Source organism: Anolis carolinensis, chromosome 3 (genome assembly GCF_035594765.1).
Source record: "Anolis carolinensis isolate JA03-04 chromosome 3, rAnoCar3.1.pri, whole genome shotgun sequence".
In the NCBI taxonomy this organism is placed as follows: Eukaryota; Metazoa; Chordata; class Lepidosauria; order Squamata; family Dactyloidae; genus Anolis; species Anolis carolinensis.
Window position 1 is genome coordinate 286,746,910 of NC_085843.1, and position 71,862 is coordinate 286,818,771.

The window sequence follows — 71,862 nt, forward strand, 5'->3', positions numbered from 1 at the left end:
TTTCGCTGTCATGGGGGTCCCATACAGAGAGAGAGGCTCGACTGTAAGCACTCTGGAGCCAACCATGATGATCATTGCTTAAACTCCACACAGTAGGGATATAAGTTGAAAGAGCATGTGGACTATATGAGTCTCTATATTGTGAGAAAAGCCAGACAAAAATCAAAGTAAGTAAATAAGAACACGTTTGGTCTACCAATGCCAATGGCTTGCCTCATGCAACACGCCTGCATTCAAAGGCAAAACAAACACACCACTGGGTTGTTGTATGTCTTTCGGGCTGTGTGGCCATGTTCCAGAAGCATTCTCTCCTGACGTTTCGCCCACATCTATGGCAGGCATCCTCAGAGGTTGTGAGGTATGGAGAAAACTAAGCAAAGAGGTTAATATATATCTGTGGAAAGTCTAGGGTGAGAGAGGTCAGTGTGAATGTGTAGTTAATCACTTAAATTAGCATTGAAAAGCTTATCTGCTGTCTTCTTCCTGCCTCTGGGGCATCCTTTGTTTAGAGTCGTTAACTGCCCTTGGTTGATTCATGTCTGGAAACCCTCTGTTTTCAGAGTATTGCTTTTTATTTACTGTTCTGATTTTTGAGTTTTGTAATACTGGTAGCCAGATTTTGTTCATTTTCATGGTTTCTTCCTTTCTGTTGAAGTTGTCCACATGCTTGTGGATTTCAATGGCTTCTCTGTGTAGTCTGACATGATAGTTGTTAGAATGGTCCAGCATTTTTGTGTTCTCAAATAGTATTCTGTGTCCAGGCTGGTTCATCAAATGCTCTGCTATGGCTGATTTCTCTGGTTGAATTAGTCTGCAGTGCCTTTCATGTTCTTTGACTCTTGTTTGGGCGCTGCGTTTGGTGGTCCCTATGTAGACTTGTCCACAGCTGCATGGTATCCGGTAGACTCCTGCAGAAGAGAGAGGATCCCTCTTGTCCTTCGCTGACCGTAGCATTTGTTGGATTTTCTTCGTGGGTTTGTAGATAGTTTGTAGGTTGTGCTTCTTCATCAGCTTCCCTATGCGGTCAGTAGTTCCCTTGATGTATGGTAAGTACACCTTTCCTCTGGGTGGATCTTTGTCTTGACTCTCATGGCTTGTTCTTGGCCTTGCAGCTCTTCTGATGTCTGTGGTGGAGTATCCATTGGCCTGTAGAGCCCAGTTTAGGTGGTTGAGTTCACCTTGGAGGAGGTGAGGTTCGCAGATTCTTTGTGCACGGTCTGTCAGGGCTTTGATTGTGCTCCTTTTTTGACTTGGGTGATGGTTGGAGTTTTTATGAAGGTATCTATCTGTGTGTGTAGGTTTTCTGTAAACTGTGTGGCCCAATTGTTGATTGGGTTTGCGGATGACCAGGACATCTAGAAATGGCAGTTTTCCTTCCTTTTCTTTTTCCATGGTGAATTGGATGTTTGGGTGGATGCTGTTAAGATGGTCCAGGAACTTGCTGAGTTCTTCCTCTCCATGGCTCCAAACATCCAATTCACCATGGAAAAAGAAAAGGAAGGAAAACTGCCATTTCTAGATGTCCTGGTCATCCGCAAACCCAATCAACAATTGGGCCACACAGTTTACAGAAAACCTACACACACAGATAGATACCTTCATAAAAACTCCAACCATCACCCAAGTCAAAAAAGGAGCACAATCAAAGCCCTGACAGACCGTGCACAAAGAATCTGCGAACCTCACCTCCTCCAAGGTGAACTCAACCACCTAAACTGGGCTCTACAGGCCAATGGATACTCCACCACAGACATCAGAAGAGCTGCAAGGCCAAGAACAAGCCATGAGAGTCAAGACAAAGATCCACCCAGAGGAAAGGTGTACTTACCATACATCAAGGGAACTACTGACCGCATAGGGAAGCTGATGAAGAAGCACAACCTACAAACTATCTACAAACCCACGAAGAAAATCCAACAAATGCTACGGTCAGCGAAGGACAAGAGGGATCCTCTCTCTTCTGCAGGAGTCTACCGGATACCATGCAGCTGTGGACAAGTCTACATAGGGACCACCAAACGCAGCGCCCAAACAAGAGTCAAAGAACATGAAAGGCACTGCAGACTAATTCAACCAGAGAAATCAGCCATAGCAGAGCATTTGATGAACCAGCCTGGACACAGAATACTATTTGAGAACACAAAAATGCTGGACCATTCTAACAACTATCATGTCAGACTACACAGAGAAGCCATTGAAATCCACAAGCATGTGGACAACTTCAACAGAAAGGAAGAAACCATGAAAATGAACAAAATCTGGCTACCAGTATTACAAAACTCAAAAATCAGAACAGTAAATAAAAAGCAATACTCTGAAAACAGAGGGTTTCCAGACATGAATCAACCAAGGGCAGTTAACGACTCTAAACAAAGGATGCCCCAGAGGCAGGAAGAAGACAGCAGATAAGCTTTTCAATGCTAATTTAAGTGATTAACTACACATTCACACTGACCTCTCTCACCCTAGACTTTCCACAGATATATATTAACCTCTTTGCTTAGTTTTCTCCATACCTCACAACCTCTGAGGATGCCTGCCATAGATGTGGGCGAAACGTCAGGAGAGAATGCTTCTGGAACATGGCCACACAGCCCGAAAGACATACAACAACCCTGTGATCCCGGCCATGAAAGCCTTCGACAACACATTAAACACACCACTATCCCATTGACTTGCTGGGGGAGCCTGACCCCTAGTGGCACTTCTTGGCACTGCAGGCTGTTTTCCTCCTTCATTGAAACCACATTGTGCAAAAGCTGTGTTCAGATTGTATTCTGGAACTGCTACTACTATGGCTGTTGTTGTTGTTGTTGTTAGTATTTATGTCTTTTTCCTTTCTCAAAGGAGACTCAAAGTGGCTAACACTAAAAATAATACAGTACTACCAGATTTACTCGGTTCTAACGCTCACCTTTTTTGGACTAAATTACCTTCCCAAAATTAGGGTGCACATTTGATTTGCATAATAAATACTTTTTGTGTTTGTGTTTGAGGTGCGCATTAGATTTGATGGCACATTAGACTCGAGTAAATACAGTATAGCCTTTCAACAGGAAATGAAATCCTGGTTAAGCCTTGGATGATGATGATGATGATGATGATGATGATGATGATAACACTACTATCCCTTCTCCTCCTTTCTCTGTTCTCCTTCTCTTCCTTTTCCGCCTCCTTTTTCTATGAGGGTTGAATGAAAAGTAATGCCTCCACCTTCGTAACTCCTCAACAGATGGCAGTCCTGGTCTGTGGCAGGTTCTGGCTTGTTCAGTAGACTTTCCTCTACAGTTTGTTCCATTTGGTGGGAAGCCTTAGCATTGAACGTTTGTGTTGTTAAAGTGCCAAGTATGGAACCCTGCGCAGACGGGGAAGCCTTGGCATTGAACGGTTGTGTTGTTAAAGTGTGAAGTATGGAACCCTGCGCAGACGATCAGTCAATGCGACTTAAGCAAAGTGCAGTCACTAAATTCTTGACAGAAGAAGGTGTCACCCCAAAGGAGATACATCAGAGAATGTAAGATGTTTATGGTGATGGTGATGGTGTTGATGTGAGTCCTGTGTCATTGGGCGAGTAAGTTTAAAGATGTTGAGGTGGGAACATCTGACTTGTGTGACAAAGAAAGAGTTGGACATCCTGTGACAGCAACCCCCGGGTTTCACTAGCAAAAGGTTGACAGATTGATTCAGGACGATGGTTGTATCCCTCAGAGATAAATTTCATGCATCATTGGCATTTCACAAGAACATGTGGGTCACATGATTGCTTTGCTTGGCTGTTGGAAGATCTGTGCACGATGGGTCCTGTGAGACACCGGTTGCAGAAACAGAGTGTTGACTTCTTCTTCCGTGACGGCTTCAGAAAACTTGTTCACGTTGGCAGAAATGTATCCAATTGTCTGGTGATGATGTGGAAAAGTGAATAGTGGTAATTAAAGAGCATATTCTAAGGATTATTTCTGTTTGATTTATTAAAATATTCCCATCCAAACCCAAGTAACGAAGGTGGAGGCATTACTTTTCATTCAACCCATGTATTCCTTCAAGTAATGTTTCTGACTCAGGGCCACCTAAAGTGAGCCTCTCCCTTTCCCTGGGTTTTCTTGGCTAGGTTTTGCCTATAGGCAGGCGTGGGCAAACTTCGGCCCTCCAAATGTTTTGGACTTAAACTCCTACAATCCTAATGGCCTAACTGGCTGTTAGGATAGTGTGAGTTGAAGTCCAAAACACCTGGAGGGCCAAAGTTTGCCTATGCCAGCTTTAGGGGGTTTGCCTTTGTCTTCATCTGAGGCTGTAGATCTTAAGAAGCTGTTTCTTGATTTAAAGCAGTGGCATGCTGGCTGATATCCAAACAGTAGTTTGAAATTTGTACTTATAGTTTAAAGCTAAATGACAGTGTGTGTGTATGTGTCTGTAATGCAGCAAGTAATCCAGTAATGCAAGAGTTAATTGCATAGAGTAGAGATTTATGGCTAGAGGGAAACAGTGGACGATGCTTCCCATGCGGTGTTCTGAGAAGGTTGGATGCACAAATGCTAAGCTCCGGCAAAACTGTGTATATATTGTACAGAACTGCAATAAAGTATTAGCCGCTGGTTTCAGCTGACAGCTGGGAAGTCTGATGATTTATTTCCATGCGACTGAGCAGTTTTGCCAGATCATCAGAGAGAGAATTGAGACCAGGAGGTAATTGAGTCTCAATTTAACCATTTCCTAACATATCCTATGATAATGTAGCATGTCTCATTAAGAGCCACATCCAGTGCTGTAACATGATGAGATGTATTCCACACTGAGCATTCAGCAGCAGAGTAGCCAAGCACAAGGGCAGGTGTCCTCACCGTGTCTGGTTATGATCCCCAAATTGTGCCAGTCAGTTTTTGTATGAGGTTATTTCTAGCACCCTCTTTTTCCTTGATGGTCAAGCAGTGCTTCTTGTAAGCCAGAGCACTGTCCAGAGTGACTCCCAAGTATTTGTTGTGCTGCAATGCTTCAGTGGAATTTCTTCCCAGGTCATCATCAGAGCTCAAGATGCTTGACTGTTCTTAAGGCGAAAAGCACACATCTGTGTTTTAGATGGATTAGGAGTCAGCTGGTTTACCCTGTAATAATAATAATAATAATAACAACAACAACAACAACAACAACAACTTTTCAATCCGCCTCCATCTCCCCACAGGGACTCGGGGCGGCTAACATGAGACAAAAGCAAAAAACAATAAAACAAATTACAACAGATAAAAGCATATGACAATGAATCAAAACACAGTAAAATTGACATTGTGCAGGAACAATGCAATAACCATAAAAACCATTTAAAGCATACAATGAGTAAAATAAAATGGACCACCAGGTTGAGGAAGGGGGATAGCTTGGAGGGTCCATTAAAACTAACATTCGATCATGTAGTTATAAAGTGCTTCAGGGCGAAAGGACAACGTGGAAACATTTCTCAACAGTTGGAGTGAGGAAGGACGTCCAATTGAGTATAGGGAAAAATGGAACAGTGTGAAAAATAAATTTTTTTTGAGTTTAGATTGTGGGGACTAAGTTATTCAAAAGCGCAATGAGAGAACCAAGATTTTAATTCCTTTTTAAAAGATGCAAGGGTAGGTACCTGCCTGATCCCCATAGGGGTTGACTGCTCCCTGTAATTCCCTGTAAATAATAGGCAGTAAGAGCACCTCAAGCTTCGGAGAGCTTCTGTTTGACCATTTCAAAGCTTTCTGCTTGGGCGGTGATGGCACGATCATCAGCGTATAGGAAACTCTCTGTGCCTTCTGGCAGTGGCTGGTCATTTGTGTAAATGTTGAGCATTGATGGAGCAAGTACGTTCCCCTGAGGCAGGCCGTTCTGTTTTCACCATCAGCTTCTCTGACCCTGGAACTCAACAAAAAAAGCTCCTGTTTTATAGCATACTAGCTGTGCCCGGCCACGCGTTGCTGTGGCGAAGTCTGGTGTTATGGGAAATAAAGTATTGAGGAATTGGTGGTAGTTAAGGTCAAGGGTAAAGGTTTTCTCCTGACATTAAGTCCGACTGCACACTGAAGTGGATTATATGGCAGTGTGGAGTCAAGATAATCTAGTGCCAAGCAGATAATATAAGATTAGAAATGGGTTATATAGCTGTGTGGAAAGGCCTTGAGTCTACACTGCCATATAATCCAGTGCAAATTAGATAATCTGTGGAAGAGGCCTAAGTGAGGCCTAAATCTGCCTGTCCCCTCGGCTGAGTTGGTTGCTAGGAGACCAAGTGGGCAGAGATTAGTCCTGTTACTGACAGCAATTGGATAAAAACAATTATTCCTTTCCCTCTCATTAGGACTTTATTTTTCTTTTCTTTTTGTTGTATCAACCTTGAGTCGTGGATGATGGGTTGTGTTGTCAAATTTTGAGGTTGGGGGGCCTGTAGTTTTGTTGTTTTGTGGGTCGCCGTGATGCCATCACTCTTTTATATATATAGATTTCCTATGCAGTGGGTGACGTGGTAGTCCTTTGTGATATTACAATTTTTTCTTAGGAGAAGGCGGTGATTTACAGTATCATACATTTCATATCTGCGGCTGAGAGGTTGTGACTTGCCCCAAGGTCACCCCATGGGCTTCACTAAGGAGTTCACTAAGGGACTAAGAATTGATTTGTTTTTTGTCACTGCATGCTTTCACATTATTTCTGACTATCGCAGGATTTCCTTGGTTTGGAGTTTGGAGAATTTGCCTCTGAGGCCGAGAGAGTGATACCATCGCTTTGGAATGAATGCAGTTGGAAACCACTTTAGCTGCTTTCTAGTGGCAGTGAGTGCCCTATCAATCGACAACTCCCAGGATTCTGTAGCACTGCGCCACAGTGGTTAAAGTGGTGTCAAACTGCATTTAATTCAGAGTTGTTGTGTGTTCTCTGGGCTGTATGGCCATGTTCCAGAAGCATTCTCTCCTGATGTTTCGCCCACATCTGTGGCAGGCATCCTCAGAGGCTGTGAGGTATGGAGAAACTAAGCAAGGAAGGTTTATATATCTGTGGAAGTTCCTGGGTGGGGGGAAAAGAACTCTTGTCAGTCGGAGGCCAGTGTGAATGTTGTAATTAATCACCTTCATTAGCATTAAATGGCCTTCCCAGCCTCACATCCTGTCCTGGGGAAATCCTTTGTTCAGAGTCGTTAGCTGCCCTTGATTAACTCATGTCTGGAATTCTTTTGTTTTCAGAGTGTTGTTCCTTATTTTATTTTTATTTTTATTTTTGTATTAATTTTCTTAAAATACATTACTACCTCAGTACATTACATATTCTTCTATTCCATACATAATTCATTGCATCAACAATGTATGTACATGTATCTTGTATGTTGTTTTATTCACCTCTGTGCCCACCCCCCTCCGAGCCATTTCAATTTGCATTCTCTTTCCAAAATACCATTTCTTCTTGTGGATGTAATTTCCCATCTACTTCTTTTAAACCATTCTCAATAAATTTTCCCCAAACCTCATCAAAGTCATTTTTATTCCAGACCCCTTTCTTAACTCTTAACCTACAAGTCAACTTATCGTTTATTGCTAATTTCCATAGTTCTTTATACCATTCTTCTATTTGTATATTTATTTTACCTTTCCAGTTCCTTGCTATCAACAACCTTGCTGCGGTTAGCATGTTATTTATTGCATCCTTCTCTGTTTTTTTCAATTTCTTAACCTTATATAATGACAATAATGCAATACTTGCGCTTTTTCCTATCTTCATATCCATTATAGTTTCTATTTCTCTAAATACTTTCCCCCAAAATACGTTTACATATTTACATTGCCACCACATATGTATGTATGTGCCCACTTCCTGGCAACCTCTCCAACAATTTTTTGTGGCGTTCTTATTGATGTTTGCTATCTTTACTGGTGTTAAATACCATTTCCAAACCAATTTATAATAATTTTCCTTAACACGTATCGATAAATTCGTTAAATGTCTTTGATCCCATAACTGTATCCAATCCACTTCCCCTATCTTAATCCCTAGATCTTCTTCCCATATCTCTCTTAATATTGCATCCTTTATTTCCCCCCCCCCTTAATTTCAATTATTATCTTGTATATTTTGCTAGTTATTCCTTTCATTTTGTGGCCTTCTCCCATTGCTGAGTGTTGCTTTTTATTTACTGTCCTGATTTCAGAGTTTTTTAATACTGGGAGCCAGATTTTGTTCATTTTCATGGTTTCCTCCTTTCTGTTGAAGTTGTCTACATGCTTGTGGATTTCAGTGGCTTGTCTGACATGATAGTTGTTGAAGTAGTCGAGCATTTCTGTGTTCTCAAATAGTATACTGTGTCCAGGTTGGTTCATCATTGAAATCCAACAGACAAGAATTCTTTTCCCCACCCAGGACCTTCCACAGATATATAAGCCTCCCTTGCTTAGTTTCTTCAATAAGGTAAGGTAAAGGTTTCCCCTGACGTTAAGTCCAGTGGTGACCGACTCTGGGAGTTGGTGCTCATCTCCATTTCTAAGCTGAAGAGCCGGTGTTGTCCATAGACATCTCCAAGGTCATGTGGCCGGCATGACTGCATGGAGCGCAATACACTGCATTTAATTCTAGTGTCAATAGTTTGAAGCTGTTATACCCCAGAGAGCCTCTAGATGGCGAGCTTGGCATTTCCCTCCTGCTTTTGCTCCGAATGTGACACTTGGCCACTATTTCTTCTCCAGCCTTTCAAGTTGGAAGGACCTGTTATAGAAAGGGATTATTTCTGGCCTTGCTGCGTCCCACACAAATGCAAACAGGGTTAACGTGTTCCAGAAATGTTTAGTGTGCTCGTTCCGCACTTGCATCTGCTGGGAAATGACCCAAACCCGGGATTTCCGAAGGGAAATCTTCACTGCTTTGAGACTGGGAGAAACACTGTGCCAGAAAAGCCTCTGTTTTCAATGCATCTTAAGGTGTATCTGCACTGTGGAATTAATGCAGTTTGACCCCACTTTAACTGCCTTGGTTCAATGCTGAGGAATAATGGGTTTTGTAGTTCGCTGAAGCAGCAGCCCTCTTTGGCAGGGAAGGCTAAAGGCCTTGAAAAACTACAACTCCCAGGAATCCATTGCATTGAAACATGGCAATATCTTGACGGATGCTTTGTCTTTAAAAGTCTTTAAACAGAGGTTGGATGGGCATCTTCCAGGAAGTTGGTTGTATATTCCTGCCGAAGAGGGTTGGACTAGATGGCCTTTGGGGTTCCCTTTCTATTCTAATGGAGTGTGGTGGACTCCTCTTCTCCAGAGGCTTTCAAGCAGAGGCTGGATGGCCATCTGTCGGGAGTGGTTGGATAGTGCCTTCCTAGACAAATGGAACTAAACCGGATGGCCTTTGGAGTCCATTCTAATGCTTAAGCGGCTGGAGGGCCTAAGGCTGTTAGAAATTGTGGAGTTGGAGTCCAAAACACCTGGCTGAAGTTTGCTCATGCCAGAATTACACTGTAGATTCAATGCAGTTTGATCCCACTTTAACTGTCATGGGAGTTGTATTTATTTATTTATTTATTTATTTACAGTATTTATATTCCGCCCTTCTTTCTCACCCCAAAGGGGACTCAGGGCGGATTACAATGAACACACATATGGCAAACATTCAATGCCAACAGACAATCAACATACATTAGACAGACTCAGAGGCATTTTTAACATTTTTCCAGCTTCACGATTCCGGCCACAGGGGGAGCTGTTGCTTCACCGTCCAGTAGTGGCTGTACTTCCTCATTCCTTTCCTCGTGTTTTGCTGGCAGTTTTATGGTGTTGTAAATTAGCCTCCCGCATAAATCGTCCCTAAATTTCCCTAATTGACAGGCGCAACTGTCTTTCGGGGCTGCATAGGTCAACAGCAAGCCGATTAATGGTCGGAGGCTTAACCCGACCCGGGCTTCGAACTCATGACCTCTCGGTCAGTAGTGATTTATAGCAGCTGGTTACTAGCCAGCTGCGCCACAGCCCGGCGCAGTTGTAGTTTGTTCAGGCACCAGCACTCTTTGGCCAAGGAGGCCTTGCAGAACCAGAACTCCAAGGGTTCCATATCTTTGAGCCACGGTGCTTCAAGTGGTATCAAACTGCATTAATTCCACAGTGTAGATGCTCCCCATGGAGTCAGTTGGGTTTGCTTCATGTTGACTCATCATGCAACAGTTGACCGAGTGAGCCTCCTCTAGTGCAAACCAACCACAATAAAATCCAGAACATATGCATCGCTTTGCGTGGAGTTGCCAAGTGCTGGCCCTTGCTTTGCAGTGGAGCATCCTCCATAATGAGGCCAAATGAAGACTGTTTTAAAAAATTTAAACCTCGAGCATCGTGAGCTATTTTGGGAAAAGATCAGAGCAGAAATGGCTTGAGTGTCCCTGGGTGGAATCGCAGGCAAGATCTTCCCTCCGCGGCCAAGATGCAAACCACCGTTCCTTGTATTGCATCACGAAATCTCCGAAAGGGAGCACGGCGTCACATTCGCCCGGCATGTGAGCCTAAAAATAGTTCCCCCAAAATAACTCCAGCCATCCCATTGGGCACCCGTTCAAGCGGCATGTTTATTTAACAACTTGAGTCTGGTATTTTGGGATGCGTTTTTTCCTAAAGCATGGCAGCAGCTACCTTTGAGGAAACCAGGTTTGGGTTTCTCTGCACATGCCTTGCCCCATGCACTTCTGGGATGGCGTGGGCATCACTTTCCCCACTTGTGTCTGTCTGACTTTGGAAGGCTTTTGCACCAACAGGTGAACTGGACTCCTCACTGGTCAATGAGGAGCAAGTGCCGTATGGATGCCTGAGGCCAGCCAGGAAATAACTGGGATCTCTGTGTCCATTGGGAATATTGAATGTTTCTATGCCTGTTATATGTTTTAGTTGTGGCTTCCTGCATGGACTAGGTAGCTCCTGTGGATTCTTGCAATTCTACAACTCTGTGAATCTGTTCCAGGTTTCAGTTGCAATGAGAAAAGAGCTCTCCAAGGTGACCAAACTGTCAGTGTTTTTGTTGTTATAGTGTGAAATGTTAAATCAGTTATGTCAGGGTATTGTGTATTGTGAAATGTTAAAATCAATCTGGGTTATTAGAAATGCCTTATGTGTTTGTTTTTCGGCAAGGCATTTCAGCAGTTATGGAGTTAATGAGAGTCTGCTATGATTGACGTATCACAGGACCAATGGGGTCAAGTTTGTTTTGACCGGGACTTTCTTTCCTGTTCCTGTGGAATGCAGAGGAGTTTCTAGAGCAGGAAGAGCAGTCGTTGAGCTGTGTGCTGTGTGTGCATGAGTCGCTTCGGCAAGCACTCATGGAGGAAGGACTGATTTACTCTATTTTGTATATAGACATGTAAATAAAAGTTTATTGCCGTTGGATTTCCAACCGAACCCTCATCTGCTGGAGTGTGTTTGTCCAGTGCTGTTTTTCCACACCGGGAGACAGTCTGGAGGAAGGAGGTGAAGACCGGGATGGTGAATTTTGGATTTCACTCTGCTACCCATCATCCCCGCTGACAAGTTATTGCTGTTTGGATTGTGTCTATGTGTTCAGGCAAGCTTTCCAGCAGCACAGGAGTTAATTGCATGCCAGCCCTGATTGATTGCCTGCAGGGCCAATGGGTCAAGAGTTCCGTTTCAGCTGTGTGGATGGAACATTCGTCATGAACTGTGGAATGTTGGGAGGTGCCTACTAGCACTGGTAATGGATAAGGCTTGCTGAGAGGATGTGCCATGCTTTGTCCTTGCCAGGGAACATGTGTCCTGACAGCGATGGTGTTTAGTATTGTGTATAGTCTGTAGATAAACGTATAGTACCAATTGGATCAGCAGAGAATTTACAGCTGAGGTGTCATTTGTCGGTGCCACTTTGCAGATGCTTAAGTGGTCTGACTGGTGGTGAGAAGGTGAGACCTGGCTCATCAATAGGTCAGGGCGACGGTCGGATACCATCACTCTCCCTGACACAAACTTCTTCCCAAATTGCGTTTGACACCTTGGAGAGCTCTTATCATGTTCAGACTGATGCTCAGACTCTGCTTCTTCATGGAAGCCCCTGAAATGATGTTGAAGGCAAATGTGTTCTTGACACCTGTGGGTAACCAGGAGGTGGCTGTGGATTTCTGTGTCCATTAGAAGTAGACTTCTGAGGACTTCTGTGTCCATTAGAAGTGTTGAATGCTTCCATGTCCATCAGATGCTATAGTTGTGGTTTCCTGCATGGACTCTTCTGGTTTCTTGCAATTCTATCACTCTATGAATCGGTTCCAGGCTTCAGTTGCAATGTGAAAAGAGCTCTCCAAGGTGCCCAAACATCTTCCAAAATTGCATTTGACAACTTGGAGAGCTCCTTTGATGTTCAGACTGATGCTCAGACTCTGCTTCTTCATGGAAGACCCTGAAATGATGTTGGAGCTGAATGTGTTCTGCTCTCCTTCAGACACAGCTTGAAAGGGGCTGTCCAGAGTGCCAAAGCTATTGGACAACACCTTTCATGTTCAGCCTCTGCTTCTTTGTGCTGGACCCCAACATTACGCTGGAGCTAAATGTGTCCTTCCCTAAGTTTCAACTGTAGCATGAAAAATGCTCTTCCAAGGTGCCAAAACCAGCCCCCAAATTGGAGATCAAATTGATAATGTTGAATTCTTCCATGTCAGTTGGATGCTTTAGTTCTGTCTTCCTGCATGGATTAGGAAGCCCTTGTGGTTTCTTGCAGTTCTACAACTCTGTGAATCTGCTCCAGGTTTCAGTTGCAATGTGAAAAGAGCCAAACCTCTTCCCAAATTGCGTTTGACACCTTGGAGAGTTCTTATCATGTTCAGACTGATGCTCAGATTCTGCTTCTTCATGGAAGACCCCAAATAATATTAGAGCTGGACATGCATATCCTTTTACTCTCTTTGTTTAAGATTTCATCATAACTTGAAAGGAGCTCTCCAAGGTTCCCAAACCAATCCCAAAGTGGGTGTGATGCCTTGAAGAGCTCCTTTCATGTTCAGACTGACACCCAACCTCTGTCTCTTCATGGAAGACCCCAAAATAACATTGAAGCTGAAGTTGTCAATCTGCTCTTTCTCCAAGTTTCAGACACAACTTGAAAGGAGCTTTCTAAGGTGCCAAATCGTATTGGATAGCCTCTGCTACTTTTTGGTGGACGCCAATATGATGTTGGAGCAGAATGTGCCCATCTACTCTTCTTCTCTAAGTTTCAGTTGCAACTTGAAAGGAGCTCTCCAAGGTGCTGAAACTAGTTCCCAAATTGAGTGTGACACCTTGGATAGCTCCTTTCTTGTTCCGCCTCTGCTTCTTATGGTGGATCCTGAAATAGTATTGGAGCGGATGTATCCTTCTACTCCCCTTCCCTAACTGGGCTTTTCTCTCTCTTTTTCCAGGCATGGTGCAGAAGCTTGACCAAAAGCTACCAGTGGCCAATGAGTACCTGCTCCTCTCGGGGGGTGTCCGTGAGGGGGTGGTGGACCTGGATCTGGATGAACTTAGCATTTATGCACGCGGCACTGACTACGATATGGACTTCACTCTCCTGGTGCCAGCCCTGAAGCTCCACGACCGGAACCAGCCAGTCACCCTAGACATGCGCCATTCGGCCCTGTGCCACTCCTGGCTGAGCTTGCGCCTCTTCGACGAGGGCACCATCAGCAAGTGGAAGGACTGCTGCACCATCGTGGACCACATCAACGGGGCCACCAACTACTTCTTCTCCCCTACCAAAGTGGCTGAATGGTTTTATGACTCCATCAGCATCGTCCTCTCGGAGATCCAGAAGAAGCCCCAGCGGGGCATGCCCAAAGTGGAGAAGGTGGAGAAGAATGGGACCATCATCTCCATCATCCTGGGAGTGGGCAGCAGCCGCATGCTCTACGACATCGTCCCTGTGGTCTCATTCAAGGGCTGGCCAGCCGTGGCCCAGAGCTGGCTGATGGAGAACCACTTCTGGGACGGGAAGATCACCGAGGAGGAGGTCATCAGTGGTTTCTACCTGGTGCCCGCCTGCTCCCACAAGGGACGCAAGGACAACGAGTGGCGCCTCTCCTTCGCCCGCAGCGAGGTCCAGCTGAAGAAGTGCATCTCCGCCAGCCTCATGCAGGCCTACCAGGCATGCAAGGCCATCATCATCAAGCTGCTCTCACGGCCCAAGGCCATCAGCCCCTACCACCTGCGCAGCATGATGCTCTGGGCCTGCGACCGGCTGCCGGCCAACTACCTGGCGCAGGAGGACTACGCCGCACATTTCCTCCTGGGCCTCATTGACGACCTGCAGCACTGCCTGGTCAACAAGATGTGTCCCAACTATTTCATCCCGCAGTGCAACATGCTGGAGCACCTCTCCGAGGAGACGGTCATGCTCCACGCCCGCAAGCTCTCCTCGGTCCGCTCGGACCCGGCCGAGCACCTCCAGACCGCCATCGAGCACGTCAAGGCTGCCAACCGGCTGACCCTGGAGCTGCAGCGGCGGGGCAGTGCCGGGGGCATCCCCTCCCCGCAGTCGGACGGAGGTGACGGAGGCGGGCAGCCCGATGACCGCCTGGCCAAAAAGCTCCAGCAGCTGGTGACGGAGAACCCCGGGAAGTCCATCTCCGTCTTCATCAACCCTGACGACGTCACCCGGCCCCACTTCAGGATCGACGACAAGTTCTTCTGACCCCGGACCCCATTTCGGACTCAGACATTTCGGACTGGGCATCTCCTCTCTTTTTCTCTCTTCTTCCCCCTTTTCTCGCTGTTTCCGCTTTTGGAAATCACACACATATCCCGTTTGGAACGGATTTGCTGGGAACGGCACACAACCAGTGAGAAGGTTCTCCAGGATGGAGCAGGATCGGAGCCTTTTGCTCACGGACCCCTTCCCCCCCGTTTGGGTCTGTCTGCATTGTGTAAATGGGGCGGGGAGTTGTCCGGAAGAGGCGCGGACCCCCACTGAGCACAACGGGTCACCCCCATGATCCAGATTTGTATTACATTTGCCCCCGGTGCCTTCCAACTTCCAGGGTGGGGCAATTTCCCCGTGGTTTTTAAAGCAGGGGAGACCCTTTTTTTTGCAAACAATGAGTGACCCAGAAGTCAATGTCTCTCCAAGGCTTTTGTGGGCAAAGAACTCCATTTTGAAAAGGGGGGATTTGGGGTTCCAAAGAGCCTTCTTCCATCCTTGTTATACAAGAGACTCAAACCCCACTTTCTCGCACACATAGGTGCACAAACATCCTCCTTCGTTTGCAGGCTTCATTTGTTTGCGATCCAAATGTGTTCTCCTTCCTTTGCATCACATCTCCTTTTCTGCTCTGTATTTTGCTGAGCTCCCTCCAGATTCCCCTTTGGCCCGCGAATGCTGTTCCGGCACCCGCGAGGACCAATTTGACTGCCTACACTTTGCAATGCAAGGGACCTCTTTTCAGATTTGTGGAGCTTTTCTCCTCCAAAACCCCTCCCCCTCCCTCCCTCCCTCCTTCCTTCCTTCCCTCCTTCCCTCCTTCCCTCCTTCCCTCCTTCCCTCCTTCCTTCCTTCCTTCCTTCCTTCCTTCCTTCCTTCCTTCCTTCCTTCCTTCCTTCCTTCTTGTCTTCCTTCCTTCCCTTCCTCCTTCCTTCCTTCCTTCCTTCCTTCCTTCCTTCCTTCCTTCCTTCCTTCCTTCTTGTCTTCCTTCCGTCCCTCCTTCCTTCCTTCCCTCCTTCCTTCCTTCTCTCCTTCCTTCCTTCCTTCCTTCCTTCCTTCCTTCCTTCCTTCCTTCCTTCCTTCCTTCCTTCCTTTCGTCCTTCCTTCTTGTCTTCCTTCCTTCCCTCCTTCCTTCCCTCCCTCCCTCCCTCCTTCCTTCCTTCCTTCTTGTCTTCCTTCCCTCCTTCCTTCCTTCCTTCCTTCCTTCCTTCCTTCCTTCCTTCCTTCCTTCCTTCCTTCCTTCCTTCCTTCTTGTCTTCCTTCCGTCCCTCCTTCCTTCCTTCTCTCCTTCCCTCCCTCCTTCCCTCTCTCCTTCCCTCCTTCCTTCCTTCCTTCCTTCCTTCCTTCCTTCCTTCCTTCCTTCCTTCCTTCCTTCCTTCTTGTCTTCCTTCCTTCCCTTCTTCCTTCCTTCCTTCTTGTCTTCCTTCCTTCCCTCCTTCCCTCCTTCCTTCCTTCTCTCCTTCCTTCCTTCCTTCCTTCCTTCCTTCCTTCCTTCCTTCCTTCCTTCCTTCCTTTCGTCCTTCCTTCTTGTCTTCCTTCCTTCTCTCCTTCCTTCCTTCCTTCCTTCCTTCCTTCCTTCCTTTCGTCCTTCCTTCTTGTCTTCCTTCCTTCCCTCCTTCCTTCCCTCCTTCCTTCCTTCTCTCCTTCCTTCTTTCCTTCCTTCCCTCCCTCCCTCCCTCCCTCCTTCCCTCCTTCCTTCCTTCTCTCCTTCCTTCCTTCCTTCCTTCCTTCCTTCCTTCCTTCCTTCCTTCCGTCCTTCCTTCTTGTCTTCCTTCCTTCCCTCCTTCCTTCCTTCTCTCCTTCCTTCTTTCCTTCCTTCCCTCCCTCCCTCCCTCCCTCCCTCCCTCCCTCCCTCCTTCCTTCCTTCCTTCCCTCCTTCCTTCCTTCCTTCCCTCCTTCCTTCCTTGTTTCCTTCCTTCCCTCCTTCCTTCCTTCTCTCCTTCCTTCTTTCCTTCCTTCCCTCCCTCCTTCCCTCCCTCCTTCCTTCCTTGTTTCCTTCCTTTCCTCCTTCCTTCCTTCTCTCCTTCCTTCCCTCCCTCCTTTCTTCCTTCCCTCCTTCCCTCCTTCCCTCCCTCTCTCCTTCCTTCCCTCCCTCCCTCCCTCCTTTCTTCCTTCCCCCCTTCCCTCCTTCCTTCCTTCTCTCCTTCCTTCCCTCCCTCCCTCCCTCCTTTCTTCCTTCCCCCCTTCCCTCCTTCCCTCCCTCTCTTCCCCAAATGACTTTCTTTCGGCCACCTCTCTTGAATGTAAGTGTTCAGAAGGAGAGTTCATCCTGTACAAAGAATGCGGTTTCAGCTCATCTTCCGTGCGGAATAAGGTTCTGGAATGTTAGTTTTTAGTGGGTGTAATTATTCAAAGCCTTATTTAAATGCTATTAAAGAACACATCGTTGTAAATGTCAATGTGCATTGTCTCCTGCCATGGCTGGGCCTATGCTGGTTTCCTCCAATGTCTTTATGGAGAGCTTTCATCTACCTTATGACAGGGTGTGAATTAATTAACTAACTCCGAAACACCCTGATTTACTGGTGAGACGGGTCCTCTCACCTTCTCCTCTCCAGTCAGACCGCTTAAGCATCCAGCGAAAGCAGCACCGACAAACGACACCACAGTCGTAATTCTGCTGATCCCAGCAGTTCTAAGGCTTTATTATATACATCTATATACAATTACAAAGTCCATCGCTCTTAGGACTCATGCTTTCCCCAGCACGGCTAAAGCATGTCCTCTCTCTTTGCGGAGTGTCTGCGAACAATACAAGCAGGAAACTCCCACATTTGACTCCAGATGACGAATGTTCCATCCAAGCTGTTGAGTCCGGAAACCTCGACCTATTGGCTCTGCAGGCTATCAATCAAGCTGACTTGTGATTAACCCGTGTGCTGCTGGAACACAGATGCACAATCCAAACAGCAAACAATTGATCTAACATTTCCCTCTAACAACAAAATACACCAACACCTTATACATTGCCGCCCATGATCCTCTCCCATTGGGCTGGACCCAGTCCTGTTGCACGGACAATGGTTGGAGCATCACACAAATTCACTCCTTCCTTTAGTGGATTGACATGGTTTGTTGGTTCCAAGAAACGCAGGAATCCCAGTGGTTGCATTGTGCAAAGCCACCAAGTGGTCTCTGTGTTTGGTAACACCCCTTCCCCATTATTATTATTATTATTATTATTATTATTATTATTATTATTATTATTATTATTATTTTATTATGACACAGCAAACAAGATAGATATGCCGGATTTCGTATCACAAAATCACAAGTTGGACACTTCCCAAGTGTCTAGGACTGTGTGATATATTTTCGGATGATGCGTGCAGATCCCAACAGGGTGGCCTTTTGCAGTTAGCAGATCGTAATTTTGTCAATGTCTATTGTTTCCAAATGCCGGCTGAGATCTTTTGGCACGGCACCCAGTGTGCCCATCACCACCGGGACCACCTGCACTGGTTTCTGCCAGAGTCTTTGCAGTTCAATCTTGAGGTCCTGATAGCAGCTGAGTTTTTCCTGTTGTTTTTCATCAATGCGACTGTCACCTGGGATGGCGACATCAATGATCCAAACCTTTTTCTTTTCCACAACTGTGATGTCTGCTGTGTTGTTGTTGTTGTTGTTGTTGTTATTATTATGGCAAAGTCAAGCTGATGATGAAAAACCACAAGTATGTTTGCAACACAAAATATTATTGTGTTTATGTGTGTGAAGAAGACACGGTCTTGTTTATGGTAGCTCCAATAGAATGCAAAGCATGCGACCACACTTCATGGTCACACTTGAAAAGAGTCCTTTGAAAAGACAATCCAGGTGATCCATCTCTGGAGATTTCTAGCTTCAGATGTGTGTTTGGGGGGCCTTGCATTTCTCCCTGGAGAACGATCATTTATCTATGTCAAAGTAGGTATGTATGTATGTGGGTTTGTACCACAAAGGCTCCTGCGCAGACGTTAATTCAATTGGGATGGCTTAATCTAATTACGAAGACTCAGTCCCGACGCTGCCACCAATTGTGATGGTGCTAAAGCCAATTGGGAAGACTCAAGCCAATTGTAATGGTGTCAAAGCAAATTGTAAATGCTGTTTCCACTGCTGAGGGAATTTTTGAATCTTTTAATCCCTCTAGATTATATATATATCACCTTTATATGAGAAGATGGATTACAGGGGGTGATCTTTATTTCAAGATCCCAGCCTCTGTCTCTGTAGTTAGGGATTTCTGTGTTGTTGTTCCCTTTCTGAGGTAACTGTGACTATCACTCTTCCCCAATTAGGTGATTTATTAAGGTAACTGCCACCAACATGAGGCTTTTGAATTATCACCGATGAAATTTGGCACCACAGACGCAGATGAAATGAGATGAGTCAGTTGTTAACAAAGAACAACAAGTTTATTGCGTATGGTTGCAGGTTGATTGATTTACTTATGGAACTCTAGATAAACAAGTGGTTTAATAACTCTTATAACCACCGCACCAGTGGTTTCTGGTGTAATTCCACTCTCACTCTCCTACTGATGATATAAATTGTAGTGAACTCTAACCTCAGTTGAGCTCCTTAGTGAACAATGTCCCAACTACAATAAAAGCCTTTAATTTCATCTACTACCGATCAAATTCCTGATCACTAGTCCTTCCCAACTAGAGATCTTGACTAGGCTCCCTTTAGTCTGCCTTGACTAAAGATTTTTGGCCAGGCCTGTCTCCTCAGACCTTCTTGACTGAAAAAACCTCCAGCCACGCACTCCCGGCTTCTTTTTTTAAAAAACTCCCACTTTTTCCTTTTCTTGGCTCCGCCTACTTCTCCCTCTGGTGAGCTAGCCAGCTCCGTCTCCTTGGTAACAGCACTACTGTGGATTGAAACAAGATGGCTTCTGTTTCAGCTACTGTGTCAACTAAACACACATACATACTCTAACAGTTAAAATTAAACATAACTATGACTTCTCCACAGGGGGCCTTGCATTTCTGATACTGATACTACACAGAAATCTATATATAGTATAGAGAAAGGTTGTCCTATTACACACCGTATATAATAGAACTGAAGTAGCAAACGTATAATTAACAAAGGCACATAAGATTTAAACAAATATTGACTATTTCACAGCATTATAGCAAACATTGCATTTATGTTTATATATTTTCCAAAGCCACAAATGAAAGAGTTCATAAACTAATGTAGTTTCATGCAGATATAAGTCTTGAAGCTTGGTTGAAGAAGTAGCACAAATGCTAATCTTTATGAATGGGGGTTTTACCCTTTAAACAAATTCATCAAAGTCCCAAGCAAGAAAGAGTTCTCAGAATGTGCGTTCAAAGAAAGCAAAAACAAAACTACAAGGGTTCCCGGGGTATTCTATGTCCTTGTTTCAGGATGGGTGTCCCTTCTTCAGGTTTAGTTGCTTCTTGTATAGTCTTCTGAAGATTTTTACAAATTTCACTTTTAGAGGTAGTGGCTCTGCTGTAATTCCAGCTCAGGATAGCAACTTTCTCATTTTCCAAGAGCGGGCCTTGCATTTCTCCCTGGAGAATGATCATTTATCTATGTCAAAGTAGGTATGTATGTGGGTTTGTACCACAAAGGCTCCTACATGGCTTGATGAATCTGGACCAAACTTGGCACACAAACCCATCATTACCCAACTTAAAATTCTTCAACTGCAAATCTAGCCTATTTGAGAGCAAGGACCCAAAAAGCAGACAGAAATGATTAGCTACTGAGTTCATCTGTGTGCATGCAGTGTTCAATGCGACCACAAGAGGACACTAGATGAAATGCTACCCAGACCACAAGGCTGACAATGCAGCCCTGAAAGCCACAGCAGGACACCCGTCTCTTTGGGAAGGAAGCAAATTAATGAAGATTTATATGTTTGAAAGGGGTGTCTTTGCCCTTTTATGAGGCTGGGAGAGTGTGACTTTCAAGAAAAGGCTAGATGATAAAGGAATGAAGGAAAGGTGTGGGGAAGGGGAGAAAGAAAGAAGGAAAGAGAAAGGAAGGGGCAAAAGGATAAAAAAAGAGGAAAGAAAGAAGGAAACACTAAAGAAGAGAAAGAAAGAAGAAAAAGGGGAAGTTGTACAGGGGAGAACAAAAGAAGAAGAGATGGAGATGAAGGTGTGTGAGGGAAATGGAAGAAGGAAGGAAAGAGGTACAAATAAAATGCAAACCCAACCAACACCAAGTAGATACACTAGGCTTTCACAAAATCAGAATAATGGATATTTTTCCTTCTCACATCAACTTGGGAAGCTTACTAGTCCATGAGAACTTCCTTACTAGTCTATAAGAACTTCCTGACTGTGAGAAGAGCAGTTCAGCAGTGGAACTCTCTGCCTCAGAGCCTGGTGGAAGCTCCTTCCTTGGAAAGCTTTAAACGGAGGCTGAATGGTCATCTGTTGGGATGCTTAGATCATGCTTTTTCTGCATGGCAGAAGGGGGTTGGACTAGATGGCCATGTGGTCTCTTCCAAATCTTATTATTCTATTTTTTTTTCAAGTCAGGGGCGACTTGAGAAACTGCAAGCCACTTCTGGTGTGAGAGAATTGTCCGTCTGCAAGGACATTGCCCAGGGGACATTGTCTGGATGTTTTGATGTTTTTATTTATTTATTTCCAGAATTTATACCCCACCCTTCTCACCCGGGGGGGGACTCAGGGCGGCTTACACAGTTGGCAACATTTAATGCCAAGAACATAATAATAAAACAAAAAACAGTACATATAACCAATTAAAACTATAAAAATACATCATTAAAATACATTATAAAAATTAAAACATAAGTAAATTTTTACCATCCTTGTGGGAGGCTTCTCTCATGTCCCCACATGGAGCTGGAGCTGACAAATGGAAGCTCATGCGCATTTTCCCCAGGTCGGATTTGAACCGGCAGTCTTTAGGTCTACAACCCAACCTTCAAGTCAGCAGTCCTGCCAGCACAAGGGGCCACCGGAGGCTCCTATTATTATTCCATGATTCTATAGAACAATCCTGGATAGAAGAGACCCCAAAGGCCAACCCCCATCTGCCATCAAGGAAGACCCAATCCAAGCCCTCCCAACAGAGGACCATCCAGCCTCTGCTTCAAACTTCATTGGACTCCCAGGCAGCTGCTTATTCCGCTGTTGAACATCTCTTCCTATGGCAGTCCTGACTTGTTCCATATCCTTCCCTCTTCCTTAAGAGTTGCTTTCTTGCATTGATCTGCTGCTGGGCCTGGAAGGATGGGAAGCGCTGGGAGGAATGGTTGGAACAAACCTCAGTTGCAGAAGGTCAAGGAAGACAAAGCCAGCGCTCCTCTTGCTCCATGAGGCCTTGTGGCTGCACGGGACGTCTCTGTTGATGAAGAACAAGGGAAGAATGGGGAGCATCAGGGCAGCTTGGCACATCCTGGTCCAAAAGCGCTTCCAGGGCCTTTGATGGTGGTCACAAAGGTCACGTTGGACAGGCTCCAGAAGGTGACATTCTGTCCTCACCGACCAAGGTGTGTTGCTTCTATATATAAACACTCTGGAATCCAAAGAGCAGAAGCAAAAGAAGAGGAGGAGGAGGAAGAGGAGGAGGAGGAGGAGGAGGAGGAGGAGGAGGAGAGGAAGGCTGCCGTCAGCAGCCGCTGCTGCTCATAATGACAACTCTGGTCTCCTTCTCTCTGCAGGATTATTATTTACTTGTTTGTTTTCCAGGCAACACTTCAGAGGCTGCTTTAATAGCAGCAAGCAGGTTGGTTCTCTTGCCCAAACCGTAAGCCAGTGGTTTGTTGCTGGAGTCTTTCCAGGCAAATGCAGAAAAATATTTGGAGCTCTTTAGACTAGAATCAGAGGAGCTGGCTGACTTGGTACCATGGGCATATATATATATACAAATGGGGTTCTTTTTCTCTTTTTTTGCAAGTGCTAAAGACTCTTAGTTCCTTAAAAGTATATATATAGAAGAGACCCCAATATATATATATATCTCATACACACACTAAAGTGCAAATTTCGTCTAATTGTTTTGGTTAATAATTGCAAAAAATATTCCAAACCCACCTTGCTCTTTGCTTATGCTTTATTTATTTATTTATTTTGAATGCATTCTCCTTCTTTTTTTTCTCTCCAAAGTGAATTTTTATTAATCATTACTTTATAATACATAATCATAGTTACATTTTCCTTTTCCATTCCCTTTTCCCTCCCCCACACCCACCCCACCCCCTTCCCTGTTGACAACTTAAACCTTATTTTCTTGTTGCATGAGCCTTCTTTCCATTCTTTCCAATTTTTTCTTCCAACTTTCATCATATGGTTTAACTATTTATTTATTTATTTATTTCCATCATTTCTATGCTGCCCTTCTCACCCGAAGGGACTCAGGGTGGCTCACAATCTGGCAAAATTCAATGCTGGTACACAGTACAAAAATAAAGCATAAGCAATTAAAACAATCAATTTGGTATAATCCAATAAATACATTTAAAACAGTACAATAAAAATACTTAATCCATTCGTCCACATAAACCTTGCACGTAAACCTTAATCCGGACCGAGTTAAAGCATAATTCATTCGTTAAACGCTTGCGCGCATAGCCAGGTCTTCACCTTTTTCCTAAAACTCAGAAGGGATGGAGCCTGCCGGATGTCACTGGGGAGGGAGTCCCACAGCCGAGGGAGGAGCCACCACCGAGAAGGCCCTGTCTCTCGTTCCCACCAGCTGCACTTGTGAGGCCGGTGGGATCGAGAGCAGGGCCTCCCCAGATGATCTTAAGGTTCTCGTGGGCTCATAGGAGGAGATACGTTCGGACAGGTAAGTTGGGCCAGAACCGTTTAGGGCTTTGTAGGTCAAGACCAGCACTTTGAATTGGGCTCGGTAGCATATTGGCAGCCAGTGGAGCTGGCTTAGCAGGGGGGTAGTACGCTCCCTGTAAGCCGCTCCCATTATTAACCTGGCTGCCGCCCGCTGCACCAGCTGGAGCTTCCGGGCCGTCTTCAAAGGCAGCCCCACGTAGAGTGCGTTGCAGTAATCCAGCCGGGATGCGACCAGAGCGTGGACCACCATGGCCAAGTCAGACCTCCCAAGGTACGGGCGCAGCTGGCGCACAAGGCGGAGTTGTGCAAAGGCTCCCCTGGCCACCGCCCAGACCTGGGGTTCCAGGCTCAGCAATGAGTCCAGGAGAAGAACCCCCAGACTGCGAACCTGTGTCTTCAGGGGGAGTGCGACCCCGTCCAACACAGGCTGTAACCCTATTCCCTGTTCAGCCTTGCGACTAACCAGGAGGACCTCTATCTTGTCTGGATTCAATTTCAATTTATTGGACCCCATCCAGTCCGACACAGCGGCCAGACACCGGTTCAGGACCTGAACAGCCTCCTGAGTGACAGGTGGGAAGGAGTGACAGAGCTGGACATCATCTGCGTATAGATGACACCGGACCCCGAAACTCTGGATTATCTCTCCCAGAAGCTTCATGTAGATGTTAATCAACATGGGGGACAGTACTGACCCCTGCGGGACCCCACAAGTCAATGGTTGTGGGGCCGAGCAGGTGTCCCCCAAGGACACCATCTGGGACCGGCCCTCCAGGAATGAGCGGAGCCACTGCAAAATGGTACCTCCAAGTCCCATCCCAGCGAGGCACCCCAGAAGGATACCATGATTGATGGTATCGAAGGCCGCTGAGAGGTCCAGCAGAACCAGCAAGGACACACTCCCCCTGTCCAGTTCCCGGCGAAGATCATCGACTAAGGCGACCAAGGCTGTCCCGGTACCATGTAACAACACATTGTTAAGATGTGATTCTTCGTCTCCAAAATCCTGCCAGTTTGCACGACTTGGAGGCAGGACTTCCCTGCTCTGTTTGTTGACAACACTTGGGTGCAACTCCAAATAAAAATACAGAATAGAAACCAATGCAATAATGTATAATGTCTTGGTCCTTTTGTTCAGTCCTAAATGAACAACTGGAAATCTCACTCCAAGGTTTAAAAGGTGCATGGAAATTGCAACTGAGTTGAAGACCAGAATCAAAGTGGTTCCAAAATGTGCCACATCCTTCTAATTCTTGGTTTGAAATCATTGCTCTTGAGATGAGAGAGCAAAGAGGCGCAAGGCAAATGAGCTCCACCAGCAAAGCCAGGCTTGGAGTCACCCGCTTATCAATGGGCCACACCTTGCGCAATGTCCTCATGGGATTATATGGGCATCAGGTGGCTAAGTGCATTCATTCATGGGCGGCAATGGCTGTCTCTTCCTTCGCAGTCTTAGCGAAGGCTTCCTGGACCCACAGGGATTGCCGTGCCTTTGGGGCACCATCTGGCACATGGGCCTTGCCATACGGAGGCAATGGCTGGGGACTAAAGGCCAGGCGCACATGCTGCTCCACCAAAGCCCGCACCAGGCGCCGCAGAGAGGGACTCCATAAATGCCCTGTCGCCTCCCATTAGAGTCAAGGAGAGTAATCACATTGCCTGGCTGCTCCTTCCCTGCCGCTTGAAGGGGAATCGTCTTCCCAGGAGAAGAAATCAAGAGGCCGGGATGGTTAATCTGGACCCAGGTTTCTTGAAAGAAAGGTATTTCTATCTTATGCGGAATCTAAGCACGCAGCAGGCAAAACAGCCAATTGTACTATGGTACGGTACGACACTTAGCAGTACTGTCAATGTCGTTGAAGGCTTTCATGGCTGGAATCACTGGGTTGCTGTGTCGCACCTCAGGTTAGCTTCCCCTTGCTGTAAACACCAAACTGCACACAGGTTGAAGCCTTTTGTAGTTTGCTAGAAAATAGAAGACAAAAAGTTTTTTTAAAAGCAAAAGTAAAGTTCGAAAAGATCGTTACAAAATAAAGCCTTAAGGAATGATCCAAGAAATTACAAGGAATAAACAAAGTCCCATTAGAGCATGACAAAGTCCCAAGAACATGAACACAAAAGCTGCAAGATAATCCAGGAGAACGAGAGCTTGCTTCTTGGTTGAACAAAAGTTGCTTTGACAAAGGTTTGTCTCCAAAGGCATTGCTTTAATACCCTTTGCAAAGCATGAAAGCATTTCTCTGGCCTCAAACCTCCCTTTTGTTTGCAATTCTCACACTCCTCCGAACCCTGAATTCCAAACAGTCAGCTCGATCTAAGGGACCTGTTTCGTCAAGGTCAGCCTGCTCGTTAGTGTGCTGAGCCTCGTTATCAGACTGAGAACTGTCCTCCTTTCCCAAGTCAATTTGCACCTGGCTAGTTTCAGTATCATCAACCTCATTCCTTGCTGTGGGAAAATGAACTTGCACTCCCTCATCCTCATCTTCTACAACAGGGACATTTTGAACCTGATTCTGATCCTGAATCCCATCATCCTCATCAGAGTCCATCTGAGGTTCCAGCTGAATCACAACATTTTATTTATTTATTTATTTATTTATTTATTTATTTATTTATTTCCATCATTTATATCCCGCCCTTCTCACCCGAAGGGACTCAGGGTGGCACCCGAAGGCAACTCAGGGTGGTACAAATTGGCAACGATTCAATGCCTACACATAATTAAAACAGCAATGAAAATCCAATAAAACAATTAAAACAATATAAAAATATAAAATATATGATTAAAATCCATTCCTCCAAAATCCTCGTGCTGTAGCCGTAAATCAGTCCGGGTCGTCTTTATCATTTAATCTTCGAAAGCCTGGGCACATAGCCATGTTTTCAGGGCTTTTCTAAAACTCAAAAGGGTTGGGGCTTGCCGTATTTCTCTGGGGAGGGTGTTCCACTGTGAGTTTCCAGGGCTGTATGGTCATGTGCCAGCAGCATTCTATCCTGATGTTTCACCTGCATCTGTGGTTCATGGCATCTTCAGAGATTCTGTTGGCAGTGAGGCAAGCGGAGAGTATATATACCTGTGAAATGGGAGAAAGAACCCTTGCCTGTTTGAAGCAAGTGTGAATGTTGTATTTAGCAAGCTTGAATAGCATTGAGTAACCATGAAGAAGCAAAGTCAAATCAGTGAAGGTATAACTTATAGCCTGCCCTCTGTTGCTTGGAGGCATCCTCTGTTTGAGAGATGTTAACCGGTATGTGATTGTTTGCTGTCTGGAGTGTTGTTCTTTACTTACTGTCTTGATTCTGGTGTTTTTTTAAATACTGGGAGCCTTTTGGTTGACATTCCCCACATGCTTCTTGTGGATTTCAGTGGCTTCTCTGTGTCGTCTGACATGGTGGTTGTGAGAGTGGCCCAATGTTTCTGTGTTCTCAAATAATATTCTGTGTCCAGGTTGGTTCATCAAATGCTCTGATATAGTTGGCTTCTAGGGTTGGATTAGTCTGCAGTGCCTTTCATGTTCCTTGATTCATGCCTGGGCAACGCTTCTGTGTTTGGTGTTCCCTGTGTAGACTTGTCCATAGCTGAACGGTATACAGTGGATAAAGAATCCCTCTTGTCCTTCGCTGAACGGAGCATTTGTTGGATTTTCTTGCTGGGTCTGTAGATAGTTTGTGGGTTGTGTTTCTTCATTAGCTTCCCTATGCGGTCAGTGGTTCCCTTGATGTATGGAAAATGGAGGAAAAGTGCCTGCTTACACCTCCCAAACAGAAGATGCCTCCAGGCAAAAAAAGCCAGGCTGCCTCTATGTAGATACCCTCACGGATGACTTTGCAAACTTGATGGCTACTCGGTGCTATTCAATCTTGCTCATTGCAACATTCACACTTGCTTCAAACAGACACTTTCATTCCTGTTTAAGCACCTTGGGCAAGTCACACTCTCTCAGCCTCAGAGGCTTGAAAAATTAAAATATTTTTATGGCTATCAGAATGAAACTTGCCAGAGCTGTATGCGACATTTACCACTTTATGGCAAAAAGGAAAAAAGGAAAAGTATGGTATATATTGTACTTTAAAGTAAGTTATAGTTCTATATTTCCTCAAGTGATATAATCACATATATTATGACTGTAATATCAATGTATATATTCCAACTGTACAGATAAGTACATATTTCAATGTCCAATTTTAACAAATATAATCTTGATAGTGTTCTCAAGGTTTGTCGTACTCTTCTTCAAATTCGATCATTCAAAGTAAATCAAAGTTCCATGTCAATAGTAACTCATTTAAAGTAAATCAAAGTTCCATGTCAATAGCAACAAAGTTCCATGTCAGTAGTAACGACTGGTCTCCCAGGTATGCATCCAGTTTCGGTGACCTTCTTCAGGTAGACCTTCTTCAGGTAATCCTGGAGTTCCCTCTGTTTGCTGCTCTGCTGTCTTATTTCTTTTTGTAGAATTAAATGTAAATTGAGTCAAAATAATACAAACCATACTAGAAGTAATGCAAACCATAAGACAGCAGAGCAGCAAACAGAGGGAACTCCAGGATTACCTGAAGAAAGTCTACCTGAAGAAGGTCACCGAAACTGGATGCATACCCGGGAGACCAGTCGTTGCTATTGACATGGAACTTTGATTTACTTTAAATGAGTTACTATTGACATGGAACTTTGATTTACTTTGAATGATCGAATTTGAAGAAGAGTACTACAAACCTTGAGAACACTATCAAGATTATATTTGTTAAAATTGGACATTGAAATATGTACTTATCTGTACAGTTGGAATATATACATTGATATTACAGTCATAATATATGTGATTATATCACTTGAGGAAATATAGAACTATAACTTACTTTAAAGTACAATATATACCATACTTTTCCTTTTTGCTGTATATAATAGACATCTGTGCATATAGATTTACCACTTTATGCCAGCCAAGTTTCAGAACGTTCCAGTCATCCACTGATTTTTAGGAAATTTTTTAAAGTTGATTTTTCCAAAGAGCCACATTCGGTCAGCAGGGGGCGCTGGAGTCAGTGGTGAAACCCAGCCTCTCCTCCCAGGGAGCTCTGCAAGGGAGCTTCTTCTTAAGCAGCTGAGGCTGTTAGGAATGGTGGGAGTTGCAGTCCAAAACACCTGGAGTCCAAAGCACCTTCGATGGTGCTGCCCTATCTCCTTCGCCCACCATTAAGAGCCTGGGTGTCGTTTTGGATTCGCAGCTGACAATGGAAGCTCAGGTCGCTGCTGCCAGCAAACAGGCCTTTTTCCACCTACGACAAGCGAGGCAACTGGCACCCTATCTCTCTGATGAGGCCTTGGCAACAGTCATCCATGCCACGGTCACGTCTAGGCTGGACTATTGCAACGCCCTGTATGTTGGCCTTCCGATGTCCACGACCCAGAAGCTCCGTATTGTTCAGAATGCGGCAGCCAGGCTCCTCACAAGAACACCCATGAAATGCCACATCACACCAGTGCTGCAGCATCTGCATTGGCTTCCAACGGATTCCCGTGGTCTATATAAGATGCTAGTTCTGACTTTTAAAACTCTTTACGGCCAGGGCCCATCGTTCCTTAGGGACCGTCTCTCCTTCTCCCATCATCGGAGGTCGCAACGACCATCCCAACGAGACTTACTCTATGTACCGGGTCCTAGAGAAGTGCACTTGGAGAGGACCAGGCGCAGAGCTTTTTCTGTTTCTGCCCCTGCCTTATGGAATGCCTTGCCGCCCCATATGAGAGCCATGCGTGAGTTGGGGCCTTTTACCCTCGCACTCAAGACCTGGCTCTTTAATAGAGCTTTTAATCTATTTTAATATTTTTAATCAATATTTGTATGTATGTATTTTTATCCTTTTTTATCTTGTAAATCGCCTAGAGCATCGTGGATGGAGGGCGATTAATAAGTAATTAAATGATGATGATGATGATGATGATGGAGGACCAAAGTTTGCTCATGACTGCACTATACCAACCACCACCAACTGCGGGACATGATGCTTCCTATCTCTCCTTCTGGTGGTTGCTTTGCATCCTTTGCCTGGCAGTGCAACACTGCCTTGTATCGCCGCTCTGCCCTTTGTGCCTTTCCACCGCCGTCCCTTTGTCCGTCTGTCCCTGCGTTCCAGAGATAAGGCCCTCCAGCCGTTTAGATCCATTCTCTGAAATATAATGTCCTCTCCTTGAGAGTACCATCCATTCGGCCGGAGGAGGGCAGCTCACGCTCTTTTCAGAAGGATATTGACAACCAGAGCTATTGATTAGGAACCTTTACGCTGAGGCAGACTGTGCTGGGAGTCAGAGAGCACTGCCTGAATGCTAATAATGAATAATAATAAAACTTTATTTGAATCCCACCCCATTTCCCTGAGGGGACTTGGAGTGGCTTACAACACAGTAACAGTGCAAACCATAAACAATAATTATTAAGGGTTGTTGTATGTCTTTCGGGCTGTGTGGCCATGTTCCAGAAGCATTCTCTCCTGACGTTTCGCCCACATCTATGGCAGGCATCCTCAGAGGTTGTGAGGTATGGAGAAAACTAAGCAAAGAGGTTAATATATATCTGTGGAAAGTCTAGGGTGAGAGAGATCAGTGTGAATGTTGTGTAGTTAATCACTTTAATTAGCATTGAAAAGCTTATCTGCTGTCTTCTTCCTGCCTCTGGGGCATCCTTTGTTTAGAGTCGTTAACTGCCCTTGGTTGATTCATGTCTGGAAATCCTCAAAAATTCAAAAAAAAAAAAACCCAAAAAAATTCAAAAAATTAAAAAAAAACTCAAAAATCAGAACAGTAAATAAAAAGCAATACTCTGAAAACAGAGGATTTCCAGACATGAATCAACCAAGGGCAGTTAACAACAAAATCAACTTAAATCAACAAAAGGCCAACCCTGCAGGAAGCCTTCAATGCAATTGGACAGAGGGTGCATCCACACTGTAGAAATAATAATAATAATAATAATAATAATAATAATAATAATAATAATAATGGGAAGTCATAGGCTTTCATGGTCAAAATCACAGCATTGTGCCATGGGAGCTAAAGTGGTATCAAACTGCATTAATTCAACAGTGGAGAGGCACTCATAGTAGGTGATCCAGTTTCCAAACTAGGGATGGAAAGAATATTCCAATAGTTTGGAAACTGGATCACCCACTCTGAGTGCCTCTCCACTGTTGAATTAATGCAGTTTGATACCACATTAGCTGCCATGGCACAATGCTGTGATTTTGATCATGAAAGCCTTTGACTTCCCATCATCATCATCATCATCATCATCATCATCATCATCACTACCACCACCACCACCACCATCATCATCATCAGTTCTAATAGTGAATACTCTTGTTCCCATATTTCTCAAGTGCTGAAAAACCCTGATGAGAGCAATTCTGAACTGTTGTGAGGCTTTGCAGTTCAAATGAAATCCACTGTTCGTAGTTCTTTGTGAAAAAACATCATTTCCCAGAAAACATCATAGGAAATAGCATTGTTTTCTGCTCGTAAGATACTATTTTCTGTGCAAAACAACCTATGTGTGTGTATCCTGAGCAGTATAAGTCCTCAGTCACAGCCTTTTCCCTACAGAAAATGATATTTCTTTTGAGATATTTTTAATATAACCTAGATGGTTTTAATATTCATGCTGTTTAATACTGCTAATATTTGTATACTTGTATCTTTTAAGTTGTATTGAAATGCTGTGACCTGCTATGAGTCTGCGTATGGAGAGAAAAAGTGGGATATAAATAAAAATGATGATGATGATGATGATTATGATGATGATGATGAGGCTCTTCATAGACAGTTCCTGGGGAAAATTGATATCAAAATTGACAAGGAAAACCATGGATGTGGCTTACAAATGGAACTTTGAAAAAGGAAACCAAGGGCCTAATTGTTGCAGCCCAAGAACAACCCATTAGAACAAGGGTCCCCAAACTAAGGCCGAGGTCATTTACCTGGCCCCCGCCCTCAGTTTTATAACATAATACATTGTATATACATATAATATTGATAATAATATTATAATGTAATACAATATAACACTAATAATAATACCATATAATAATATTATATATTCTATATTACATATAATATTACTAATAATATTACAGTATAGTGGTATAGTTCAATATAGTAATATATAATGCTAATATTGTGCTATACTAATGATATAATATACTAGCTGTGCCCGGCCACGCGTTGCTGTGGCGTTGTCTGGTGGTGTTGGTGAGAACTTGTTGAGGTAGTGGTGGTATTGAATGTCTTTTGTATGGTTGTCTTTATGTTTAGTATGCATTTGGTTGTTTGTGTACTGTGAAAGTGGTGAGGGTAGAGGGGGGTCTATGTTCCTGTGTAGTATTGTATAGTATTTATATGTTGTCCATGTGTTGTGAATGCTTGGATTGTGTCCTGTTGGGCTGGATGGCCCTTAGGGGTCTCTCCAAACTCTTGTGCCTGTCCCCTGGGCTGAGTGGGTTGCTAGGAGACCAAGTGGGTGGAACTTAGCCTTGTAACTGGCAGCAATTGGATAAAAACAATTATTCCTCTCTCTCTAATTAGGACTTTATTTTTCTTTTCTTTTTGTTGTATCAACCTAGAGCCGTGGATGATGGGTTGTGTTGTCAAATTTCGAGGTTGGGGGCCCTGTAGTTTTGTTGTTTTGTCCGCTGCCCTGATGCCATCACTCTTTTATATATATAGATTCAGAGCCGGCCCTAGGTAATTTTCAAGTGTAGGCAAACAAAATTTTGGCGCCCCCCCCCCCCAACCAATCACGGAAAAATAAAAGTGTTGAATAAGCGAAAATGTTTGATAATAAGGAGGGATTAAGGAAAAGCCTATTAAACATCAAATTACATTAAGGTTTTACAAATTAATTTATTTATTATTTATTTACAGTATTTATATTCCACCCTTCTCACCCCGAAGGGGACTCAGGGCGGATTACAATGAACACATATATGGCAAACATTCAATGCCAACAGACAAACAACATTCAGTTTAGACAGACACAGAGGCATTTTAACATCTTTCCAGCTTCACGATTCCGGCCACAGGGGGAGCTGTTGCTTCACCGTCCACTGGTGGCTGTTCTTCCTCATTCTTTTCCTCGTGTTTTGCTGGCAGTTTTATGGTGTTGTAGATTAGTTAAATTAGCCTCCCGCATAAAGCGTCCCTAAATTTTCCCTACTTGACAGATGCAACTGTCTTTCGGGGCTGCTAGGTCAACAGCAAGCCGGGGCTATTTTTTTTTTTAATGGTCGGAGGCTTAACCCGACCCGGGCTTCGAACTCATGACCTCTCAGTCAGTAGTGATTTATAGCAGCTGGTTACTAGCCAGCTGCACCACAGCCCGGCCCCACTAAATTAAGCACTAAAACATCATGTTTTACAACAAATCAACAGAAAAAGCAGTTCAATAACTTGCGGAGGCAGGCCGCAGGAGACAGGAGTTGCCTCGATGGCGCCCCCAACAAGATGGCGCCACAGGGAACTGCCTAGTTGGCCTGGTGGTTGAACCGCCTCTGTATAGATTGTATGTTTCTATAATTTGTAAGCCACTCTGAGTCCCCTTTGGGGTGAGAAGGGTGTGATACAAATGTAGTAAATAAATGCAGTAAATAAATAATAAATAAATTTTAGACTTAGGTTCACCCAAACTCTGAAATGACTTGAAGGCACACAACAACAACAACAACAACCCTAATTAACTTGACTATCTCATTGGCCAGAAGCAGGACCACACTTCCCATTGAAATCCTGATAAATGTATGTTGGTTAAAATGGTTTTTATTTTTAAATATTGTATTGTTCTTTCATTGTTGTTGTTGTTGTTGTTGTTGTTTTTGCACTACAAATAAGACATATGCAGTGTGCATTGGAATTTGTTTGTATTTTTTTTTCAAATGATAATCCGGCCCCTCAACAGTCTGAAGGATTGTGGACCGGCCCTCGGCTTAAAAAGTTTGAGGACCCCTGCATTAGAACAAAGGTCATCCAAGCCTGAATTGGAAAGTTGACTACAGATCCCAAGTGCAAACTCTGCAAGGAAGCAAACAAAACAATGGATCACATCCTCAGCTGCTGCAAGAAGATCGCACAGACAGACTACAAGCAGAGGCATCATACCATTGCTCAGATGATCCATTGGAACTTGTGCCACAAATAGCATTTGCCTTTGACAAAGAACTGGTGGGATCACAAGCCTGGAAAAGTTATAGAAAAGGAACACATCAAACTACTCTGGGACTTATGAATCCAGACTGACAGAGTTTGGGAGCATAAGACTCCTGACCTCACAATCATGTTAAATATTGCAATCCCAGGTGACAGCAGGATCAACGAGAAGCAACTAGGAAAGCTTATGCAATATGAGGATTTAAAGATCAAACTGCAAAGACTCTGGCACAAGCTAGTCAAGGTGGTCCCAGTGGTGATTAGCACATGTGCCTAAAGACCTTGTCCAAAAGTTAAAAACCATCACTGCTGACAAAATTGCCACCTATCAGCTGCAAAAGGCCACCCTTCTCAGATCTGCATGCATTATTCACTCATACATCACATAGAATCATAGAGTCGGAAGGGACCTCGTGGGCCATTCAGTCCAACCCCCTGCCAAGAAGCAGGAAAATTGCATAGTCCTAGACACTTGGGAAGGGTCTGACGTATGATCCAATACAACAGCCAGCATAGGGATCTTTGTTGTGTACTAATTTTGTGGTGTATCTAGTAGTAATAATAACAATAATAATAAGACCTGGCTCTGGCTCATGAATGGGACCCTGAAGAAGGAGACAGAGGCCTGATCCTTGCAGCCCAGGAGCAAGACATCAGAACAAATGCAATTCAGGCCAAGATCAAAAAATCAGCTGATGACCCAAATGCAGACTCTGCAAGGAAACCGACGAAACCATCGATCACATCCTCAGCTGCTGTAAGAAAATCGCACAGACAGACTACAAACAGAGGCACAACTCTGTGGCCCAAATGATCCATTGGAACTTATGCCTCAAGTACCACCTGCCAGCAGCAAAGAACTGGTGGGATCACAAACCTGCAAAAGTATTGGAAAATGAGCACGCAAAGATACTGTGGGACTTCCGAATCCAGACTGACAAAGTTCTGGAACACAACACACCAGACATCACAGTTGTGGAAAAGAACAAGGTTTGGATCATTGATGTTGCCATCCCAGGTGACAGTCGCATTGACGAAAAACAACAGGAAAAACTCAGCCGCTATCAGGACCTCAAGATTGAACTTCAAAGACTCTGGCAGAAACCAGTGCAGGTGGTCCCGGTGGTGATGGGCACACTGGGTGCCGTGCCAAAAGATCTCAGCCAGCATTTGGAAACAATAGACATTGACAAAATTATGATCTGCCAACTGCAAAAGGCCACCCGACTGGGATCTGCGCACATCATCCGAAAATACATCACACAGTCCGAGACACTTGGGAAGTGTTCGACTTGTGATTTTGTGAAACGAAATCCAGCATGTCTATCTTGTTTGTTGTGTCAAAATAAAATAATAATAATAATAATAATAATAATAATAATAATAATAATGGGATCTGCACGCATCATCCGAAAATATATCACACAGTCCTAGACACTTGGGAAGTGTTTGACTTGTGATTTTGTGATACGAAATCCAGCATATCAATCTTGTTTGCTGTGTCATAATAAAATAATAATAATAATAATAATAATAATAATAATAATAATAATAATAATAATAATAATAATAATAATAATGATAATAATGGGATCTGCACGCATCATCCGAAAATACATCACACAGTTCTGGACACTTGGGAAGTGTTCGACTTGTGATTTTGTGATACGAAATCCAGCATATCTATCTTGTTTGCTGTGTCATAATAAAATAATAATAATAATAATAATAATAATAATAATAATATCCAGCATATCTATCTTGTTTGCTGTGTCATAATAAAATAATAATAATAATAATAATAATAATAATAATAATAATAATAATAATAATGGGATCTGCACGCATCATCCGAAAATACATCACACAGTCCTAGACACTTGGGAAGTGTTTGACTTGTGATTTTGTGATACGAAATCCAGCATATCTATCTTGTTTGCTGTGTCATAATAAAACTATTATTATTATTATTATTATTATTATTATTATTATTATTATTATTATTATTATTTTCTGCAGAGAAAGTGTTCCTTTTGTACACAGAAAAGCCTGTGTTTTGTGCAAAACAACCAGGGGCTACTTCTTGCACCAAATAACTCCCGAACGGCAAAGAACCATTCCAAAATCCTGAAGTTTCCCAAGGCTGCCTTGCACGAGAATGAAAACGTCTAAAGTGACTCTTGCCTCCCTTTGAGAGCTTTATTCTATGATTCTACGAGAGGAAAACAAGTCAAGATCTGGATCCTTGTCTGATGCAAGAGCCATTCCTCTCCTGCGTATCCGAGAGTGTGCCCATCTCTCTTGGCTGGCCCAATAAAGGCATTACGCTAATATGGATTATGTCCATTTAATCAATCTGCGAGGCCTGCCCGTCCTTCTGCATTGGGCTCCTCATTCCCAGCGTGTTCCCACCACGTCCCCTGCTCAAATACCGTGACGTCTGCCCTGTTAATGTGGGCTTACGGAGATCAAGCGCTGCATCTGGCCATTCATCCCGCTGATAATCCCACTCCAGGCCAGTAATTTAATCAGAGCCATGATGGAGGGTCTGGGATTAGGAGGAAATGATGCGCAGCCGCCCCGGGGTGCATCTGGCGCATTGGAAGGCTTGCAGGCGCACCTGCTTCGTGCCGGAGTTTCGGAGAAATGAACGCCCGGGAAATATTGCCCTTTTCTCCATTTGGTACTTTGGGAAAATATGCTTTTCTGGTGGGATCAGCCAGTGGTTTTTTTATATGCACAAACCACATATACAGTAGATCCAACATAAACTGGCCAGCAGAACGTTGGATAAGCAAATATGTTGGATAATAAGGAGGGATTAAGGAAAAGCCTATTATTTATTTATTTTATTTATTACAATATTTATATCTCGCCCTTCTCACCCAACAGGGGACTCAGGGTGGCTTACAATAAAACACATATAAAAAAATTGTACAATGCACTATAAAACAGTTAAAAATTATTAACTTACATCGGACATTCATAAAACACATTCTAAAATACAGATGGGCGTGTTCAATTTTAAACATCAAATTATGATTTTACAAATTAAACACCAAAACATCATGTTTTACAACAAATTGACAGAAAAAGCAGTTCAATGCACACTAAAGTTATGAAGTAACTAATTACTGTATTTACGAATTTAGCACCAAAACATTGCAACATTTACTACAAAAACATTGACTACTAAAAGGCAGACTGCATTGGATAATGCAGAACACTGGATATGCAAAGGTTGGATAAGCAAGACTCTAGTGTAGTTGAAAGAGACCCCCAAAGGCCATTCCAGGCAGGAAGACACCCTCAAAGCCCTCCCGATAGATGGCCATCAGCCACTATATGACAAACCTCTGCAGATGGAGACCCCAATGCATTCCCAGGCAGCAGAAGTTTCCACTGTTAAACAGCTCTTGCTTTCGGGAAGTCCTTCCTAATGCCTACTTGGAGTCTCTTTTCCTGCATTTGGTATCCGTGGCTCCACTGTGTCTCAGTCTCCGAAGCATCAGCGAAGAAGCCTTGTTGCTCCTCAGTCTGACATCCTTTCAAATATGTAAACATGGCTCTCCCGTCTCCTTCTCTTCTCCAAACCAAACAGACCCTGCTTTCTCAGATGCTCCTCATAGGACTTGGATTCCAGCCCTTTGGCCTTTTCGGCCGCCCTTCTCTGCATACTTTCCGCCTTGTCCATCTCCTTCTTGAATGGTTTTGCCCAGAAATGGACACAGGATTATAAAATCATAGAGTTGGAAGAGAACACATGGGCCATCTAGTCCAACTCCTATTTCTGCCATGTAGGAAAAGCACAAAGTATCCTTGACAGATGGCCATTCAGCCTGTTTCAAAGCCTCCAAAGAAAGAGTCCTCACCAGACGCCGAGGCAGCGAGTTCCACTGTTGAACAGCTCATATGTTTTTCCTAATGTTCAATGGAATCCCCCCTCCTGTCATTTGAACTCATGGCTCCATTGAGTCCTATTTTCCAGGACAACAGAAAGGAAGCCTGATCCCTCTTCCTTCTGGCATCCTTTCACATATTTATACATGGCCATCATGCCTCCTCTCCGCCTTCTCTTCTGCAGGCTAAGCAGACCCAGTTCTCTAAGACGATTCTCATATGGATTCGTGGTCTCCAGGCCTTTGATCCCTTGAGTCTTCCTCTTCCTCTTGACACCTTCCAGGTTAGAGTCAATCTCTCTCTTGAACTATGGGGCCCAGAATTGGACACAGTGTGATTCCAGGTAAAGCGGTCGGATCAAAGCAGAAGAGAGAGGCACCATGTCCTGTTTTGTCTTTCAAGAACAGCCTTAAAACACTGTGGCTTTTTTTGCTGCAGCATCACACTCTTGGCTCGTGCTCAGCTTGTGGTCTCCTAGTGTTGCACCTTAGCACTGGTTCACCTTGCTCTTAACACACATTCCACCAGAACAGACTTGGTTTTTGTTAATGTGTGATTTGTGTATTGGTAGTGTTTAAATGAAATTTGTGTCTTGTCTGTATTGCATACTGATTGCATCATCCAGAGTATAACATAGTCTGGAAAGAGTTAATTACTAAGAAGCTGTAATGACCTTGATGTGCGGCTGGAACTGGGGAGTGTCCAGACACAAGTGTTTGTGCATTACTGATTGCATCAGTTCAGTTCTGAGTTGAGTTGAGTTCTGCCTGCCTAGAGTGAAAGTCAAGTCCTGTGTTTGTTTGCAAGTCTGTGATTATTACTGCTTGCAGTAAAGCTTGTAAATAGTTTTACCAAAGTCTCTGGGTGCCACTTCGTTCTGCGTTCCGCTGATTCCATCCAACTACTGCTGCACTGCAATTACTCTGACAGTTTTTACAGTTTATTGATAAAAGATAGCAAAGTCTTAATAAAAATCAGTAAAGAAAGCAGTAATCCAATTGTAAAGGCATTCTGCAGAATATAGTTCAAAGTCTCTGTAGAATATAGCAATTCAGTCCTGAAAAACAAGGCAGTGTGAACTCCAAAATGCAATCCAAAACCCAGGAACTAAGCATGAACAAAAACAAGAAGCCTTTTCCATGAGCAGAGACAAGGCAAGAGTTAAGCTTCCAAAACCAACGTTGCTTCGACTGAAATCTTTCCCTGTTTCTCTCTATTTAACCATGCTTACAGGCTAAGAAAGCATTTCTCTGTCCTTGAATTCCCACACGTTTCCCAGCTATTCTCAGAGAATGCCTGGGACAATGAACCCTTAACCTTAACCTTGTATCTTGATCTAAAGAAGACTCCTCTGGCTCGCTGCCAGAACCACCTGGACTTTGTTGATGTTCAAAATCCTGCGAAAGGTCACTCTTATCACTAACTTCAACTTCCCTGCTAGCCCGCGGCCTTTCTAACAATTCAGAGCTTTCAATATTTCCTTGGTCAACCTGCTGAAACCCAAATCCCCCTTCATCATCAGACTGAACCACAACACCTAAGACTTTCAGATCCCTTCTGCTTATATTGTTCTTAAGCCAAATGCCACTCATTTGCATTTCATTTGCACTCTGTGCATTTCATTTTCAAGGTTTGACTTGCCCAGTGTGACTTTCCTGTCTGAACGGGGATTTGAACCCTGGACTCAAACCATCACGCATCACTCACTCTCCCCAAATGCCTCACCCAACTACCAATCAATAGCCATATTTTAAAACCTGGCTTTGATATCATCCTCTCTCCCCGACCCAAGTCTGACGCATTTGCAAAATACTACCCTGTCAATCCTCTAAACTAATAAATTATCGATTTTCTAATTTTATTAATAGCAGTAATTGTCATATCCTTTTGGGTCTGAATGCCTAAAGGAAAGATAGGAGTAGAATAAAAAAGAGTCTGCATTTCCTCTTCATCGCCTTAGAAAAGCAGTGATTGCTGTGCATCCGCTTGGACTGGGTTACTCTTTCTAAGGATTTGGGATTCCCCGAATCTGATTCCAGATGGATAATCTTCAAATGGAGAAGGAACAAGCTCTGTCTCTCTCCAGGAATGGCCACCCTGCCAGAATCTCTCCCAAAGAAGCTGGCAGATCCTCCAGGAAGTCCCCCAAAAACCCTGGAGAGACATCCAAGGACTTGGAGGCCTTGAGAAAGATGGAACGAGAGTAATTTTGTTAATGGGAGGATGACCAAGAGGAAAACACTCTGCTCTCGAACAAGAAACGCCCGCCTGACATTTGGCCAGGAGAACATAGATGTTCCTCAAGACTTCTGGAGCAATGCTTTCTTTGTAGACAAGCCAAAGGGAGAGTTTTCTAGACTCAATGAGACACATCATGGAATGATAGAGTTGGAAGAAACCTCAAAGGCCATCTAGCCCAACCCATCTCTCAACAGATGGTCCTACAGCCTCTGCTTAAAAGCCTCCAAAGAAGCCTCCAAAGGTTGAAGAAGAATTTGTCAGAGTAATTCGCAGCGTAGCAGCAGTTGTATGTTGTCAATGGAGCACAGAACGAAGAGACATCAGAAACGATGTTAAAAAAATATATACAAAGTTTTACTATACAAGACAAAACAGAATTGCAGATGAACACAGGCTTGGCTTTCACTCTAGGCAGACACAAACTCAGAACTGACGCAATCAGTAATGTACAAACACACTTGAGTCTGGATACTCCCCAAGGTTCCAGCCACACATCAAGGTCAACACAGCTTCTCAGTCATTAACCCTTTACAGACTATAGCATACTCTGGATGATGCAACCTGTATGCAATACATGCCAGACACAAATTTCATTTAAACACTACCAATACACAAATCCCACATTAACAGAATTACATTACAACAACAACATTAGTTGGTTTGGGATACTTTCAGCCTGCTTTGCTGGTTTGCTTGCTGTTGTTCACACACAGCCTTCCTATATTTTGCAGATTCAAACCAAGACACATGGGGCAAAGTAAGATGAGAGGGAGGTCTGTGGACATGATGGCACATGGCACCAGTAACACATCTGTGTGACATGATAGGAAGGGCCAGCATGGTGTAAGTGTCAGTGCATTGGACTAGGAGACCAGGGTTCAAACCCTTGCAATGCTCAGCTATGGAAATCTGTGTGGTGATCTTGGGAAAGTTACACTCTCTCAGCCCCAGAGGAACACAAGGCAAATCCCTTCTGAATAAATCTTGCAGTGGAAACTCTATATAAGCTGGAAATTGCATGAAAAGCACACAGCAAGAGCATCACATGAACATGATAGTGATGTGTCACAGCATCATATTTTGTGACAGAACCTTGACTCTGTATTGTCAAAGGCTTTCATGGCCAGAATCACTGAGTTGCTATGAGTTTTTCAGGCTGTATGGCCATGTTCCAGTAGCATTCGCTCATGACGTTTCACCTGCATCTGTGGCAAGCATCCTCAGAGCTCTTTTGGAGATGAGGCAAGTAAAGTGCATATCTGCAGAATAATGTGATGAAGGTGTATTGGGAAAATATAATACTTGTATTGGAAACTATATATTGAATGTAATCATATTAGAAATAGGAATAGGAAAATATGTAATCACCAGCAGATTGTGTGCATATAGCCTCAAAAATACATTCTACCTAGCAAATAACCATCTCCCCATGAGCAGAGACCAAAGTTCACCCTAAGTGCCAGAGACATATGTCAAGTGTCAACAAGAATAGATAAAGCTCCATGCTAATGGTTTAAAGACAAATTAAGGCTTTTGGGATGTCAAGATAAGACCTGGCGCCATGTAGGAGTGCTAATGGCTCCCTAAAAGCTAGGATAAAGGGGAATTCCTCAATTAATGGGAACCCCTGAAAGCCTAGATAGGAATTCCTTAGATAAGGCCTAATGGAGAGTCAGAGGTCTTGAAAGTAGCCTATATTTTAGGAAAATGCAAAAGTAGCTTTTAGTAAAGTGCAAAGTGAGACCTTTTTGACACTAATTGGTGATGGATAATGCCTATATGACATAGGTAGATGGAGGGAAAATGGTATAAAAGAACCTGTGTTTCTTTGTTCTGTACCTTCGCTTTCCTGATTACAGAAGAAGGTCCTTCTTATTGCTTATTCTCTCTGGCCACTGAGAATAAACGTCTTTTTCTACAGCAACCGGAACTCTCTTTGTCTCATTACCTCAAACCTTTGTCTGCCATTTCAAATGTACATAGTGGGAAAAATAACTCTTGTCTGTTTAAAGCAAGTGTACATGTTGCAACAGGAAAGCTTGAATTAGCATTGAGTAGCCATGAAGTTTGCAAGGTGAGGGGATCTGCATAGACGTAGCCTGGCCTCTGTTGTCTGGAGACATCTTCTGTTTGAGAGGTGTTAATTGGTCTTTGATTGTTTGCTTTGTGGAGTTCTCCTGTTTCTGGGTAATGTTCTTTATTTACTGTCTTGATTCTAGTGTTTTTTTAATACTGGGAAACAGATTTTGTTCATTTTCATGGTTTCCTCCTTTCTGTGTTGTCGAAATCCATAAGCATGTGGACAATTTCAATCGATATATAGGTATATATACACACTCCACTTGCCTCACCCCCAACAGACCTCTGAGGATGCCTGCCACAGACGCAGGTGAAACATCAGGAGAGATGCTACCGGAACATGGCCATACATCCCACAAAACTCACAGCAACCCATTTTTATATCTCTCTTTTAAGACTAAAAACATCCTCATAAGGAGGTGGTTGTTGTAGCCCAGCCTGAGATTGGCCCCATTCAACCAGTGGTTGTCCCTGCACCTGCTTTGCCAGAAGACTCTGGGTTCGGGCCTGAGATTCTGGGACCAGAGACAGAATGGTTGCAAGCAGGCATTGTGAACCACATTCCTCTCAGCAGTCAAGGTCAGGTCTCCAGGTGCCAGGTGGACATTCTAGTTTGGATGTGGGAGCTGAGACTCTGGAGCGGGATAATGAGTTTGACAGGAAGGCAGCAATAACTCACCGGAGGAGGGAACGAGAATCTTTGCAAAGAAGCAGGCGGTTGCTTTTGAAGCAATCTAATGAGCAATTTTCTCATGGGAGAAAGGCCTTGGATTTCTCTTAAAATGCTTTGCTTCCCTTGCCACAGCCAGAGGTGGTAACATTGCTTATTCAAGAAAGAAGGATCTTTGTTCTGTGTTCCTGTGTATTTCCTGCATCCGTGTATTTTGTTTCAAGTTCCAGCCTCGCTTTGGCCTGTGAATCCAGTTGGATATTCCAGTGACTTTGCCGTTTGGTTTTTATTCCAGTTAAGACCCTCGCCTTGTGTTCCTTCATTGACTTCATACCTTGGACTATTTTGAAGTTAATCCTGTACTCTAGTCTTGTTTTCCTGTGGTTATCGTTTGACTCATGCCTTGGAATTAATCCTGTTTGTTCTATTTGTGATACCTTTCTGGGAACCTACTTTGTTATCCGATTTTGGACTATGTTTTTTGAGTGACTTTTACAGACTCTTGCTTCATGTATTTCAAGTACCTTGCTCTTGTGGATTTAAACCCATTTTATTGACTTTGTTTTGCTTTTGCTTGCATATAACCTTCAATATGTTGTGGTAATCTCTGAGCGGTTAGACTCAATTTAACCCTCTCTGGGGGAGATTCCACCAAAATGCAGCAGAGTAGCAAAAGCAAAAGCTTTCAAATGCAACAGGTACTTACACGGGGCGAGCAAAGAGAAACCTTTGACCATTTAGGATTGCAATGGACTGCAGAGTCTCAATAAAAGTTCAAAAAAGTATTTATTCAGGTAAAAAGAACTCCATTGTAGATAGAAAGGCTTGGGAGCTGTCTAGTCTACTCTAGACTGGTTTCTAAGGAAAAATAAGAAAGGAAAAATAACAAACATCTAAATAGTTACATCTTGCCAGGAGAGATGGCAGGACGTGTTGTTAGCTTGAAGAACAAAGGGAGAAGAGAGAACCAAAATGGTTCCAACCTCATGGTCCAGTTTATTGGGGCCATAAAAGACATTCTGACCAATGAGAAGTTAGTGTCCCTAGAGATTCACATTTCTACCAACTTCAAAGTAAGGGATGTGACGTAAACAGGATAGAGTGAAACACAGTTAAGCCTGTCTAGGCATGCTTTGGAAACAGGGAAAGGATTCCCTCAATCTGACTCTATCATCTATCTAACTACATTTAAACTTGAGTAGTCCAGGATGATTCCCAACACAATAAACAGCTTGCTTGTTTATATTCTGGGGCTCCAGTGTGGTTCTGAGGTGCCTACATAGTCTAGGGGTGCAACCATGGTTCTGCATTAATGCTTCCCACCATTTCTTTAACCCCCCAACGACGCTCCGTTTTGGCCCCTTGCCTCTTCTCCAACTTGGCTCGTCTGGAAGGAGAGCCTTTCTTCTTGCCTCTCCTTCATCTTCCTAACAGGCTCTTAAATATTTCACGAGGGCGGCTGTTATCCACTTTTATTGCCTCGATGCTCAGCAGCTTACCATCTCCGCGGCTTTCATCTTGCCTGGCCTCAGCCTCTTAATCCTTCCTTGCTTTCCCTCTCCACCCCTTTCCTTTCCTCTCGCCTGCTTCTTTAATTCTCTGCTTCTGAGACCACCCAGATCTTGGGGAGATCTTCCCCCTGGAGCTCTGGTGCCATTCGGATGCTCCCTGTCTATTCTTATCACAAACACGCTGCCCTATCTCCTTCACCTTCCGTTAAGAGCCTGGGTGTCGTTCTGGATTCGCAGCTGACAATGGAAGCTCAGGTCGCTGCTGCCAGCAAACAGGCCTTTTTCCACCTACGACAAGCGAGGCAACTGGCACCTTATCTATCTGATGAGGTGCTGGGAACGGTCATCCAGGCCACGGTCACGTCTAGGCTGGACTATTGCAACGCCCTGTATGTTGGCCTTCCGATGTCCACGACCCAGAAGCTCCGTATTGTTCAGAATGCGGCAGCCAGGCTCCTCACAAGAACACCCATGAAATGCCACATCACACCAGTGCTGCAGCATCTGCATTGGCTTCCAACTGATTCCCGTGGTCTATATAAGATGCTAGTTCTGACCTTTAAAACTCTTTACGGCCAGGGCCCATCGTTCCTTAGGGACCGTCTCTCCTTCTCCCATCATCGGAGGTCGCAATAACCATCCCAACGAGACTTACTCTATGTGCCGGGTCCTAGAGAAGTGCACTTGGAAAGGACCAGGCGCAGAGCTTTTTCTATTTCTGCCCTGCCTTATGGAATGCCTTGCCGCCCCATATGAGAGCCATGCGTGAGTTGGGGCCTTTTACCCTCGCACTCAAGACATGGCTCTTGACTAGAGCTTTTAATCTATTTTAATATTTTTTAATCAATATTTGTATGTATGTATTTTTATCCTTTACAATTTTATCTTGTAAATCGCCAGAGCATCGTGGATGGAGGGCGATTAATAAGTAATTTAAATTATGATGATGATGATAATGATGATGATAAGAATAGCCACAAAGAGGCTCTGGCTTCGGATACCTGTAAGAATATTTGGTATTTATACAGGCCAGGCCCAAGAGGCCAGATGGTGGGAAGCTCTGCAGAGAGCAAGCTCACAGCCGTATTTGCGCATGGTGTCATGTGTGTCTCCGATTCATTGGCTCTTCTGTGCAAAGAAGAGAATGGCAAGACTCTAGCTTTGGATAGGATTGAGATACCAGCCCTGCTACATCTCCCAAGTGAGAGATGGAGGTGGAATGGGCCTCGAAACAGAGCCGGAAGGCAAACGGGCACAACCGACCATCACTGAGGCTAAAGCATGGATCCGCCCAAGCCAGCACTGCTTTCAGTCTCATCTACTCACAGCATTGGTCTCAACAGATAAATGCATCAGAATTTTACAGAACTCCCATCTCCAGTGCAATGAATCTACAGCTCTCTGGGTTCCATGGCACAGAGTCATGACAGTGAAAGTGGTGTCAGACTGCATCCATTCTGCAGTGTAGTTACACCCCAGGTTATCTGAAGATTGGGTTGTTGTATGTCTTTCGGGCTGTGTGGCCATGTTCCAGAAGTATTCTCTCCTGACGTTTCGCCCACATCTATGGCAGGCATCCTCAGAGGTTGTGAGGTATGGAGAAACTAAGTAAGGAAAGGAAAGAATATATATCTGTGTAGAGTCCAGGGTGTGTCAAGAGTCCTTTGTCACTGGGAGCCAGCATTAATGTTTCAGTTAATCACCCTAATTAGCATTGGAAATGTTTTGTCTCTTGCCTGGGGGCATCCTTTGTTCAGTTAAGCCCTCAGAGTGTTGGTTCCCATCTACTGTTTTGATTTTGGAGTTTTGTAATACTGGTAGCCAGATTTTGTTCATTTTCATGGTTTCTTCCTTTCTGTTGAAGTTGTCCACATGCTTGTGGATTTCAGTGGCTTCTCTGTGTAATCTGCCATGATAGTTGTTGGAATGGTCTAGCATTTTTGTGTTCTCAAATAATATCCTGTGTCCAGGCTGGTTCATCAAATGCTCTGCTATGGCTGATTTCTCTGGTTGAATTAGTCTGCAGTGCCTCTCATGTTCTTTGACCCGTGTTTGGGCATTTCTGCGTTTGGTGGTCCCTGTGTAGACTTGTCCACAGCTGCATGGTATCCGGTAGACTCCTGCAGAAGAGAGAGGATCCCTCTTGTCCTTCGCTGACCGTAGCATTTGTTGGATTTTCTTGGTGGGTCTGTAGATAGTTTGTAGGTTGTGCTTCTTCATCAGCTTCCCTATGCGGTCAGTGGTTCCCTTGATGTATGGTAAGAACACCTTTCCTCTGGGTGGATCTTTGTCTTGACTCTCGTGCCTTGTTCTTGAAGATTGTCAATCTGAAGATTGTCTTGGAGTGCATCTACACTGTGGAAACAATGCAGTTTGACACCACTTTAACTGTCATGACTCCATGCCATGGAACCCAGGGAGCTGTAGTTTTGCAAGGCCTTTAGCCTTCTCTGCCAAAGATCGCTGGTGTCTCGCCAAAGTACAAATCTCAGTATTTCACCGCAATGAGCCAGGGCACTTCAAGCTGGGTCAAAGGGCATCCATTCTACACTGTAGGGACACTCTGTGATGCATTAATTTGATGTTCAAACCATTTTTTTTGGCATTTCATTTATTCCTTTTGGCAGTTTCTCCTTACAGAGCTCAGATGGCAAACTGTTTTATGTAGCAGACTTGTTATTGCTGCTGTTGCTGCTGATGTTATTTCCTGCTGTGCTCTATTATTTATTTATTTATTTACAGTATTTCTATTCCGCCTTCTCACCCCAAAGGGACTCAGGGCAGAGCACAAAACACATGCACGGCAAACATTCAATGCCAATTATAACAATGACCAGACAGACAACAGATAGAGGTATATATAGGCTTTCCTATCCTTCGGCATCTTTGGAGGCTGTGCTCTGTTCCGGCTACCAGGGGTGCTGTCGCTCCATCTCCCTCCCAGAGAGCTTTCTTTGTTTATAAACTTCCTCCTTTTTACTTGTAAAACGTGGAGCCTAAATACCTGCCTGCTTTAATGCAGTTCCTATTTATCTACTCACACTTGTTTTCAAACTGCTAGGTAAGTAGAAGCTGGGCTAAAGGACAGGAGCTCACCCTGACCCAGGCTTCAAACTCAACCTTCCAGTTGGCAAAATTTGTTGCAGCTTGTGATTAACCTGCTGTGCTAAAGCCTGGCCTCTGTTAGGACTCAGCCTGAGCCTGGGATTGGGCTCATTCAGCCAGCAATTGTCCCTGGACCTGCTTTGCTAAAGGACTCTGGGTTTGGGCCTGACATGCAGTCAGAGTTTGTCCCAGTGGATTCTGGGACCAGAGACCGAATGGTTGCAACCAGGCATTTTGAACCACATTCCTCTCCGCCATCAAGACCAGATCTCCAGGTGCCAGATGGGCATTCTTGTTTAGAGGAAGATAATAAGTTTGACAGGAGGGGAGCGATAACTCATTAAAGGAGGGAATGAGAATGTTTGCAGAGAAGTAAACTGCTGCTTTTGAAGCGCTCTAATGAATAGTTTTCTCATGAGAGAAAGAGTTTTCTCATGGAAGAAAGACCTTTTCCTTAAATGCCTAGTTCTTCTCTGCCACAGCAGAGGTGGCAACACTGCAATTCAGGAGAACACAATTGCTCCGTGTTCCTGTATATTCTTGCAGCCGTGGCTTTTGCTTCAAGTTCCAGCCTTGTTTTGCCATTGAATCCAGTTGAATGTTCCAGTAACTTTGCTGTTTGGATTTCTATTACTTTGCATTACCTTGGAGTTTGATGCTGCATTCTAGTCTTGTTTTCCTGTGGTTCCAGTTGGTCTCATGCCTTAGAATTGAATCTTGTTTGGTCTATTCTTAATGCCTTTCTTGGGACTGAGTTCGATATCTGGTTTGGTTCTTTGAGTGTCTTTCTTAGACTCTTGCTTTATGATTTTCAAGTACACTGCTCTTGTGGATTTAAACCCATTTTATTGACTCTGAACTTTATTTGCTTGTGCTTAATTATAACCTTCAATAAACAGCTTGTCTGCTTATATTCTGGGGCTCCAGTGTGGTTTTGAGGTGCCTACGCAGCTTAGGGGTGCAAAAGCCATGTTTTGCACACACAAAAAACCACATGAAAATCTGCAACAGTTGTAGCTTTAACAAGTAGTGGTGTATCTGTACCAGGCCTGGGCCAATTTGGGCCCTCCCTCTAGGTATTTTGGACTTCAACTCTCAGAATTCCCAACAGCCTCAGTCAGGTTCCTTCCTTTCATTCCTTTCCTTCCTGTTTAAGCGGTTGAGGAGAAAAAGGAAAGGGCCTGAGGCTGTTAGGAATTGTGGGAGTTGAAGTCCAAAGTACGAATATAATAGCCCGACAAAGAAGCCATGAGATCATACCTCACACACTTGGCCTTCCTTCCAAAACACCTGGGAGGAGGGCCCAAGTTGGCCCAGGTCTGGCCTGTACTGTAGATTGAATGCAATTTGACCCCACTTTATCTTCCATGGAAGTTGTAGTTTCTCAAGGTCTTAAGCCTTCTGTGCCGAAGGGGGCTTGTAAATCACTAAACTACAAATGTCAAGAAATGATAGCATTGAGACAAAGCCATTAAGTGGTATCAAACCGCAGTTTAGATACATCCATCTGTGAATTTACACCATGCAGCACCCTAGAAGATAATAATAATAATAATAATTAAAAAAAAACTTTATTTATACCCCGCCACCATCTCCCCAAAGGGACTCGGGGCGGCTTACATGGGGCCCTGCCCAGGACAATACAGTATAAAACAGCATAAAAACAACATATCAAAATACAATTAACCAACACAACTGATAAAATATACAGTATAACACAAAGTCAAGAAGCAATCTAACAGGGGCGAGCCGCATGAACACTAAATTAAAAAACTCGGGGTGAGAAAGGGATCAAATAGAAAACCTCAGGGGACAGGGACATCAGATAGAAAAACAGTCTAGATCAGGGGTCCCCAAACTTTTAAAGCAGAGGGCCGGTCCCCAATCCTTCAGACTGTTGAGGGGCCGAATGATCATTTGAAGAAAAAAAATGAACAAATTCCTATGCACACTGCATATGTTTTATTTCTAGTGCAAAAACAACAACAACAACAACAACAACAAAAGAAAAATACAACATTTAAAAATAAAAACAATTTTAACCAACTCAAACCAATCAGGATTTCAATGGGAAGTGTGGACCTGCTTCTGGCCAACAAGATAGTCAAGTTAATTAGGATTATTGTTGTTGTGTGCCTTCAAGTCATTTCAGATTTTGGGCGAACCTAAGTCAAAATTTTATTTATTTATTATTTATTTATTTGCTACATTTATATCCTGTTTTTCTCACCCCGAAGGAGACTCAGAGCGGCTTACAATTTATATCTATATACAATATATTATATTATTAGCATAGAACAATATTAGCATTATATATTACTACTAGCTGTGCCCGGCCACGCGTTGCTGTGGCAAAGTGGTGGTGGTATTGGTTAAAACTTGTTGTGGAATTTTTATTTGACGTTATTTGTATTTTTTTTAATTAATTTTATTGTCACTTATCTTTTTTATTTATTATATTTTATTATTTTGTTGTATTATTTTTAGTCATTTTATAGTATTTTATTGTATTAATTATTTTAGTGTTTTTTATAATTTTTATTGTATTATTTGTATTTATTTTTTATCATTATTTTATTAACACTTGGCTGAGTGGGTTGCTAGGAGACCAAGTGGGTGGAGCTTAGCCTTGTAACTGGCAGCAATTGGATAAAAACTATTATTCCTCTCCCTCTAATTAGGAATTTATTTTTCTTTTCTTTTTGTTGTATCAACCTAGAGGCATGGATGAGGGGTTGTGATGTCAATTTTCGAGGTTGTGGGGTGTTTACTTTTGTTGTTTTGTCCGCTGCCCCGATGCCATCACTCTTTTATATATATAGATATTGAATTATACCACTATATTGTAATATTATTAGTAATATTACATGTAATATATAGTATATAATTAATATTATTATATGGTATTATTATTAGTATTACATTGTATTACATTATAATATTTCTATCAATATTATATGTATATACAATATTATATTATTAAAACTGATATAAAATATTCTATTATAAAAACTGAGGGCAGGGGCCAGGTAAATGACTTTGGAGGGCCGCATCCGGCCCCCGGGCCTTAGTTTGGGGACCCCTGGTCTAGAGGATTAATGTTGAGGGGAGTAACAAAAGAGCAGAAGATCCCTTCCAGTTATTCATTTTGAGAGATGAAGGTAAGATCCAACAATCCCACTGGTCTCAGACAACCATTCCCTTCCTCTGCAGCTTCTGGGGTGGAAGTGTCTGCTTTGTTGCTCCGTAAAACGGCCCCTTCTGCTGCTTTCTGAGCGGTGCCCCTGAACGGAGCCCTTTCCTGGCTTGCACACCTGGCGCAGGAGCAACCGTGCAGGCTCCAAAGGGTGGGAACCCCTCCCGGCACAGAGCACACCTGCTCCTGATAACCGAAACCCCGGCTTTTAAATTAATTTAAAAACGCAGCGGAGAGTTCCGTAGATCGCTCACCAAAGGAACGGAACGGGACCGCAGCAGACTATTATTAGGAGATCTTTTTATTTCACTTTCCCCTTCCCTGAACTATGTAACAAAATCCCCCAATAAAAGTAGCATTTATTTTAACAATAACACTCTCTATCTGGTTATTTTGTATCTTTTTCTGACTCCTTCCTTTGCCTGCAATTTCTCTCTCTCTCGCGTCCCTTTAACTCCGGCTGAGGTTCTCCGCCATGGATTAACATGGCGGACGATATAAATTGGCTCATATCTTTATCAAAATTACCCCTAGAACACTCCTCTTTTAGACCTAACCCTTTCTAAGGCTCCTGACTCGAAGACAACCAGCGGAACCGGAATCGGTCCAGTTTTCGGCACCTCAACAGCTGACTGTCAAACGGGACCGACGGCTCCTTTCAAGCCAAACTGCTGCCTTATCCCGGACTTTCCTCTCCCCGCGGCCCGCGGAATGGTTTTAAGAGATCCCTAGCCCCTTTCTGTGTACTGGGGATGGGGGAATCGCTCTCTCGCGGGGGAGACATGGATCTCCAAGTACCCTCACCCTCTTTGCAGCTGCCAGGGGGTGCCCGGACGGGTGCCCTCCACGTTTCATTCATACCTTCATGATTTTATGAAGGAGAAGAACACTCTTCCCCAGACCTACCCCTGGACTTATGAAATCCTATACTTCCAAAGACTGCAACCCACATGTGCCCCTTCCCCATGCCATTTCTATGAATTCCTTATGAACTCTTTTCCCTCATGTATTTGTGAATTTTCATATTCTATGTACCTGGACACCCTCATGACCCACTGTTGTATGAATTTCTAATCGTTGGGCTAACTTCATGAATTGTGAAATCATGCTGCTAGAACTCCACTCTTATGAATTTCCATATTGGGTTCCCCAGATGTTGTAAACCTCATTCTTATCAAATGTTTTCAATTGATTATATCATCCATGGTCCCCCTTTGTGCAATGTAACCCCCCCTCTATGGATTCTCCCTTTCCTCCTTGAAATCTACCTATCTGCCTATATGTATTTATACTCTTTGGGATCCCCGGAAAATATGTGTTTTTCCCAGCTGGGTTTATGATCCAACTTTATTTTAATTTTCATTCTATCCCATATAATTGTCAAATCATGAAATCAAATGGGAAATATTATGACCCCAACGTGAACCTTAGCCCCATGACCCAGACCTCCCTTCCCAAAAACAAAAGGATAATCTGCCACAGTTTAATCCAATCTCATTCCGATCGCATGGACAATATAGGGTTTGAGTCACCAGATTCCTGAAGGTAACTCGCCCCCAAGGCAAACATTGTCATATCCCAGGCCAGGGCACCTCCTGGGGAGCCCGTCAATGACGGCTCATCACCACCCTTCTTCACTTCCCGTCTGACACCCCAAAGACATATCTAAGATCTGTGAACGTGACAGGACCCCGGACATCCTTGATGGGTGTCATTAATTCCTTTAGAAATCGGCCGGGCCAGGATTAATCTGATATTTCCTGTCCGGTCACCTCATTGTTTCAATAGCTCCCGCCTCCTCCTCTCTGATTGGCCCGAGTGGGGACAAAAAACGGCTCCCCATTGGGCCAGCAGAGCAAGGCGGGAAACGAAAGCCCGCCTCGCTCAACCTCTCAGCCTATCCACGATCAGATGGGTGGGGGAGCAGGGCGGGAAATTCAAAGGGCTGTCAGACCGAAACATTGTATAAATATGGCTTTATTTGAAACATGTGTTACGCTAGTAGATTGAATGATCGCTACTAGTGTCCATTCAGCTGAATCGCTCAATAAAGACTCCTTGGCGGATTTTCCTTCACCCTTGGCGGACCTTCTTCATTTCAGGCTTCAGGTTGTATTGCGGCTTATATTCTCCTTTTGGCTTCGCCAAGGTCCGTTCCCTCAGGACCGGGTCGGGTCTCTCCTTAAGGGCCCGATCCCCTAAAAGGCGGTCGACAACACTCCCATGCGCTCCCTGCCTCGCCCCCCCCCTTCCCCTCTGCTTGACTGTGCCGTGTTTGCATTTGCCTGGCTGAAAGAACACAAAAGCATGGCTGCCTGAATAGGGAGGTGGTGGACAGTTAGTTACACAGGTGCAGGGAGTAAAGGCCGTTGGACAGTGTCTCGTATAGCTGCCATATTAACCACTATCTATCTTGGATTGTGCCTTCTTGCCAGGAGGAAGGGAGTTGGATGAGATGGACTTTAGGGGCATCTCCCAATTCCACGATTCCGCGAATCTACCCACCTAGTTTTCTATGGTTATGCTGCTGCTGCTCAGTCGTTTAGACATCTCCGACTCTTGGTGACCTCCTGGACCAGTCCACACCAGAGCTCCCTGTCGGCCGTGGCTGCCCCCAGTTCCTTCAAGTTCAAACCAGTCCCTTCAAGGATACCGTCCATCCATCTCGCCCTTGGTCAGCCTCTCTTCCCTTTTCCTTCCATTTTCCCAGCATCATGATCTTTTCCAAGCTTTCCTGTCTCCTCATGATGTGGCCAAAATACTTCATCTTTGCCTCTCATCTCCTTCCCTCCAGTGAGCAGCCACTGGGCATTATTTCCTGGAGGATGGACGGGTTGGATCTTCTTGCCAAGGTCCAAGGCACGCTCAGGATTCTCCTCCAGCACCAGAGTCCAAAAGCGTCTCTCTTCCTTCGCTCAGCCTTCCTTATGGTCCAGCTCTCGCATCCATAGGTCACTATGGGGAATACCATTGCTTTGACTATGTGGACCTTCGTTGCCAGTGTGATGTCTCTGCTCTTCACTGTTTTGTCAAGGTTGGCCATTGCTCTCCTCCCAAGAAGGAAACATCTTCTGATTTCCTGGCTGCAGTCTCCATCTGCAGTGATCTTCGCACCTAGAAATATAAAGTCTGTCTATGGTTATATCACCTATCAAATCCTTCTCTCCTTTTCTGGACATTTTTCTACAGAGGCTAGATGGCTGAATCTCAGGAAGGTAATAATCTTTGTCAAAGGCTTTCTTGGCTGGTATCACTGAGTTGCTGTGAGTTTTCCAGGCTGCCTGGCCATGTTCCAGAAGCATTCTCTCCTGACATTTCACCTGCATCTATGGCAGGCATTCTTGCACCTCAGGTTAGCTTCACCTTGTTGTATACACCAAACTGCACACAGGTTGAAGTCTTTTTAGTTTATTAGAAAATAGAAGATTTTCTTTAAAAGCAAAAGTAAAGTTCCAAAAGATCATTACAAAATAAAGCCTTAGAGAATAATTCCAAAAATCACGAGGAATAAACAAGGTCCCATTAGAGCATGACAAAGTCCTAAGAACATGAACACAAAAGCTGCAAGATAATCCAGGAAAATGAGAGCTTGCTTCTTGGTTGAATGAAAGTTGCTTTGACAAAGGTTTGTCTCCAAAGGCATTGCTTTAATATCCTTTGCAAAGCATGAAAGCATTTCTCTGGCCTCTAACCTCCCTCTTGTTTGCGATTCTCACACTCCCCCGAACCCTGAATTCCAAACGGTCAGCTTGATCTAAGGAACCTGTTTCGTCAAGGTCAGCCTGCTCGTTAGTAGTTTGTTGAGCCTCATTATCAGACTGAGAACTGTCCTCCTTTTCTAAGTCCATTTGCACCTGGCTAGTTTCAGTATCATCAACACCATTCCTTGCTGTGGGAAAATGAACTTGCACTCTCTGTTCCTCATCTTCTACAACAGGGACATTTTGAACCTGATTTTGAACCTGAATCCCATCATCCTCATCAGAGTCCATTTGTGGTTCCAGCTGAGTCACTACAGGCATCCTCAGAGGTTGTGAGGTCTGTTGGAAACTAGGCAAGCGAGGTTTATATACCTGTGGAATGATAGCCCGGGTGGGAGAAAGAACTCTAGTCTGCCTGAGGCAAATGTGAATGTTGCACTTGCCCGCCTTGATTAGCATTGAATGGCTTTGCAGCTTCAAAGCCTGGCTGCTTCCTGCTTGGGGGAATCCTTTGTTGGGAGGTGTTAACCGGCCCTGATTGATTCCTGTCTGGAATTCTCCTGTTTTCAGCCAGGAAGCAGCCAGGCTTTGAAGGTGCAAGACCATTCAATGCTAATCAAGCTGGCCAACTGCAACATTCACACTTGCCTCAAACTGACAAGAGTTCTTTCCCCCACTCTGGACTTTCCACAGATATATATAAACCCCACAATCTCTGAGGATGCCTTCCATAGATGTGGGCAAAACATCAGAAGAGAATGCTTCTGGAAGATGGCAAGACAATCCGGGAAACTCACAGAAACCCAATAATAAAACTTTATTTGTAACCTGCCCTATCTCCCCAGGGAGACTCGGGGTAGTTTCCAGAGAAAAGGTGGCAAACATTCAATGCCATAAAAAGCAGACGAACCAAATACATAATCAAGCAATGCATCAAATAAACATCAATGTGAACATATAGCAACTAAAAAAGGAATAAATAATTAAAAACAGATAGGCCTCATCATCCATAGTTCCATCATAACATGATCTCAATAATTAAAGTGCCTTAAAAGTATAAAATGATGATGTTGTTGTTATGTAAAGCTGATATACAACAGTCAGCAGCGCCAGGGTGGATTTCCAGTATCCTATCCAGTCATCCTCCGTGGCATCCCCATTGGACTGGATGATGGGATGTTTACTTTGTTGGAAAAAGTTTAGCCTTTCATTAGCATAACATTAGCAGAGTCAAAAACACAACGGAATCAGCTGAGGTATAAAGGTTAGGAGAGCTTGCGTATAAAAGGGGAAACCGGCAAAAGTAGCCGATCACAGCACACCCTTTATCAAGCATTAGGCATGTAGACAAAATGAATTCAGCACGCCAAATCAAAATGCCACATCAGGGAATGCTGTGGATGTAGCGTATCTGGATTTCAGTAAGGCCTTCGACAAAGTCCCCCACGACCTTCTGGCAAACAAACTAGTAAAATGTGGGCTAGACAAAACTACGGTTAGGTGGATCTGTAATTGGCTAAGCGAACGAACCCAAAGGGTGCTCACCAATGCGTCATCTTCATCATGGAAAGAAGTGACAAGTGGAGTGCCACAAGCAGGGCTCCGTCCTGGGCCCGGTTCTGTTCAACATCTTTATTAACGACTTAGACGAAGGGTTAGAAGGCACGATCATCAAGTCTGCAGACGACACCAAACTGGGAGGGATAGCTAACACTCCAGAAGACAGGAGCAGAATTCAAAACGATCTTGACAGACTAGAGAGATGATTGGCCGAAACTAACAAAATGAAGTTCAACAGGGACAAATGCAAGATACTTCACTTCGGCAGAAAAAATGGAAATCAAAGATACAGAATGGGGGACGATGCCTGGCTTGACAGCAGTGTGTGCGAAAAAGACCTTGGAGTCCTCGTGGGGAACAAGTTAAACATGAGCCAACAATGTGATGCGGCTGCTAAAAAAGCCAATGGGATTCTGTCCTGCATCAATAGGGGAATAGCATCTAGATCCAGGGAAGTCCTGCTCCCCCTTATTCTATTCTGCCTTGGTCAGACCACACCTGGAATCACACTGTGTCCAATTTTGGGCACCACAGTTGAAGGGAGATGTTGACAAGCTGGAAAGCGTCCAGAGGAGGGCGAGTAAAATGATCAAGGGTCTGGAGAACAAGCCCTATGAGGAGCGGCTTAAAGAGCTGGGCATGTTTAGCCTGCAGAAGAGAAGGCTGAGAGGAGACATGATAGCCATGTACAAATACGTGAAGGGAAGTCATAGGGAAGAGGGAGCAAGCTTGTTTTCTGCTGCCCTGCAGACTAGGACACAAGGGAACAAGGGCTTCAAACTACAGGAAAGGAGATTCCACCTGAACATCAGGAAGAACTTCCTCACTGTGAGAGCTGTTCGACAGTGGAACTCTCTCCCCGGGGCCGTGGTGGAGGCTCCTTCCTTGGAGGCTTTTAAGCAGAGGCTGGATGGCCATCTGTCGGGGGTGCTTTGAATGCGATTTCCTGCTTCTTAGCAGGGGGTTGGACTAGATGGCCCATGTGGTCTCTTCCAACTCTACTATTCTATGATTCTATGATTCTATCAATCGGTTGATATGATTTTTAAAAACCCGTTTACTCACAAAACCTTGCACAAAAGCATCACACAGGTACAGGCAAGTTGGTTGCAGCATATCAAAGATATAGTCCAAAAGAATAGAGAATAAAAAGTGGATTCCTCAGATTCCACGTAGGCCCAAGAAGCAAGGCTTTACGCCCATGCCGACTACATAACCAGGAACTGGGACGGGACTGGTGGTACGAAATTAGAACTAAAGCTGGGGAACAAAGGAGGAGACCCCTCTTTTATAACATTTTAATGAGGTCAAGACAGGGGTTCCCTGCCCTCAATCAAATCTGACCTGCAGCAGGGAGTTCCACAGATCCGGAAAAACTCCTGTTGAGTCAGCCAACTATGAACTGTGTGTCCCAGCAGCAGCTTCCTAAATGTCGGGATCTTTTCTTCTGCTACCCTAACATTGTAACTAATCCCTAATAAAATTATCATTGCATTCTAACCTTTCCCTCTCATAGTGATTATTATGTATCTCTCAATTGACACTTGCATGAGAACCCTTTCCTTTCCACTAGAAACTAGTCTTCAGTAGTGAACTCTCTTCCTTCCCAGGTTGCTGGCCGGTGCTGGCAACCGACTTCAAGGGCATTCCTTTTAACTGCGGTTACGGAGGGTCCCAGAATCTCTGTAAGCGCAGGTCAATGGATCGCCACCATTTTCACACCACATCTTCCTGAACTAATTTTAAGCCTAACTGCTATCACGTTTTCTGTACTTTGGACCCCTATGCTCTGGGAACAACCTTTTATCCCTATAAGATCAAATTTAAAAGGACGAACAGCTGATTGTCAACTGAGCGTCTTTGCCGCTGCGCTGCCGCCTTGCTGCCGTTTCCACGGCTCATGGAGTTCGGACTGTTGGGAATCATCTTGGACTGCTCAAGTCTAAATGTAGTTAGATAGATGATAGAGTTAGATTGAGGGAATCCTTTCCCTGTTTCCAAAGCATGCCTAGACAGGCTTGACTGTGTTTCCCTCTATCCTGTTTACATCACATCCCTTACTTTGAAGTTAGTAGAAATGTGAATCTCCAAGGACACTAACTTCTCATTGGTCAGAATGTCTTTCATGGCCCCAATAAACTGGACCATGAGGTTGGAACCATTTTGGTTCTCTCTTCTCCTTTTGTTCTTCAAGCTAACAACACGTCCTGCCATCCTTCCTGGCAAGATGTAACTATTTAGATGTTTGTTATTTTTCCTTTCTTATTTTTCCTTAGAAACCAGTCTAGAGTAGACTAGACAGCTCCCAAGCCTTTCTATCTACAATGGAGTTCTTTTTACCTGAATAAATACCTTTTGAACTTTTGCTGAGACTCTGCAGTCCATTGCAATCTTAACTGGTCAAAGGCTTCTCTTTGCTCGCCTCGTGTAAGTAACTGTGGCATTTGAAAGCTTTTCTTTTGCTACTCTGCTGATTTTTGGTGGAATCTCCCCCAGAGAAGGTTAAATTGAGTCTAACCGCTCAGAGATTACCACAACACGGACTGCATAATGGACTCAAAGGGGGTCATCCAAAGGTCTCTTCATGCCTCAGGCAGTGATCACAGCCACCATCGAACCCCTTCAACTGGACTTTGGCTGACTTGGCCATGCCTCGTGGACACTTACTGGAACCTTTCCTTTTTTTCCCTTGAATTTCATGCCTTCCTATGTGGCTTATGACATTACACTGGACTCTTTGGGGATGGGGGTGGGTGAATATGATTTCTGATTCTATGAATGTACCCCTATATGTTTCCCTTCCCTTTGCCCCCATATATGATATATGAAGAACCACCTCTGTGTGACAGGCTGCAAGGAGTTCCCCTCATTTCCAAGGGGGGAATAATCCCTCCACAAAAGGACTTAATCAAATACCTTTGCATGAACAACAAACAATGGGCGTTTCCTCCTGGGTCTCGGAGCAGGACCGCCTTGGGGGGGGGGGGGGCGCCCAACTGGTATTTTTGTCATATTCCAATTTGGCCACAGGTGCATTTGCCATATGCATTAATACATATATCTTTCTGTTTAATTGCTATTAATTTTTTAAAAAACATTTCCAGGGGCGCTGAATAATATTTTTTCTGGAAAGAGGGTGGTAGGCCAAATAAGTTTGGGAACCACTGGGTTAACCAGTTAAAATTCATGAGTAAACCAGGGTTTTTTTTAAACCCGAAAAAAATGGGGAGGGGGTTTGAACCCTTAACACCCCCCACCCTTGGCTACAGCTCTGGATCTGTGCCTTTTTCCTCCCCTTTCATGAGATGTTCTCCAGAAGGCGCCTGGCACTCACTCTCACAGCTTCGGTGGACTCTTAATGGGACTTTTAAGAGGAGACGTGGCTCTCCAGCACTTTGCAGGCCATGAAGTAAGTGCAGGTGGATGAGATCCAGCGGCCGTTAGAGCAAGACAGAGAGAACTGCGTTGAGCACTTGCGATGGGAGGGATGCCAGATGTCCAGACAAATATCAACAAAGGTGAGGCTGAAAAGGGATTACTAGGAGAGAATGCTGTGTCCAAAATAATCCTTTTTTAATAACCCTCTTTTAATCTTAGTATTACATGTCAATTTATCATTTATTGCAATATACCAAATCACCATTGGCATTCCCCCCCTCCCCCCTTTCCATTTTTTGGCTATTAACAATCTTGCTGCTGTTACCAAGTTGCCAATTAGTTCCTTTAACTCTTTTGATATTTGAATATTATTCATAAATGACAACAGTGTTATTTCAGGTGTTCCTATTACAGTAGAGTTTCACTTATCCAATACTCACTTATCCAACATTCTGGATTATCCAACACATTTTTGTAGTCAATGTTTTCAATATATCATGATATTTTGGTGCTAAATTTGTAAATACAGTAATTACTACATAGCATTATTGCATATTGAACTACTTTTTCTGTAAAATTTGTTGTATAACATGATGTTCTGGTACTTAATTTGTAAAATCATAACCTAATTTGATGTTTAATAGGCTTTTCCTTAATCTCTCCTTATTATCCAACATATTCGCTTATCCAACATTCTGTCGGCCCGTTTACGTTGGATAAGTGAGACTCTACTGTATTTGAATATTATTCATAAATGACAACAGTGCTATTTCAGGCTTTACTATTATTTCTGTTTTGGTGATTCCCTTTATTTCTTTAAAAACGTTCTCCCAAAATTTTTGAACAGATTTACAGGACCACCACATATGGGAAGATATGGGGAAAATCTGTAGAGTTTGTATATGTAGAAGGTAAGGGGAACAAACCTGTAAAAGAAACAATGGAATGTTGGAAATAAATATTGTAATTGGCTGGACTGGGGTGAAGGGATAGCACTAGGTGAAGGGTAACAAAAGGTAAATAATATGAATATGTGATATAGTTAGAGAGTGAGAATACTATATGTGACGGCGCGAGCGATGCCATCTATATGTCAAACTGTAAGTTGCAAGATTTGAATTGTTGTATCATGCCTGATTTTGCCTTTACCCTGTAAATGTAGTTGGACTGATTGGTTATTTATAGCTGTCAATCAATGTTGTTTGCACCAGTTATATTAATTGTTTGACTCCACCCTTTCCTGCAGTGGGACAGCGTTTCCTTTTTTCATTCCACCATCAAACTTTCTATCAGATGGACATGAGAGAGAGAGACTTGGCTCTAAAAGCCCTTGATTAAGTTACCTCTCAGCACCAATTCTGAGGTTCTTACCCTTGAGACTTATGCTTCATGTTCAGGGCCAACCTGGACGACGTTGAGGAGTCTCAAGCACCTCCAAATCAGTTCTTTGGCATCAGAGGAAGACTGTGTCTTCAAACATTGGCCATTTGGACTGAGGCTGAGGATTGCTCCGGCATTCACAGCCATTGAGAAAGAGGGACCTGGAAAAGCTTCTCAGCTGCGTAGCTCCTTGGACTTAAAACAACCAAAGACTGTAATGTATTTTCCTTTACCCCTTTGAAACTTCCAGCTTATTGCCTTAAAGGGATAACCTTTTGTGAACAATAAAACCAGTTTTGAGTTATCTACAGTGTTTTGGTCCTTGGGAGTTCCAGTTTCCCTAAAGGAGGGCAAGAAGCAATCCCCTGGGGAAAGATGTCACGTCCATGCCACTTTCGCTAAGAGTTATAGCCCCAGGTGCGACATACATAATTCTGTACTGCAAATTTGTTAAAGAATGTACAAGAAGTTTTAAGTACCAAATATGTAAAATTCACAATTATTCAATAAAATGTATTACATTGTTAAAAAAAAGACAAGGGAAAAAAAGGAGAGAAGGCTGCGGCACTTATTTCAGAGCTGAAGCTCTGCACCTTGGCTTTCCTTCCATTGCTTTTGTTTTGACGGGATCCTCCTCCTCTTTGGTCCTTGCATTCTTGTCTTGCCTCTCAGCTCATCAGAGACTCAGCAAACAGACAAACAGTATCTGAATGGAATAAAAACAACACACACTTTGAACAGATTTCAATACAGAGAACCATCCCTAATAGCACAGCTTCAACTACCTTGACTCAATGCTATGGAGTGTTGGGATACATAGTTTGGGAAGGCATCAGCTTGATAAACTGCAAATCCCATGGTTCCATAGCAGTTAAAGTGGGGTCAAACTGCATTGATTCTACTGTGCAGATGCACTCTTGTGCTTCTATGAGCTCTCTCTCTCTGAATCTCTCTCTCTCTCTCTCTCCTTCTTTCCTTTGTCAACCTTACTTGATTCATGGAGATGTTCGATCAATAGCTCCTCTTTCACGGCATCCATTAAGCAGCATGTCCTCCCTCCCTCCCTCCCTTTGGCTTGGCTTTCCCGAAATGGCTCTGGACCAGGCTTTGGTTGCCACTCCCCGCTGCTTTATCATGAGCAACAAATCCATGGGTGGAACAAAGTGGAAAAGTCACATTTTTGGATGGCAATGCCATGTATGTCCCAGCCATAGAGGTTTCTCCAAACAAGACCCTTTCCCAAATGGCACTCTTTACAGCACTGGGCCCGCTTGGGCAGATAACCCTGAACCTGACTGTTGTTACTGAGACCTGTCTTTGGGTCATTTCTGACTTGAAGACAAACCTATCAAGGGGTTTTCATTTTTCAGTTCAGAGGCTGAGAGAGTGTGACATGCCCAAGGCCACTCAGTGAATTTCCATGACTGAGTGGGAGTTTGAACCCTGACCATGAGAGTCATGTTCCAATGCTCAAACACTCACACCATACTGACTCTTCTCCAACAATATATATATGTGTGTGTGTGTGTGTGTGTGTGCGTATGTATATGTAAAGATGCAACCACCAAAGACGCAGGGAGATGTTTACTTTTACTTTAAAGGGTAACATAACTTGGTTTAGAATATATGCGACAGAGGCTTGGATGTTGAAAGAACAATAACAAGTTTATTCAGGCACAAGCTTGGGGTGGTTACAAAAGATGTTTCACTTAGAGGTATTCTTATTAACAGTGACAATACTAGAATGAGATGAATCAAACTCTCTAAAGTATCACTTCTTTTACTTAAAGTAGTTAAAACCTATTCCTCTGCTTCTTTCTAACTGTTACTTCAATGGATCTCTGTGAGTCCAGCTGGGATTGGTTCCCAAAGTCTGAAACTTGGACTATCCAGTGACTTCAAACCACAGTCACCCCTGTGATATACTATCACAGATTGTCTGTGCCTTTCCAGGACACAGACTACATTAAATAAGTCACCAAACTTATTTAAAACCGACTCAAAATGAACAATTGAATTTCCTTGATCCCATCAACCTAGAATCAATCTTCCCTGTGCCTCATCGGAGCACAGACTGGCTCTCTTTTTTAAACTCTGCTCTTCCTCAGCAAAACGGCAGTTACTACATTTAGTTCTTCCATTTTTTTTAAATCCTTTGTTATTAATATTCCTAAGTATTTTAATTCATTCTTAATTCTTATTCCCATTTTACTCTGCTCTATAAAATCTTTCTCTTCTTCCTTTGTATAATTTATTAACATCATTTCTGACTTATTCCAATTAACTTGTAATCCTGTCGTTTTCCCAAATATCTCCAAATGTTCTTTTATTTTGTCCATTTTCTCTATTATATTTTCTATAAATAGCAATGTATCGTCAGCAAATAAGCTCACCTTATGTTTCTCCTCTTTTCCTAGCCCCTCTAGATTCTTATCATTCCTTATACCGTTTGCAAACATTTCTATCACCATAGCAAATAATATCGGCGACAAAGGGCACCCTTGCCTCGTTCCTCTGGACACTTTTATTTCCTTAGTCACTCCATCATTTATAGTTATCTCTGCTGAATTCCTTGAATAAAATTGTTCTAAGATTCCTTTTATTCTATTTCCCATTCCGAATTTATTCAGGATTTCCCTTAATGCCTCCCATTCCACACAATCAAACGCTTTAAAAATATCTAGTGATAATATCCCTGCTTTTTCCTTCCCCTCTTTAGCCAAATAAATTTTTTTTAGTACTCTCCCTATCAAATTTGACATTAGTCTTCCCTTCACAAACCCACACTGATCTTTTTTTATATACTTATACATGCATTTATTCATTCTATTAGCTATTATCGCAGACAGAATTTTTGCGTCCTGATTAACTAACGATATGGGCCTATATGACCCCGGGTCTGTTAAATCTTTATCAGGTTTGGGTATTAATATTATTAGTGATTTCCTCCATGATTCTGGTATTTTATCTCCCTCCATTATCCCATTATACATTTTTAATAATTTTGGAGTTAAAACTTCTCTGAAGCTTTTATAATATTCTGTCCCTAGACCATCCAGGCCTGGAGCTTTCCCCACTTTTAATTTCTTAATAACTTCCTCTATTTCTATCCTCTTAATGGGTTGTTCCAATAGCTCTTTATCCCTCTCCTCCAGCTTGCACTCCCAATTTTCCTCCACATATTTCCTAATTACTTCTATAGAGCTAGCTTTAGTTTGATATAATTCTTTATAAAATTCTTCAAATACCTTCAGTTTTTCTTTCATAGTTCTACATAATTTACCTGTTTTATCTTTTATCATATTTATCATTCCTTCCATTTTCTTTTTTTGTGTTGATTTGGCTAGCATCTTGGAATTCCTATCACTAAACTCAAAGTATTCCCTCCTTAAATAAATTAAATTCTCTTGTACTTCATCTATTTCCATTTTATCCAGTTCCTCTTTTTTTGCTCTCAGCCTTGCATAAGTTCGTATATCTCTCTTTATTACATATGTTTTTTCGATCTCTTCTATTTCTCTTTCTAAATTCCTTTTCCTTTCTTCTTGCCTTTTTTTTAGATTAATTGTCTCTTTTATGCATAACCCTCTAGTCACTGCTTTCATGGTGTCCCATAGAACTCCTTTTGTCACCCCCTTTTCATTAAAGCCCCATATTTCTTGCCATTCTACTTGCATTCTGTCTACTATCTCTTTATAATTCAATATTTTCGTATTTAACCTCCACCTCTTCATTTTGTCATAATCACATTTCAGCACCAACTCAATCGATACCAGAGCATGATCCGAAATCTTAATTATCCCAATATCAGCATTTAACACTTTACTTAACATATTTTTGGAGACAAAAATATAATCTATTCTTGTATACACCTTATGCACCGATGAATAATATGTATATCTGCTTTCATTCCCTTTTACCAATCTCCACACATCCTTCAGTTGCCATTTATTCATTACTCTACTTAAGTCCGTTATTTCGATATTTCTTGTTTTTGATGTTAACATTGTTTTATCCTTCTTTGGGTCCATATAACAATTACAATCTCCTCCAAATATTACATTTTGTTGGTGATAATTCTCTATTTGCTCTAATACTTTTTCGTAAAATTCTTGCTGTTTAACATTTGGTGCATATACATTTACTAATACATATTTTTCTTCCCCTATTTCACCATATATTATTATGTATCTTCCCTCTTCATCTTTCAATACCTTATTTATACCCAAATTGCATTTCTTTGCTATTATTATAGCTACACCTCTTGACTTTGATGACCCAAAAGATTTCTCATAATTCCTTATCCAGCTCGACTTTAGTTCATTTGAGCCCAGTTTATTCTGATGCGTTTCCTGTAGGAAGATGACATCCGCCGCGTCCTTCTTCAGTAGGGCTTCAATCCGCCTTCTCTTAATTACCGTCCCCAACCCTCTCACATTAAGTGTTGAAATTCTTAATTTATGAGACATCATTTCCATTTCCCTTTAAAAGCTTTTTTGTGGCTTGAACCAATGTGAACCCTTGACCCTTACCCTCCCCTACCCTTGCCCACCCTTCCCCCCTCCTCCCCCTTGATCCCCCCCTTCCCTCATTCCCCCCTTCCTCCCCTTCCATTCTTCGGGACTCCTCGTCCCAATCATGGCCCCCGGCCTTCCCAATTGGGGAGGGGGAAGGCGAAGTCATCCCATGGCCCAGAGTCTCCCTCCCCCCGAGTGCTCATTTTAAATTCAATAATAAATTTAATTGCAGTGTTACGCTTTCTTCTTACATCCCGATTCCTCCAGTGGCGCCAAATAATTCCTCCGTTACTCCTGCTTCCGAACCCTTCTCCTCCTCCTCCTTTCGATCTCTCTCTTGTTTTCTTATTATACCGAGCTCCTCCAATAGTTGATGTCCTTGCTCCAATGAGTCTATTCTATATCTCTTGCCTTTCCATTGGAATTTGAGAAAGATAGGATATCCCCAAGTGTACAAAATTCCGGCCTTCATTAATTGGATCGTAATAGGCTTCATTGAATATCTCCAATTCTTAGTTTCAGTACAATAGTCATTGAATATCTCCAATTTTGAGTCGCCCATCTTTAAATATTCTGGGTTCTTCTTTAATATTTTCATCAAATTTTCTTTCTTTACGAAGTTTTGAAATCGGATTATTATATTCCTAGGAATTATTTTATTTCTTCCACTCGGAAGGCGATGAACTCTCTCGATATCTAATTCTGACCAGTTTAATATCGGCGTGATCTTTTGCAACCACTTCAAAATCTCGGTTTTCAGATCTTCTTTCTTATTCCCTTCTGGGTAGTTTCTAATTATTGCGTTGTTTCTTCTTTGATTATCTTGCATATACACGAACTTTCTTTCCACATCTGAAAGCCTATTTTCATTTTTTTGCGTTTGTTGTTTGAGTACAAGTTGTTCCTGTTTATTTTTCCCGATTTCAGATTTATTTGTTTGTATCTCTCCATGTGCTGTTTTCAAACTTTCTCTTATTGTCTGAAATTTTTCATCTGAGCTTTTCCTTTCTGCCTCCAATTGTGCTTTTATTTCTTTGTTGCTGGTCAGAATTTCTTGCTTCAAAACCTGGATCTCGCTCTTCCTCATTTCTCTTTCTTTATCAAACATCAAATTCAAATTCAAATTCATTTCCTTTGTTTGTCTTTCACTCTCCTCTTTGATCAATTCCGCTATTTTATTTAACAATTGGCCACTGCCCATTTCATTCCCCATTTCTTTCCTCTCTCTGCTCTCACTGCTTCCTTTTAGTTCTGCTGATAAACATGGCAGAGAGGTAGAAATGCCTCCTCCTCCTATTGCCCCCTCCGCTTGAGGGGGGGTCCGTTTTAATTGTTTCCCCTCCTTAATTGAGGTGGGGGGACTTCTTTTAACAATGCTCATTTCCTTGGGGATCTGAGAAACCCTTTCCAATCTAGAAAAAGATCTGTCCGAAGGCCTTGTGCGTGACCAAAGAGGATTTTTTGGGATATCCTGACTTTGTTTATTCCTTCTCATTCACCTCCCTTCAGTTGCTCCTTCCGTATTTATCAATTTTTTTTTTTTATAAGTACTTAGTTCCCCCTTTCGACGCAGTCCAAAAAAAAAACAACCCTAGTACGCCTTGCAAGGCCTTGCAACATTATTGTAACATTATTTCCTTTGGAGCCTTTGGAACCAGGGGATTCGCTTTTAATCTGATGAGGAAAGCTCACTCCTTCCTCAAAGGAGGCTTCCAGATGATTATATTCAATCTTGCTAATTATTTTAATGCTTATTTGAGCTACAGACTATTTTTCTTCTCCGGCTTCGCACGCGTTCGCACTCATCATGTTACTTTCGCTTTTGCTTTCAGCCTGCTTTCAGCCTGCTTCGGCCAGCTTCCCCTCACTTCTGCCAAAGCTCATAAATCAAAGCAATTAAGTGGTAATAGATTACCTTTTCAGGTTTCTTGTATGCTCAACACTCTCATCTCCCTTTTAATCCATAAAGATCCTTCCTCGATCCCTTTTTCACTGCTTTTCGCTTTGTTTTCTCAAGAGCTGAAAGGAAAGACGTCTTTACCCGGCCATAGCTGACTCCGCCTCCTTCGCTAAGAGTTATAGCCCCAGGTGCGACATACATAATTCTGTACTGCAAATTTGTTAAAGAATGTACAAGAAGTTTTAAGTACCAAATATGTAAAATTCACAATTATTCAATAAAATGTATTACATTGTTAAAAAAAAGACAAGGGAAAAAAAGGAGAGAAGGCTGCGGCACTTATTTCAGAGCTGAAGCTCTGCACCTTGGCTTTCCTTCCATTGCTTTTGTTTTGACGGGATCCTCCTCCTCTTTGGTCCTTGCATTCTTGTCTTGCCTCTCAGCTCATCAGAGACTCAGCAAACAGACAAACAGTATCTGAATGGAATAAAAACAACACACACTTTGAACAGATTTCAATACAGAGAACCATCCCTAATAGCACAGCTTCAACTACCTTGACTCAATGCTATGGAGTGTTGGGATACATAGTTTGGGAAGGCATCAGCTTGATAAACTGCAAATCCCATGGTTCCATAGCAGTTAAAGTGGGGTCAAACTGCATTGATTCTACTGTGCAGATGCACTCTTGTGCTTCTATGAGCTCTCTCTCTCTGAATCTCTCTCTCTCTCTCTCTCCTTCTTTCCTTTGTCAACCTTACTTGATTCATGGAGATGTTCGATCAATAGCTCCTCTTTCACGGCATCCATTAAGCAGCATGTCCTCCCTCCCTCCCTCCCTTTGGCTTGGCTTTCCCGAAATGGCTCTGGACCAGGCTTTGGTTGCCACTCCCCGCTGCTTTATCATGAGCAACAAATCCATGGGTGGAACAAAGTGGAAAAGTCACATTTTTGGATGGCAATGCCATGTATGTCCCAGCCATAGAGGTTTCTCCAAACAAGACCCTTTCCCAAATGGCACTCTTTACAGCACTGGGCCCGCTTGGGCAGATAACCCTGAACCTGACTGTTGTTACTGAGACCTGTCTTTGGGTCATTTCTGACTTGAAGACAAACCTATCAAGGGGTTTTCATTTTTCAGTTCAGAGGCTGAGAGAGTGTGACATGCCCAAGGCCACTCAGTGAATTTCCATGACTGAGTGGGAGTTTGAACCCTGACCATGAGAGTCATGTTCCAATGCTCAAACACTCACACCATACTGACTCTTCTCCAACAATATATATATGTGTGTGTGTGTGTGTGTGTGTGCGTATGTATATGTAAAGATGCAACCACCAAAGACGCAGGGAGATGTTTACTTTTACTTTAAAGGGTAACATAACTTGGTTTAGAATATATGCGACAGAGGCTTGGATGTTGAAAGAACAATAACAAGTTTATTCAGGCACAAGCTTGGGGTGGTTACAAAAGATGTTTCACTTAGAGGTATTCTTATTAACAGTGACAATACTAGAATGAGATGAATCAAACTCTCTAAAGTATCACTTCTTTTACTTAAAGTAGTTAAAACCTATTCCTCTGCTTCTTTCTAACTGTTACTTCAATGGATCTCTGTGAGTCCAGCTGGGATTGGTTCCCAAAGTCTGAAACTTGGACTATCCAGTGACTTCAAACCACAGTCACCCCTGTGATATACTATCACAGATTGTCTGTGCCTTTCCAGGACACAGACTACATTAAATAAGTCACCAAACTTATTTAAAACCGACTCAAAATGAACAATTGAATTTCCTTGATCCCATCAACCTAGAATCAATCTTCCCTGTGCCTCATCGGAGCACAGACTGGCTCTCTTTTTTAAACTCTGCTCTTCCTCAGCAAAACGGCAGTTGGCTCTGCCCACTTCTCCATGGCAACCAGCCTCTGGGTGTTGAGAGTAGCAACTGCAATACTTACCTTCTAAAACACAAACACACAATTAAACATAACATCTGTAAACCAAAAATTTGCACTTCTTTACAATATACTTACTTAACTACTTACTTAGCCAATCCCTTGTAGCTCGACGATGATGGTCCTCCATTTCTGGAGTCTTGGGGTTGGGTTCTTAGGTGGCTGAAGAGACCTATTCTTGATCTAACTAACAAAATGAAGTTCAACAGGGACAAATGCAAGATACTTCACTTCGGCAGAAGAAATGGAAATCAAAGATACAGAATGGGGGACGCCTGGCTTGACAGCAGTGTGTGCGAAAAAGACCTTGGAGTCCTCGTGGACAACAAGTTAAACATGAGCCAACAATGTGATGCGGCTGCTAAAAAAGCCAATGGGATTCTGGCCTGCATCAATAGGGGAATAGCATCTAGATCCAGGGAAGTCCTGCTCCCCTCTATTCTGCCTTGGTCAGACCACGTTACCTGGAATCACACTGTGTCCAATTTTGGGCACCGCAGTTGAAGGGAGATGTTGACAAGCTGGAAAGCGTCCAGAAGAGGGTGACTAAAATGATTAAGGGTCTGGAGAACAAGCCCTATGAGGAGCGGCTTAAAGAGCTGGGCATGTTTAGCCTGCAGAAGAGAAGGCTGAGAGGAGACATGATAGCCATGTACAAATACGTGAAGGGAAGTCATAGGGAGGAGGGAGCAAGCTTGTTTTCTGCTGCCCTGCAGACTAGGACACGGAACAATGGCTTCGAACTACAGGAAAGGAGATTCCACCTGAACATTAGGAGGAACTTCCTCACTGTGAGAAGGGCTGTTCGGCAGTGGAACTCTCTCCCCCGGACTGTGGTGGAGGCTCCTTCTTTGGAGGCTTTTAAGCAGAGGCTGGATGGCCATCTGTCGGGGGTGTTTTGAATGCGATTTCCTGCTTCTTAGCGGGGGGTTGGACTAGATGGCCCATGAGGTCTCTTCCAACTCTACTATTCTATGATTCTATGATTCTATGATCTGCATGTTCTCCCGCAGTGAGGACATCAGTTTCCAGACGGAAGGCGGTCCCACTCAGGATTGGCTTGATGGGCCTTCCTCTTGGCACATTTCTCCCATAAGCCCTCCGTTCGTGCCTCTTCGAACTCCGCAGCACTGCTGGTCACAGCTGACCTCCAGTTAGAGTGCTCAAGGGCCAGGGCTTCCCAGTTCTCAGTGTCTATGCCATAGTTTGTAAGGTTGGCTTTGAGCCCATCTTTCAATCTCTTTTCTTGCCCACCAACATTACGTTTCCCATTCTTGAGTTCAGAGTAGAGTAGCTACTTTCAGAGATGGTGATCGGGCATTCGGACAACGTGGCCAGTCCAACAGAGTTGATGGCGTAGGAGCATGGCTTCAATGCTGGTGGTCTTTGCTTCCTCAAGCACGCTGGGATTTGTCCGCCTGTCTTCCCAAGAGATTTGCAGGATTTTTCTGAGGCAACGCTGATAGAATCAATCCAGGAGTTTGGTGTGACGTCTGTATACCATCCACGTTTCGCAGGCGTAGAGCAGGGTTGGGAGGGGAATGGCTTTGTAAACAAGCACCTTGGTCTCTCTACGGATGTCCCGATCCTCAAACACTCTCTATTTCATTCTGAAAAATGCTGCACTCGCAGAGCTCGAGCGGTGTTGTATTTCAGTGTCGATGTTGACTTTTGTGGAGAGATGGCTGCCAAGGGGGCGGAAAGGGTCAACGTTTTCTAATGTGACACCGTTAAGCTGTATTCCTGGCTTTGCAGAGGGATTAGCTGGTGCCTGTTGGAAGAGCATTTTGGTTTTCTCAATGTTCAGTGAGAGGCCGAGCTTCTCGTCTGCTTCTGCGAAGGTGTTTAGAGTGGCTTGTAGGTCTTCTTCTGAATGCGCACAGACTACGTTGTCATCAGCATATTGGAGTTCTATAACAGATGTTGTGGTGACCTTGGTTTTGGCTCTCAGTCTGCTGAGGTTAAATAGCTTGCCATCTGTCCGATAGATGATTTCCACTCCGGTGGGAAGCTTCCCATCAACAAGGTGAAGTATCATAGCGATGAAGATGGAAAATAAGGTACACACACACATATGCACACATAAACATTCATAGAATCATCTGTCTACATTTGTGCATTTAACTTTTGTAGATAAGATTATTCATATATTTGATCAATAAGGTCTCTCTGACGAGAGAGGAATATCCCATTTTCCCGCATCTTTAATCCCAGTGGATGTATATACCATTGTGAGTGGGCAAGACCCATGTGGTGTGGTAGTCTAAGCCCTGGAGAATAGTTCTGTCAATGATTCAAGCCATGGTCTGGACTGCTGTGTCTTTTTTCCAGTGACACCAGTATCTAAACAGCAATTGGTGATCCATGACCAATGGAGAAGCAGCTTCTATTGACTGCTGTTGTATCCTCAACATGGGTCTGCCCTTAAACAACATAATCCTAGAATACTGGAGTTGGAAGAGACCCTCAAAGAACATTCAGTCCAGATAGGAAGACACCATCCAACCTTTCCTGGCAGATGGTCATCCAGTCTCTGTTTGGAAGCTATAGAGAAGAAGACTCCACTGGACTCCCAGGAAGCAGCGCCTTCCACCATCAAACAGCTTTGGAAGTTCTTCCCAATATTGAGGCGGAATCTCTTTCCTTGCAGTTTGAGCCCATGGATCTGTTGCATCCCAGTCTCTGGAGCAACAAAAAGGAAGCCTGGCCCCTTCTCCTCAATGGGAGCCCCTTTCAAATAGTATTTATTTAAACATGGCCCTGAAGTCTGTTGGGAATCATCCTGGACTACTCAAGTCTAGATGTAGTTAGATAGATGATAGAGTTAGATTGAGGGAATCCTTTCCCTGTTTCCAAAGCAGGCCTAGATAGGCTTTACTGTGTTTCACTCTATCCTGTTTACGTCACATCCCTTACTTTGAAGTTAGTAGAAATGTGAATCTCCAGGGACACTAACTTCCCATTGGTCAGAATGTCTTTTATGGCCCCAATAAACTGGACCATGAGGTGGGAACCATTTTGGTTCTCTCTTCTCCCTTTGTTCTTCTAGCTAACAACACGTCCTGCCATCTCTCCTGGCAAGATGTAACTATTTAGATGTTTGTTATTTTTCCTCTCTTATTTTTCCTTAGAAACCAGTCAAG

At 43.5% G+C, this 71,862-nt stretch overlaps 1 protein-coding gene and 1 long non-coding RNA gene across 2 annotated transcripts; both read left to right on the forward strand.

The window, feature by feature from the left end:
* The first annotated feature begins 12,625 nt into the window (after window positions 1-12,625).
* On the forward strand, window positions 12,626-17,042 carry mb21d2 (Mab-21 domain containing 2). The gene has a single exon (XM_062976942.1). It carries the CDS (start codon window positions 13,372-13,374, stop codon window positions 14,635-14,637), a length of 1,266 nt encoding a protein of 421 aa, XP_062833012.1. The 5' UTR covers window positions 12,626-13,371; the 3' UTR covers window positions 14,638-17,042.
* Window positions 17,043-35,604: 18,562 nt separating this feature from the next.
* LOC134297940 (uncharacterized) lies at window positions 35,605-60,652 on the forward strand. The gene is made up of 2 exons (XR_010004913.1): window positions 35,605-59,108; window positions 60,215-60,652. It is a non-coding gene; the product is annotated as an uncharacterized LOC134297940 (long non-coding RNA).
* The last annotated feature ends 11,210 nt before the right edge of the window (window positions 60,653-71,862 follow it).

Bases quoted from the DNA above. Each gene is read 5' to 3' on its own strand.
- mb21d2 (XM_062976942.1), top strand. From the start codon at position 13,372: ATGGTGCAGAAGCTTGACCAAAAGCTACCAGTGGCCAATGAGTACCTG.